Source organism: Chenopodium quinoa, unplaced genomic scaffold, assembly GCF_001683475.1.
Source record: "Chenopodium quinoa cultivar QQ74 unplaced genomic scaffold, ASM168347v1, whole genome shotgun sequence".
Classification (NCBI taxonomy): Eukaryota; Viridiplantae; Streptophyta; class Magnoliopsida; order Caryophyllales; family Amaranthaceae; genus Chenopodium; species Chenopodium quinoa.
In genome coordinates, this window is record NW_018744633.1 from 693,952 (window position 1) to 745,320 (window position 51,369).

The 51,369-nt window shown below is 35.3% G+C and overlaps 2 protein-coding genes across 2 annotated transcripts; both read left to right on the forward strand.

The window, feature by feature from the left end:
• The first annotated feature begins 15,774 nt into the window (after positions 1-15,774).
• Positions 15,775-35,373, forward strand: LOC110701603 (DEAD-box ATP-dependent RNA helicase 13-like). Its single transcript, XM_021879235.1, has 15 exons — positions 15,775-16,049; positions 16,186-16,551; positions 17,270-17,442; positions 17,515-17,709; positions 18,266-18,442; positions 22,510-22,898; positions 24,207-24,387; positions 26,607-26,729; positions 26,817-26,933; positions 27,056-27,160; positions 29,510-29,650; positions 29,846-29,911; positions 33,655-33,809; positions 34,737-34,818; positions 34,936-35,373. The coding sequence occupies exons 1-14, from the start codon at positions 16,004-16,006 to the stop codon at positions 34,789-34,791; spliced, it is 2,289 nt and encodes a 762-aa protein (XP_021734927.1). The 5' UTR covers positions 15,775-16,003; the 3' UTR covers positions 34,792-34,818; positions 34,936-35,373.
• A 9,891-nt stretch (positions 35,374-45,264) lies between these two features.
• On the forward strand, positions 45,265-47,611 carry LOC110701544. Its single transcript, XM_021879178.1, has 2 exons — positions 45,265-46,433; positions 46,525-47,611. The coding sequence occupies exons 1-2, from the start codon at positions 45,265-45,267 to the stop codon at positions 47,609-47,611; spliced, it is 2,256 nt and encodes a 751-aa protein (XP_021734870.1).
• Positions 47,612-51,369: the final 3,758 nt, after the last annotated feature.

The window sequence follows — 51,369 nt, forward strand, 5'->3', positions numbered from 1 at the left end:
CATAAGAAAAAAAACAAATGAGATATTCATGCCATTCGAGCTACTTTCGGGAATCTCCTAAGCTACAAATGGTTTACGTAGATCTCGAGCCTTACAATTTTCAAATGCATCACAATGATTTAATGATCATTTTGTTCCTTTAAAAACTAAGTTTGCAACTGAACTTGGCCATTAAATAGGTTACATACTCGAGCTATTTTCAAGTTCAAACTTCAAAAAACTAATCTTAGTGCATAATTGTTGTTTCAATACTTCAATTTACTCTAGAGATTAGAGATTATGACTAGTATAGAGAAAAAGAAACAAAATCATGATACATACTTGCTCATAAGAAAGTTTAGTACTCAATCATTCATCATGAAAATTTTATCAAGACACTTTATTAACATAAGACAAACAATTTCATAAGTTAGAATGTAAACAAAAGACTCCTAAATTCTAAATTAAGGAGTCTTCATTTAAAATTATTCTCCATTGTTGCACACATTGAAATTTCGCAAGGATGATAACATCTACTTTCTCGAGCTTCAAAATAGTGACAAAATTTGAACTCAAAAGAAAGAATTCAAAAGTAGCAAGAATAAACGAAAAATTTGAACAACATTTCATTTTCCCCCTTACTTGTTCTAATGAATGACCAATATTACCAGACTTAGCAAATTTCTTTGTTAAAACTATGAATGGTCAAAAAACGGTTTAAACACACTAGTTTAATCGTTTCAAGATCCTAGTTGTTATCATAATAAGACAAAACACGGGATTTATAGACCCATTTTAAGCAACATGAAAGGGTCTAATTATTAAAAACAAGCAAATCATAGAAGTCACCCAACACTAGAGGCTACAGCATTCGAAAATGTAAAATGGGGGCTTACGAACCCGAAATATAACCAAGCTACACCAGTTCGATGATCTCTTCAAGAATTTCCTAAACTAACTAGTTTTGTGCAAGTCTTGAAATCACAGTTTTATAAGTGAATAATAATAACCATCGGTTATTGTTATCATTGATAAAGCCAATTTTGCAACTTACGCATGAAAATATATAATCAGGATCATGTGAGAACCAGGTCCTATAATAGAAACTAGGAACTCATCGTGACCATTAATCACACTCAATCCAATGGCTCATGCTTTACCCGGCTTTTTCAATTTCATTAAGAGTATTTTAGTAATTTCATCACTTGAATGACCACCCTTTCTTTTCAGGCGCTGCTTCGTTTTCTTCTCTCTCTTCTTCCGCATTATCTCTCTCTACCGTCAAATTCTCTCAAGGCGATTTTTTGCGATCTGCACTCTTCGCTTGTGCTCATTAATTTGTCAAATTTTCCAATTTCAATCTTCCATTAATTTGTGTTCTTCAATTTTTGTCATTCATTAAGGTAATTTCTTATGTTTCTGATTTTATTTTGATTTTCGTTGTTTATTTGATTTCATTGTTTAATTCATTACAATTTTCGCGATTTAGGGTTTTTTTATTGTAAATTTTATCAAATTAGTTTATTCTTACTTATTAATTGTTCTATGATTGATTCTCTACGATTTATTGTTTGATTTAGGGCTTTGTTTTTATAATTTAGAGCTTTTTTTTATTTCCGATTTAGGGCTTTTACACTTACTTACCCAATTCATGGTAGTGGTTACGTATAGAGTTGTTGTATTGCTGGCTGGTCTTAATCAAGTAGTAGAACTTGTTGTGAGTGCTTTTTTTTTCTTTTTTAGCTTTTAAATTCTTATTATTTACCTTTTCTTTTGTTTGCTTTACTTTTTTTAAATTTTTATTTACTTTCCCATTTTAGTCATCTACTTTTGTTGTACTTGGTTATTTGATTAGGGTGTAGCTACTGTTGGTTTTAAGGAGTGCTGCTCGAATTTGTGTTGTTTTATTGTTGGGTTGCGGTGGCTTAAGAGAGTAGGGGCTTTAAGGGTTGGGGGTGTGCAAGGTTGTAATGAGGTGAGGGTGAATTAGTTTTGTTTTGCTTGTGTGTGGAGCTGTTGTTGGGTAGAAGTAGTTTGGGTGTTGCAAAGTTTTTTATGGCCTTGAGCATAGTGTGATTGGTCTAGCTATATGCAATCAGGGAGCAAGAGTTTATGTGCTGCTGTGTGTCATTGGTGGTTGTTGCGTGTGTATGAGGGAATATAGGTGGTGTGCCAATAGTGTGTTTGTCATTTTACAATTGCAGTGTTAAGCCTAAACTTGGCCAAAATGTTGTGCTTATCACACAAGTATGAGATATACTGCAGTAGTTGACTACATTTTCTGGACTTCTTGATTATATACCTATAATACTTCTACACTATTTGCTGCAATGGCATGGGAAGCATGGTCTTACCGAAATTCAATGGTGTTTGGTAACCCGTGGCAGAGTAGAGAGGTGAGAGTGCTGGGGTTTGTTCAGTTGGTTGTAGATTATAAAAAGTACTCTAAGGCTGTCTTTTCTTCTCCTTTTAAGGCTGCAAGTGTGACTAGAGACAACAAATGTATTTCTCGTCATGAGTGATTATAGTGACAAAAAATGTATTTCTTGTCTTCTGATGATTTAAGTGACTCAATTAAGGACCTGCTTCAGAAGTTTATCAGTAGCTATGATGTATGCAAAGTTTTTGGACCTTGAATATTCAAGTATTGTACTTGAGAAATTATTATATTTTGTCGTTATTTTGTACAATATTAGATCATCTATCTTGTTATGACCTCTGGAAGGTAAATTGTGGTTATATTCTCCGTATGCATTACCCCTTCCAAGATTTCATGTTGTTTACCATGTCTTGTAATTTGTGCATGATGTATTTTAAAACTTTAAAATTACAATTTTTGTGTGTATAACTGCATGCTATGATTCTGGTTGTTTTACTTTACAAGTGATCACATCTCTATGCTGCAAATGGATGATTGAAGTTAGCAAGCATCTTTGTCTGAACCAATTAGAGGAGCAAAAGTTAGTAGAGCTGCTTCTTAACGTTGATAAATCATGGCCTTTGTGGAGTACTCCAGATAACAGTAATAATGAGAGAAAGCATGGCTTTAAAGTCGAGGGTGTTATAACTGATATACAGGTAAGTGGAATCTCCATATTCCTTATAAGTTCTGAATATTATGAGCTATGTGCTTTATTTCTATATTTCTAGTATTATTTTCAAGTTAATGCATGTGTATTAAGTATTGACCAATGACCTTAGATCTGTAGTTTGTTATTATTCATAATATCAAGAAGTGCAGACCATATTATTTATCTCTTCTAGTATCTTAAAATTTTGGTGCCTTGGAGGGGTCTGGTAATACACATACTAAATTGAGAAGTAGGTTGGTTATGGAATAGGTTTGTGCTACAGGGATTAACTTATTAGGTGTTAGCTCAGCATGTCGTTTTCCTGGGCTATTCCTGTAGCACAAATTCAAGGAGCCAATTGTTACAATGTTGTTATTAGACTTGTAAGGCTTTCTTTGGTTTGCAATAAGTTGACACACAAACTTTTGTTCCATGGAATTAGAAATAAACAATGTTTGGTTAATTTACTCCGATGAAATTGAAGCTCCATCTCCTTTTTTATGTTAAATAAATAAAAAATAAAAAGTGTGTATGTGTTTTTATTGTGTGGTGGGGAGGAGGGTGGCTAAATCTGGATTCTTATGTTCTTTTAATTCTTTCATAAACATAAGCATTCTTTTGACTATCAAAATAGGCACATGTAACTTGAACCTTTGTTGCATTGCTTTTGTATTTTGCATGTGATTCCCTAGAAATTGTATTTGCCAACCAGAGAAAACTGTTTTCCGTGGCACTTATTTTGGCAATGCTTCTAATTTATTATTCCTTCGTTCTTTAAAAATTGCTAAATGCTTGGCGGGCACATGTTAAGGAATGTGTGCACATTACCAAAAAGGCAAAATTGAGTATGTAGCCAACATTATTAATATATACGAAGTAGTAATGAACATTATTAATATATAGTAGTGAACATTATTGTTTAAAGTGTTACACTTTGTATGGTTGTACTAGCTAATGATCCCACTGTCCAGGGAGGAATATTCACAGGTTTCGAACCTGTTCAAGGAAGGAATATGTGTTGTAGCTAATGGTTTCACTCTCAAGGGAGGAACTATTTTTCATCATAGTCAAGAAATTGGTGCTCAACTACTCATCAAAGTGTTGCTAATCTACCCAAACAGGCTTATCTATCCTTTATTGATCCAAAATCCCCTATGATTGCACATATACTTTATAGTCTTTCTTGTTTACATTTGAGAATTTTTCATTTACTTTTGAGCTATTTTTCAGTACTTTGAATTTTTAATGTACACTAGCTTACTAGCTCAAAGGTAGAGCATTGTGCAATTGCACAAAAGATGTGGGTTCGAATCCCACGTAGGCTTGTTCATTTTTTTTTAATTATATTGTGTTTACCCTACTTTTTGAGATTTTTTTAGTTACTTTTATCGATTTACTTTTTACTATTTTGTATCTACTTTTGAGATATATTATAGGATGACTTAAAAGTATAATGTAAGAGGTCATGTGTAACAAGTTTCTCTTACTCTTTCTTACTATGAAATACTATGTAATGGTACTTTGGAAAAGTTGATTCATATTGGTTCTATATACTGTGTTTGAATTTTGATTTTCTTAAAAGCAAATTTTATTTACTTTAGACATAATTTGCTCTACATTTGATTACTTTATATATATTTGGAGGTAGAAATAGAGTTGAAGTTGGGTTCTTAGCCAATCTTGAAAAAATATGACAACATTTTAAAATTATTTCGATTTAATGATAGTAGAGGCCTCCAAACCCAATTAATCGTATGTGTATCTTAGAGCTAATTTGATTTACTTTTTAGTTATTTTGATATACTTTTGAGGTGTTTTGAATAACTTTAGAATGTTTTGTATTTACTTTAGAGGTAACCTATGTAGGAATCGAACCTACACCTCTATGCATCTGCATAGTGTTCTACCAATTGAGCTAATAGGTTTACTTTAAAGTCCTTTTTATTCACTTTATATTCTTTTTTATTTACTTTTAGAGACAACAAATGTATTTCTCGTCATGAGTTTTTTTTTTTTTTTTGTTATTTACTTTAAAGTCCTTTTTATTCACTTTATATCATTTACATCTACTTTTAGAAAAAATTGATTTACTTTAACTAATTTATATTTACTTTGAATTAATATGAACCCCAACCCATATGCAAGCCTAAAATTATACAAGTAGATGATATATACTTAAAATTTTAATAAACTTACTCTTATCATATGTCTATCTACTGATTATAAGAGAAAAAAAAAATCCTCAACCATATGTTTATCTACTTTGAGAACAATTTAGTCTACTTTTAAAGATATTTAGTTTACTTTTAGTTGAATTATATACACGGACACTTATTTTACAAATTAATTCTAGAATTGAACTTATTTGGAAGAACTAAGAATAACAATCTACTTGAAATGGGCATGGACTCACAACCCTCCCCTGCTGTCTAAATTCCAAGTGTGGTTCAAGGAGCATTACCTCTGCAGCTCTACTAACTAAATTGGCTTGCGCCTTGGGCAATAATTGCAAAAGGGAGTAACAAGTTTACACTGAGTATAAGAGTATTGATTAGTTACCTTGAAACTGGAATGTTTAGCAAATTAGCAATAAGGTTAAACACAATACACATCGAATACTGTAATGGATATCGCTTGTTCTCATGGAACGTGAAATGATAGTTCAAATATAATTAAATGTTCAACCCTAGCTAAACTCTGAAAGAAAACCAATTTTTTTTTCATTTGATCTAATGATAGTTCAAATATAATTAAACCAATTTAGTTTACTTTTATGAGATTTATGCTTAATTAAATAAGTTATATAAATGAAATGCAGCTCTGATGGAACATGAAATGTGTTTAAGACTTTTAATCACCGTTAACAGACAACATATATATTTGATCTCTCAGAGGAATTTCATCGAACATTTGATATGCAAAGTTACAAATTAAGAACCTTCATTTATACTAATCAAATTATTCAACAATAAAATCACTGAAACAAAAAAAAAAATAGAAAAATTATAGTATATTTTAGAAATATTACACGATTTCACGTAGAATTTCAACTTTAAACACCTTCAATTACGCACAACCTCAATCTCTCGCAACTTCATTTTACCAACTTCAAATTTCAGCAGATTTCAACCTAAAAACACTAAAATAAGTTAGTAATTGCATAAATAATAGTTCAAACTTTACAATCTTCAAAAACTATAACAACATTATAAATCTTATTCAAATTAAATTTTTAGTACTTAATTTTGAAATAGTAGCAAAATTTTTGAACTATTATCGAGTAATTTCTGCAAAATGAGTTAGAATCAACAAGTTATTTACTTAACCGCTTCAATGGAGTAGTGAAAGCTCGAAAATCGCTTCAATGGAGTAGAAAAAGCTCGACAACAACTTTAATGGAGAATTGAGAGGAGAGAGAAAATGTGTTAGAAGAGAGAAAATTGCGTGACAACACTGACAGAGGTTGAATAAAGAGAAACACATGTTTTATCTTTGGAATTAATCTGGGCCGCTTATCTAATGTTTCTCTAATTTAGATCCAATGGCTCCAATTAGTTCCTAGTTCCTATTATAGGATTGATTCTCATTATAATCTGGTCCTATATATATATATATATATATATATATATATATATATATATATATATATATATATATGAGTCTCAAGAACAAATTCATGCTATTATAAAAGTTCAAAATTTCATTTATAATTTTAATACATAATTGTTGTTCTAAACACTTCAATTTAAATTAACAAGTATAGTCTATGTGAGCAAAAAAAGAGATCAAGCACAAAGTCAAAATTAGAATGAACAAAAAAAAAACATATATGCTTGACATGCTCATACGGATCAATACTTTATCACTTCACATGAAATTTGTTGCAATATATTGCTTAAACATGTCACAAAAACAAACAAACAAATTTATGACAACAAATCGAATTGAAAACCCCAACTTTTGTTAGGATTCTTCATTCGATTTCTCCATTTTATTGACCAAGATTAAATTCTGGTAGAATAAAAGGAGAAAGATTTACTTTCCTTAGCTTCAAATGACAAACAAAAATGGAAAGAGATCAAAATTGGAGAAAGATGAGAAGAAGAAAGTGAGCTGCAGATCGCGCTTCTCCAAATCTTTTACTAATTCAAATGTTGCGCACAACTCATTAAGTTGCGCGTGGCATCCCAACGCAACCAAGTTTCTTGCACGCGCTTGGCCAGCGCGACCTACTGAGTTGCGCGCGGACACTGGTCACTTAAAAGACCAGTACTCAGATTTCGATCCGTTTTGAATTTTTCTCAACGGTTTTGTACGTTGTTAGACGTAATAACGAACGAATTATCGAAATCTTTTAAAATTGCTTTGCATCCAGTAGTTTCTTTTCTTCTTTGATAGTTTTTTGCATCATTTTGCATGCACACCGTGCTTTGTGCCTTCCCTAAGCATACGTTTTGAACGTTTTTCGTAAGAGTGTCTTAAGACGTTCCGTGGTGGTGCTTTACGTAAAAGTACCCATATAAAGGTTTGTCATTTTACTGTATTGACTTTATAAATGTCCAGCTTTTCTTCTTTTTTCACGTTCGAAGCAAAAAGGAAGGCGTTGTCATGTAGCATAAAAATTCAAAAGGCGTATCGTAAGGCGCAAAATTGTACGGCGTAGGTGTTGCGTAAAATTTCACTTCAGCCAAAGCTTTACGAGATCTACCTCTCAGAACTAAAAGGTAGAGGATTACTTTAGGCGTTAGCTCACGAGTCGACAGGCGCGCCGAACCATCAGGAACAAACACTTCTTAATTGGAAGCAAATACGGCAGTTAGTGAGCTTACTAGCTTACCGAACAGTTAGGGTGTCCGTCCACCCCCTATATAAAGAAGCGACGAGACGATGTCGCCCCTATGTAGTCACGTGCCCCCAGTCCTGAGACACGTGTACTCAACTTGTGGACAAAACAGCTGAGAGAGTTGTTGACTTTCTTCCCTCTCATTGGATTTGGATATGTGCCTCCAGTCCTGAGACATGTATTTCTATCTTGTGGACATCCGGCTCGAATACCGGACCGTTTAGGCTCGAATGCCAAAAACACCTTTTTCATCTTTTTACTTTGTTAAAGTCAGACTAAAGTTTCAATGACATATCGAGGGACTTTAGACCAACGATGACACGATTGAGAGGAAATTATCCCCTTTTATTCTTTTTTAAAATCGATCTCTTATCATGACTTGACATCACCCAGAACACCATTACTTGTAAAAGCGTTCTACAATTTCAAAGGGTCAATATAGATTCTTTAGCGCGTTAAGACTAGGAAAAACTTTTTCTAGCCTTAGTAGCTACTCATTTCAAACACTTAGCGAATCAAGGATCGTTTCGACATCCTTAACATTTCTGAAAGATTCTCTATTCTTTGAGAACTTCGCAGAATGAGTCACGGATTTATTTCCTTACTACTTTGATCATCGTCTATTCTAGAATCGATCAAAGTGAGGGCTAACTGTAGACACCTACTTTTGGCCTCTTGTCCCAAAAGGAAGTGTGATGATGTTACAAAAATCTGTTCTTCATGTTAGATCAAAGTTGAAGTGTTTATGGACTACAAAATGCATTATGAAGTAAGTTGAAACCCATATTTGAGACCAATTTATCTTATAGCCTTGTCCGATTACTAATTAGGCCTAAAACATGTTCATACATGTTTAAACTTGATTAATAACGGACCCAAATGCGGCAAATACAATGATTGGATTTAATGGAACCTACATTGTTAAAAACTGAGCCAAGTAGATAAACCAACCATCAAATTCCCATTCAAGGCCTATAAATATGGATATCCCTTTCAAAGAGCTTTCCAACGGTATATTATAAGCCCAATTCCAAGCCAAAACGAAGAAGTTATAATCAAAGCACTAAACCGGGCCCTAAAACCGACACCCTTCTCCAACGGCCATAACTTTTGATCCATAACATATTTCCAACGGTATTGGAAAGTAGACATTTAGAGCTTTCCAATGATATCTCACACGCCTTAATCCGACTTCGCAATCAAAAGTTATGGAAGTTTAAAAACGCGTTTTCATATAAGGCAAACTGCAAACCAGTGTAACTCAATCAGTTGCGCGCGGCACCCAGCGAGACTCAGAGAGTTGCGCGCGGCACCCAGCGCGACTCAGAGAGTTGCGCGCGCCACCTGACGGGGCGACTCTAAAACCCTAAACCTAGATCCCTACACCTATAAATAGGGGTCTTCGTTCAACTCTAAACAGACAGAAAAATCAGAATTAAAACCCTAGTATTCTCAAAACCCTAATCTCTCAACTTCTCTTACAATCATACTACTTTTTCTTCTCTCTTCCCAAATACTTTCAAACCCAAATTGAATCCATTGATGTCCTTTGAGGTACAAAGCAGAAAGAAAGTCCATAAACATATTAAATGGAGATTTAACATAAAAGAAGAACTGTTAGTTTCCTGAGCACTTAGATAAATCACTTTTCTTTTATTGTTTAAATAACTTTAATTGAATAAATAGTGTTGTTTGATCACTTTAAACAAACTTTTAATTAATTAATTCACATAGTATTCTTTTGTTAATCAAGAATAGAATTTGATAATTAATTGTTGTTTTATCACTTAAGACAAGGCGAATATTGTTTATTTTGTTCTTTTCACGAATATTGATTAAACAAAGAATAACGACTTTTGCAATGTAATTCCTACGTGATTAATGCTTGTAAATAAAATCAACTAACTTAGTATTTAGGTATCACGTTGCATATATTGTTTGGTAATGAAATTGTGGAAAAGGAAGAGCTAGTAGAGGCCATACTAGGGCTAAGATAGCGATTCCCTCTAAAGGGAACATTATCTTAGTACCCTCGCTCTCGAACTCATTTCTGGTTTATGTAGACAAATTTTGGCATGGGTAAACTTACGAATCGTGCTAATTATCCCTTGAACTCTACTTGGGAGAAAGGCATGAACGAGGTTTATGAGTATTCCTAAAACTCATTGGCGACTCCTACTTGTTTCTTACAAAAAAGCGTAATGAGAGTATCATTTCTAATTCAAGGTCTCCCAAACAATCAGGAATTTAAATCCTAATACACCCTAACAAGTGTAAAGTTCTAGGCTTTTAAATGGCCATGGGCATCTAAGGAAGGACCCCCTATGAAGGGATCACCCTCCTTACAATGCTTTATAAGCATATTGGTAATCTCACTATGCGAATTTGGTTTATTGATAAGGCCTTGGACTTTGTATGACCGAGTCTTTCCTCAAGAATAGCCTTGTAATATAAGGAGACTAGCTTGGGGGGTGTACACACTTGGGTGAGAAACTGGATTAAAAGAAATTGGTTTTTAATAAAGGAATTGGTTTTATTAACTATTATTTTGAATATTGAATCATTGGAATCGGTTTTGGAATAATGAGTTTGAAATTATTGGATTAATTATTGGAATTGATTTTAAAAACATGTTTGCAAATAAATTAAGTTTACATTATCTTGCACTTATCGTACTTAGCATATTTTGCTAATCCGTATTTCTTATTTTGTTTTGGTTCGCCCTGCTTACCTTAATGGTAAGCAGTGTTGACTAATTTCAGGTGGAGTCAATAATTGAGCATATAGAGTCCCGCGAATGGTTTCACCTAGATTAGGAAATATTGGTCTTTATGTTTTATTTTGAGTACTCATGACAATGGTTAATATTATGGTCTAATTAATAAAAGAGTATTGAAGTTTCCGCTGCAAAGTATTGGTTTTATTTAGTAAGTTTGGTAGCCTTGCATAATCACGTGGTGATAATACTTATTATATTGGTATTTCTGTAGAGGGAGATTTGGGGGTGTTACATTTAAATCCGGTGTAGGGGCTAGGGCAAGCTTGGGTCAAAGAGGGGTGTCGGGACTAGGGCTAGAGCTGAGGTTGGGATGGCTTGGTCGCCGATAACAGCGATGGGTGGATACCAAATTTATATGCACATAACTCACACATTTACTTCAAAAATCAAATACATTCAATTCATTTTATTTATTTTCAAAAATAATCATTGTATACTTGATTCTTGATAAAGAACGGTCAAGCCCGAGTCTCCTAGGTAAGTTACCCACAACGTCGAGGAGAGCCGTACCTAGATAGAGAGTCGCACTCATTATAGGTCTCACCCTCCCAGAATTTCCTAGATAGAGTGTGAGAACTTGTGCATCTTTTTTCAATCCTCTTTCCAAAAAGAAAAAATGGCTTTTGTAGAAAATAAATTTCTTTTACAAGAATGTGAAACTCTATCCTATATGTCCATCTTAAGTCTACCCACCAAATTTATTTCCAATTTTAATTTAAAAACCCGACAAACTGATACCATTTTATAACACCCTCAAATCTCCCTCTACGGAATAGTAGAATAATATGTATAAATTATCGTAGAGGCAGAGTTGGGCATATTATCGTCACATGAAAACGTAAGGCTAACTCAAACCTATGAACTTAGCAGCGGAAGCTAAAATAAACTTTATTTTATTTAAACTCGACCAAAGTTGTAGAGTACAAACTTATTATGAAACTTTAAAAGAATCCCTAAACTAGGTGATCAATCCCAAACTACCGATATGGCATATAGACCTTTTTAAATTACTAAAATACCCTTTTGAAATTAAATAAGAAAAATAATTCTCAAAATTATGAGGCATTACTGTAAATGTAAGGGTTTTTTCCATTCCATTATCTTTATTTCCCTTTATCCATTCCATTCTTTCCATTTATCACATGAAATCAAACCAAACGATCTCTAAATTAATCCAACAATTACAATGAAAATTTAAGAATACTCTTCATTCCTTTTAAAGGACAAACCCAAATTAAACAACTAGGGAGATTTAGGGTCGTTCATTTCCTTTCACTATGATTCCCTTTATGAATTTCATTCCATTTTCCTTACGCAAACTAAACTCCATGTAAGAATTTCCCTCGTGAAAAGGACTTTCATAATTAATTTTTTTATTAAAAATTTCAATTTTAAGACCATCTCCAGTGGTGAGACTTGATGGAGTTTTTTTAAGAGAGAGAGAAAGAGAGTATTTTTTGCAAAGGATATCAATAATTTGATATTTAAAATTAGCAACTCCAAAAGAAATTTGTTAAGTTTAGACATTCAACTTTGAGTCTCATTTGACAAAAAGTGTGGGCCTTTATCAATATTATAATATTGATAAATATTATTACGTATAATATTTAATTAATTTAAGGTTTTTTTTTTAAGAAAAACTTACAATATGAATTAGGTGGGCCATAAATTGAAGGAATTTTTTACTTTTACTAAAAAAAAAATGTTTTTTTACCACCAAAACTTCTATAACTTTCCATCAATCATCATAAATATATGTTGTACAAAGTGCATTACTTTAAACCCTGGCCTCCTTTTCTCTCTTCTCTCTCCTAAACATAGTCTCCATTGTCAATTTTAAAGGGGATTCCATCGGATTTCACCAATAGAAAGCCCCAATCTTTATTTTCTTTTAAACCTTTTGTTTTAGGTTACAATAAGGTCTCCCTCGAAAGAAAGGGTTTATCTCCTTCAAAAGACAAGGTTTTTTCGATCTCCTTGGAAAGACAAGGTTTTTCGTACTCCATCGAAAGACAATGTTTTATTTGTGCTTAATTTAGTCTCCGATTGTGCGGGACTACTATTGATTATGGCTCGGATTCGGGTTACGAAATCAGCGCAAGAATTTACTTTCTCACAAAATTGTGGGCGACGAAGGATCCACTCAAAAAGTTGTATCAGACAACGAATCGAGAATATGCCAAATTGTTTTATTTATGTATTTGTATTCTTAGCCATTCCCCGATTAATTCTTGTTTGATTTTATTAAATTCGTTTTCATTATCGTTCATTATCAATTGTAGATGTCGTATGGCTTATATTAATGAAATTTAGTGTCCTTTAGGACTTCTTTCAAAAAAAAAACTTCTATAACTTTTATTTTACCACCAAATAAAAAAATAAAAGTTGTTTTTTACCACCCGTTGTCAAAAACCTAATGGAATTTTTTAAAATTCTTCGATTTTCGTATCAAACACATGGTCTTTAGGGGTTTTGGAGGGCATTTTGGTTCTAAGGACCTAATTTGAGGTCAGAATTGACAAAAAATGATCGGAAATGCCTCGTTTTGTGTGTTTAAAATACCTCTATTTGCTTAATATACGCAAAACGAGACATTTTCGATCATTTTTTTGTCAATTCTAACCTCAAATTGGACCCATTGGACCAAAATACCCCCTAAACCTAGAGTTAAAGTAAAATACACTTCTTGAACTTGCTTTGGTATTTGTAGCATTTTAGTCCCTCAACTTTTAAGTGAGGCAAAATGATCCCTTAACCACCAATGACTCACTTTTCAGGTACAAATTAGCTAACTAAGCATAGTTTAGGGACCTTAGTGCACATGTGACAATAAATTTAATGATTTTAAAAGCAAAGTTTGGGGACCTTGAGCTGATGAGTTGACTTTAATTAAATTAGAAATGAAAGTTTAGGGACCTATTGGGTGAGGTGGCTAATGCAATAATTATTGGCCAAAGTTAAGGGACCTATAGGGACACATGGCGCTCCCATATAAGAGTGATTATAAGTTTTAACCTATAAGTGTAATTTAGTTCAATTAATTTAATTTGATTTCAACAAAATTAAATTTACTAAAAATTATTAACTTTATAAAAATATATGAGTGAGAGATATTTTAAATGTGAAATTCATGGTCACAATCCACTTTCTTTCACTAAAATATGTTAAGAATTCTCGCTAAAATCTTGCTATAATTCGAAATTTGTTTGTGAAAGAAAAATTCCTTCTTAGTTTTTACTCGTTCAATTAAATAAGTTAATAATCTATGGCAATTATTATTTTTTCTTTGAAATTAACACAAGAAAAAACAAAAAAAGAAACCGTAAAAATTGTCACACAAAATAACCAAAAATATTGAAAATCATTTAGAACATAAACACATAGAATAATTTTAAAAAAAACCTTGAAAGTTACACACAAAATCCAAAAAAATTGAAACCCTTTTAGAAAGTAAACTCATGAAAATAAATTGTCAATTTGAAAGAAAAGTGGGATGGTATTATTTTTTATTCTAGTTTTCAATATTTTCATATTTCTATTTAGTTTTATATTATAGAGTTTGGATTTTGTCTTCCTCACTCACTTTGAAAACACATTGCACTTTTTTTGTTTTATTATTTTTATTTAATTTTTTTTTGGTGTATGAAATATATAAGGGGTAAGGACTTAGGATTTGAGGATGTGTGGTTAATGAGTTAGTTGATTGAGATATATTATAAAAAATTTGATTACGAAAAAAGGGTAAGAAGAAAAATTATTATAAAAAATATAAAATAAATCATGATTATCAAATTTTATTAGCAATTTTAATTCTTGTCAAATCACTTTATAATATTTAATTGGTAAAAAAAAACCACGTTATAAGTCCCTAAGCTTTAGTTTAAATTCTAAAAATTGTTTTTTACCACCTAACGTCAAGAAAACTATAAACTCTAACAGTTCAAAAAAAAATTCTTCGAATTTCATGCGCAAAACATGTTCTTCATGGGTTTAGGGGGCATTTTGGCCCTTTGGATCCAATTTGAGGTTAGAATTGACAAAAATGATCGGAAATGCCTCATTTTGTGTGTTTCACACAAATCGAGGTATTTTTAACACACAAAACGAGACATTTCCGATCATTTTTTTTGTCAATTATGACCTCAAATTGGTTCTATAGGCCCATAATGCCCTCCAAACCTCCTGAAAACCATGTGTTTGACACGAAAATCGAAGAATTTAAAAAATTCCGTTAGGTTTTTGATGACAAGCGGTAAAAAACAAATTTTAATTTTTTTTATTTGGTGGTAAATTAAAAGTTTTAGAAGTTTTGGTGGTAAAAAACAATTTTTTGATTATTTTTGTTGGTAAAAGTAAAAAAATCCTAAAAGTTTATGGACTAAAATGCTACAAATATCAAAGTTCAAGACTGTATTTTAACTTAACTTCTTAAACCTATGAAGAACATGTTTTGCGCATGAAATTCGAAGAATTTCACCGTTTTCTTGACGTTAAGTGGAAGTTTCACCGTTTCCTTGACGTTAAGTGGAAAAAAACAATTTTTAGATTTTTTTGGGAAGTAAAATAAAAGTTTTAGAAGTTATGGTGGTAAAAGACAATGTTTTGATTTTTTTTGGTGGTAAAAGTCAAATTTTCTTAAATTAAAAATAATATTATTATGAAATTAAACTTCACACGAGTTGCTAAATTGAGAAGTGAGTTATGTATCACCATTAGAGGTAAAACACAACTCATTTCGTATTTCATCAATAATCAAAATTGAGTCGAGATGGTCTAAGAGCACCAGCATTCAAGAAGATATTTATCCTTTTAGCTCTTCGTTTATGTACTTTTTAGCTTCCTCATGAATGCTGAGTTTGCTAAAAGGTTTCTATCTTCATTAGGAAACCAGAATTTCCGAAAACCAAGCCTCGACCTACATGCCAAAATGTAAAGAAGAAAACAAAAGAAAAAGAAAAAAAAAAGTGACCGTTGGGAGCTAAATACCAAAGCAACGACCAAAAGAACGGTAAATTGTCAAAGCAAACACAATTGTCACAACTTTAGACGTCACATATTTTTTGTCACTTAAATCTCAAACGGCTGTAATTTGTTAAGAGTAACTTATTTTAGAAAATCAAAAACACCGACTGTCATAATTTTTTTTTTATGTTTTACCATTGTACCCCTGTGCTACCGTGCTCAGGCCTGCTAAACCCTGCTATGTAAAATTCATCCCTCTTTCTTCACTCTCCTCTTAAACCCCAACAGCCGCCCCTCTCTCCGAACTTCGCCCACCGCCAATTCCCACCATCTGCGGCCACCTCCGACCAAACTCCGATCATTTTCACCATGCCACGCGCTCGCGCCGGCGCTGCTGCCAATGATGAAATATATGGTACGTTGAACTGTTTACAGTAGTGTATAACCTATGGTATATTATAATTGGGTTATTGTTGATTAATTATAAGAAATATTTCATCGGAAATGCTTTTAGTTTGGGTTGAATTTGATAAATTTGGAATTTCGTGTAGGATTTGTGTCGCTAGAAGAGATTGATGATCGCGAGTATGATTTTGCAATTCCGGAATTCAGAAAAGGTAGTGTTGAGGAAAAACCAGAGAATTCGTCTCAGAAGACGAAGAAGAGGAAACGAGTGGAGAAAGTTGGGGTGAAAGATGTTGATAATGTTGAAGTTGAGGCTGATAAAGTGGTGGAAGCTGGTAATGTGAAAAAGAAGAAGATAATTTTTAAGAAAAAGAAGGCGAAACAATTGCCAACGCAAGCTAACGATGGCGATGTTGAAATCGCGGCTGAGAATGATACGAAAGAGTCTAATGTAAAACCGAATAAGAAGAAGAAGAAGAAGAATAAGAAGGAGAAGCAAGTGCAAACACATGGTGTGTATGCTCTGCTATGTTAATTCTATTGCATTCTAGTGGTCGTATTAATTTATTTGGCGTTTTGTTATGCTGAATTTGCTAAGCATGTAAACGTGATTAGGTTGTTAATTATATCATTGTTTTAAAAAAAGTGTATGCCTGTTGGATTTTCCGAGCTTTGATGTGTTATTTAGTTATAATGGCAGTTCAAATGCATGAAGCCATACTTTAGGGTGAATCTTAGTTGATTAGACCAATTTAGCAGCTTCGCTAGGATATTTAGGAATCAGCTTTTGTTAGAAGCTTGGATGTCTGTGATGTAGTGTTTGGGCTTTCTATGTCTTTAACCACGTGAAACCATTGGCGGTATGTGGTACATTTGGGCGGAGGTTGTTTGTGCTTAAATTATAGAAGCTTGGATGTCAGTGATGTAGTGTTTGCGATCTAAAATTTCCAAGGAAAATTATGTAGAAGGGTAAAAAATGTATGATCTTGTTATAGTTCACTTGGGGAAAAATGTGGAAAAATAATACTACGAGTAGACATATTTGTGGAAACTTTCTGTTAATATATACAAAGTAGTTCATTTATTTTTGGAAATATTTACCTGGATATTTCAAAATTTGGGTGTTATAAATTGATTGAGTTGACAAAGGATTCATTGCTTCTATTTATCAACAAAAAAAAAAAAAAAAGGGCTAGCGATTTACTGCTAATTCATTTCTCTTGATGTTAGTTACCGAAACCAACACTGAAAATGATGAAGAGTTGGTCGATGAAGATGAATTTAATGAATGGAATGAGCTTAGGCTTCATCCACTTCTCATGAAAGCAATACACAAGCTTGGATTTAAACAACCGACGCCAATTCAAAAGGCCTGTATACCTGCTGCTGCACATCAGGGAAAGGTTTGTGCTTTTTTGTGAGGGTAATGTAGAGTAGATGTGGATCTTATTACTAATTTTTATTGTGGATTGTAGGATGTTATTGGTGCTGCAGAGACTGGATCTGGGAAAACACTTGCCTTTGGCTTGCCAATCTTACAACGCCTTCTTGATGAGCAAGAGAAGGTGGATAAGCTGATGTTAGATGATGCGGATGCTGCTGAGATAATTGCACCAAGAGGCTTCATCCGAGCTTTGATAATAACTCCTACAAGAGAACTTGCCCTTCAGGTACTTCATTATCATATTTGTGATCAGTGCCATTATTCACTTCTCAAATCTTGCCTTCTCCTCCTGTTGCATGCACTATCCAAAGTGCTTTGTTCTAAACAGAGAACCTTTGTAATAAAAATTCTGAGTCTTGCGATATTATAGCTGTAAATACTATATTTAGAAGATGTGGGCATTTTGAGCTGTGATGATTTCATATTTTGGCTGTATGATTCTTGTGGCTTGCTCTTTTGGAGAAGATTCCTAACATATATAAATTCTGCCCCTTATTCATATCAATTTATTTCCTTCGTAGAAAAAGATAAACATCGTGACTCCAAGCACCAATTACCAACTATGAATGTTTTTCCATCAACTATTCTGCATGGCATGGTCTCTCTAAGAGAAACAATCAACATCTATATGTAATCTTAGTTTTAGCTAGTCAAGGTCAAATATTGAAATATATATATACAATATAATTTGAAGTAAGTAGTGATAGACTGATAGTTGCTCTGCAGTTATTGCTGACCTCATATGTTTTACTTCTATATGTGTTTGACTGTTTCTTTTTCAGGTGACTGATCATCTTAAAGCAGCAGCTACATCTACTAATTTCCGGGTGGTTGCTATTGTTGGCGGAATGTCAACAGAGAAGCAAGAGAGGCTTTTAAAAGCTAGGCCTGAAATTATAGTTGGCACTCCTGGGAGGCTGTGGGAACTCATGTCAGGGGGAGAAAAGCACCTAGCTGAGGTATGTTTGCAGTTATGGTGTACATGGTACAGATATAGAAGTCAATAGAACCACCTCAAGATATATACATAGAAAGAGTTTCCACATAAACTACACAAGTGGTCTGCTGACGTCTTGCTCTTGGGATCTGGAAATATTCCTCTCCCTTGTTCACAGTGCTAGTAGACACTTTACTGGCTTCATTGCACATTTTTTGACCTGCAAATCTGCCTGAATATTTTGGAGTGTAATATATTCAAAAAACGATTATTAAAGAAAGCACAGACATGTTATCTTATTCCGAAAATATACTTCTTGCTCCGTTTTTTAGTTGCATCATTATTTTTGGGAATTAGTTGCAACATAACTTTCTAGCTTTTGGTTTCTTATTTTCTCTCTTATTACATGGCACATTTACCATCTCTCCCTATCTCCTCATCACCAAGGTCTCTTGAAACCCTATGCCTCTTCCCCAGATTGCAACTAAATATACAGAGGAACTGCATTCATAATGGTGTTAATTTGGGAATTGGGCAATATAACTGTAATCTCTAGAAGTCTAGATCCTTTTGTGAGTCATAATTTGTGTTTCTGTGTTTGCAATTCAATTTTTTTGCCTGTTGGAGTGTATGTTTGTTATTATGTATTTTGTTTATGGAATGGATGTCTGTTTGCACAAACCTTGCCCTGCTGCTGTGTCTTTTAGATTACTTCATTTAGCAAATCTCATGTCTCGGAATAAACTTATCCAATTGTTTAATAATAAATAAAGGAATTGAAAATCTTTTTAATAGAACTAATAATAGCAGATCCATCGGAACTTTAGACAAATAGATAGCATGTCCCTTGTTTCCTAGTAGGACAGGGTGAATCATGTCAGAAGAACTGCTGGATATGCTACAGACTTTAGGGGGTACACCAGTTTGCACTCAGATACGGTTGCCTACTCTAACCATAAACCAGCAGAATACCCCCCAAAGAACAGCGAGAAGGGAGGGAGATCTAGTCAATAATGGGAGCTTTTCAGAACTGTCCATGTACCTGTCATTGAAGAAGAAATCCAACATAATGAGCTAAAGATATTGGGGGTTTTGTTTGACGGAGAGAGGCGAGTCAGTTGAGATTGTCGGAGTTCTGACTGTCTTCACCTGTGCAGTGCTCGATGGTTCTCTCTTGTCTACTCTCCTCTTGCAAGGCTGGTAAAATAACAACGTTAGCTTGAATTACAACCTTTATGGGTGTTGATTAATGCTTCAGATTAAAGGTTTAAGATTTTGAAGTCAGTCATTAGTTTGGGCTTGTGTTGCGCACTTATGCCTTTTATATTTATAACTTATATTTACCGGTCTAGGAGCTAATATTATAAGTCTCTGATGTCTTCTTTTATAATACTCAACCAACTAAAAATTAGATTATTAAAACCCTTTAAAAAAGAAAAAAAAAATCAACTTGCCTTACCCCCAAACTCGTGTCCAAATTTAGGACAGTACCCCTATATATTAAATTTTTTTTGTATTGGAGTATTGGACACTTGGATCTGCACCTGTATTAGGTACTAATGGATGGCAGACTGGTAGAATTGTTTTAAAATAGATAGTGTGAAAGAAGTTTAAAGGAAGGGGAGGGAAAGAGGAGGAAGGGGAGGGAAAGAGGAGGAAGGGAAGGGAAGGGAAAAGAAAGGGAGGGAAAGGTGAGCTCCATTTTCCCTCCAAATCTCTCCAACTTTGGAGGGATTTTGCTTATTAAATAGAGAGGGAAAATGGATTCCTCCATCTCCTTTCCCTTCCTTTCCCCAATCCTTTACCCAAACAAGAGAGTTTGTCCCCCTCCCTTTCTCTTCCCTTCTTTCCTTCCATTTCCTTCTATCCAAACAAAGTGTTATTGCCTAGTGAAAGATTTTACTACCTCCGTTTCGAATTAGTTGCAACTTTGAGCTCGACACGGATTTTAAGACAAAATTTTATAATGGTTGATTAATGAATTAAAGGGTAGTAAATTAAAGGTAAGAGAGAGAAAGTGAATGTAAATAATCAATTAATAACCACCACCAGCACCACCGAGCCCACCAGTCCACCATTGTAGCAGCCACCCTGAAACCACCAAGTTCAACCTAAACACCACCCCATTTCAACCTGAACCACCTTGAAATCACCACATCTCTACCCGAACCACCCTGAAACCACCCACACACACTTGAACAACAGTAAAACCACTCCCTCTCCACCTGAACAACCACAAAGCCACCGTCTCCCAGCCCAAACAACTTTAAAACTACCCCCTCGAAACCGTACTCTCTCCACCAAAACCACCCCAGAACAACCACCGTCAGTCTGTCACTCACCACCAAAACCACCCTCACTCACCTTGAATTGCCCCAAAACTACCCTCACTCACCCCGAACCATACCAAAACCACCCTAACTCAACCTAATCCACCCAGAAACTGCCTCGAACCACCCCGAGTTAGCCCACCCACCCCGCAATTCAACAGATCTAAACGATTGTTTTTAAAAAAAAAGAAGAGAGAGAGAGGGAAGAACAACGGAGGAGGCGACACCGACTTTGACGGTGATGATGACCATCAACGATGTTGAAGATGGTGATGGAAAGACGCAGCGACGGCGACGGTAAAGATGCAATGGTGGTCTAATTATTTTCGTGGGAGATGAAGATGAAAGTTGAATGATTTTTTATGATTGTTGATTTAATTGGGTGATATGATCATGTTAAATAAGTTAGATTAAAAATTTAATGAAATCTGATTTGGGTAACTAATTGTGTTTACAAAATATTTAGTAAGGGTATTTTTGTACTTTCATTGAAAAAAATGGAAAGTTGCAACTAATGTGTAGCAACCCGTTTTGGCAAAAGTTGCAACTAATATGTAACGGAGGTAGTAAAAGCTTAGTTGAACTAAAACAGGATTTGTTTAAGGAAAATATTGTGGTTTTGATAGTTGGGAAAGAAAGACAAGGATTCTATGAAAACGCAAAAATATTGCTTCAATAAATTTTTTGATGTATCAATGCTTGAAAAAAAAAGCTGCATATGAACAGAAGCTATATTTCTAGTGAGGAAGCAATTGTTGTCCTGAAGTTAACTTGGCTAAATTTTCAAAATTTGTTGTCCAAGAGTTTACTAGGATAGATAAAGGGAAGAGAAGTAGAGGGGGTTGGCTTATATTATAAATATTTAGAGCTTTTCTTTCTCAGAGAGTATGATATGGCATGTTTGCTCCACTTGGAACTTTCCCCTTCTTCCTAATTGTTGGCAGGTTTATGTAGAATCCTTCTCCCTCATGCCTTTTGTTTGGTAGAGTATTGATAGCTCAATTTGTGTGTAGCTCGAGTAAAGCCTCGGCTTTCTACTTAGTACTTGTTTAGTTTCATAAGCATGTTTGACTGTTTTATTTATTTATTTATTTATTATTATTATTATTATTATTATTATTATCATCATCATCATCATCATTAAACTTATTTAGTGTATCTTTTTGAGTACTTTTGTTCTATATTTTTTTGGGTTGTTTGTATTAGGAGAACCGTGTTCATTGTTTTGTATGACATTGACTATTTAACAAAAAAAATAAAACATATTTCATAAAAGAAAAAAAATATACTACTTTGCATAACTTCAAAACTAAAAGTTGCTATATTGCTTTATGAATTATGATCATTACAAAATGGAATATGGGTACAATTAAACCCTCATTTTTTCATAGTAACGATATTTTTGTTGGTTATGAAAGAATATCAAATGCGCTAAGTTGGTCTCAAGTTCAAGGCCTTTGTATAAGCATATTTTTTTTGGTTTGTCACTCACATCTAATACATATTACAGATATAGATGTGGCACATTTGTAGTGCTTAATGGGGGACACGTGGCACATTCTTTTTTATAAAATTATAAGTACAGATATAGATGTGTTTTCCTGATGCTATAAATTAATTAGCCTTGCAAAATATGGTCTTTCCTTAAGTTAACCAGATATTTGATCCTGTATTTGCAGTTACATTAAATTAACCAGATATTTGATCCTGTATTTGCAGTTACATTAAATTAACCAGATATTTGATCCTGTATTTGCAGTTACATTCGTTATCTTTCTTTGTTCTGGATGAAGCAGATCGAATGATTGAGAATGGGCATTTTCAAGAACTACAGTCAATAATTGACATGCTTCCTGGATCTATTGGAGCTAATGAAAAGCACTCCCAGGATGTGGAGAATTGCACAACTATATCTAATTTCCAGAGGAAGAAACGTCAAACATTTGTGTTTTCTGCAACAATTGCATTATCTCGTGACTTTCGCAAAAAGCTAAAACGTGGAACCCTTAAATTAAAACAGCCAGCTACTGATGGATTATCCTCTTTAGAAGCTCTATCAGAAAGAGCAGGAATGAAACCCGATGCTGCAATATTTGATTTAACCAGTGAATCAATAATGACCAGCAATCTTGTGGAGTGCTTCCTTGAGTATGTTGTCTATCTCATGTGCTTGAATAATTAGTGATGGTAATGGATTGGATGTGGATTAAGTGGAGCTGCATTTGTTTTTTCCATATTTATAACCATGAGCTTTATTTCATATCCACATATCTATATCTAATGGGTGACCCAATGGATATTTAAAAACTTTATAACTGAAAACCTTCGAATTATGTGGAAGCTTTTTTATTTTTAATTTTATTTTTTGTACCTTCACTGATAGTAATTGTATAATTAGTGTTTAACCTAGTTATATAACTAACATATCAAATAATGTAGAATCCAACATTTAAGCCCGCCTCAAAAAAAGTGTAAAGATTTTAATTTGAGAATAGATCAACAGATAATAAAAACATGCTACTTGCATTTTCTACAGTTTACTATTATGCTTCCTTGTGAAAGAATGTCTTGTTGGAAATCATGCTGTCTCGACTCTCAAGTGGGAGTGCACAAAGACTTTTGTGGTGCTAATTGAAGCTCTCAATTGGTGGAACTGTGGAAACTTGTATTCATAGTAACATGTAACAGTTCATCAATTATAACTATTATAATTAGGTTTATGAAGTATTAGTTTATGAATGTCCACAAATATAACCTATTAATAATTTTGAAAAAAGATTAATATATTTAATAATATCCTGTGGATGACTATTTGCAATGGGTGGTGCAACATCTCCCATATATAGTAAGTTCCATATCCAACTGGATATTAAATTTGAGACTCATCATATCAAAATCATATGATTTCGGACAGATGGATGTCCCGTACTGGTATCCATAATGTATGTGTGTTTCATCTTTCATGTTCACTTAGTTCCATGTCTATTATGTTGGTGATTGTGAAATAGCCAGTATCCTTTGAATTGGTTTCTAATAAATTGTATGTGTGCTGCTTATTTTGTAATAATCTTGATTTTAACAATTGTTTGTAGCTATTGTCATTTTCTTAGGGCTTGTTTGGTTGACAACGGAATTTATTTCCTAAAGGCATTTGTATTTCATGGGAATTAAAATCCCACATCTAATTTCGTAGGAATTTACAAAACTTGTTTGGTTGTTATATGGGTATTTACAAATCATGGGAATTTTGAATTACCAAGGGGGACCTTGGTAATTAAATTCCCATATTTTGCAGGAATTGGAAATTCCCATGATTTTGCACTTCCCACATTATCACTTTTTGTGGTCTACCAAACTAGCCTCCTATTTCCAAATTCATGGGAATTTTCAATTCCTCTATTTTTTATGTGCAACCAAACAACACCTTAGACTGATTCGCAAAGTATTCTATTTCAGGTGTAGTGAAGAAGACAAGGATGCCTACTTGTATTACATTTTGTGTGTTCATGGTCGAGGCCAAACGATTGTTTTCTGCTCATCAATCACTGCATTACGCCATGTTGCTGCTCTTTTACGCACCCTTCAAGTAAACATTTGTATCCTTCATGGTGAGATGCAGCAGCGAGCTCGGTTAAAGGTCAGTCTCATGCCATGCTTTTTTAATTAATTTATTATTATTTTTATAATAAAAAATAGTTTCTGTCATTTTGTGACATTTTTGGTAGTGCACACCGTCACAATAAGTATACTGTCAATATTTTATAGAGGATGCTCTTTTTTTTTCCTTGGCTCAAGGGGCTAATGCAGTGAGGTTTTCTTTTCTTAACGCCAAGGGTACCTGTTATCCTATCCTTTTTTTTTTTTTTTTCTTTCTGGGTTACGGGTTTGGTATTCTTAGTATCTTCGAATTGAGATTTTAGTTCTTATTGCCGCATTTATCTGTAAATGAATTTCAACTTGCATATTTGGGTGATACTCGTACTAGTTAATGCTCCACAAATAAATGATCAAGCCACAAAAGGGCTGTTGATGTATGAACCTCTCTTAATAATCTGATAGACATTGTCAGCAATTGAAGTTGTATTATAGTTTCAAGGTCCCGGTCATAATATTTGCTACTGTATTTTACAGCTTGGCCGATGGTGTCTTAAACCTTATAAAATTGTATTCTAGAATGTGATATTAAATCAATTATGTTGAAAATTTGATTAGTTGGTAGGGAGGCTTATTTAAAAAAGCCCCTTGTTTGCTGAGCTTTCTACTACACAAGAAAATTATTGCTGAATCCTTTGTTATGAAAATAGTGTTTTGACGGACATGGTGGATGTTTCATGGGTGTGGAAGATTGGAAGCTGTGATTGTTTACAAAAAGGAAATTTCTTTAGTGATTGTTACTCATTGGTAATCAAGATTTGAATATCTCGTGGTGTTTGATAATGGCACTAGTTGATAAAATATAATTTTATGATTGTTGTGAACTTTGTAAAAGTTTGTATTTAGTATTTATAGGTAAACAAGTAGTACAGCCAAACATCTCAGGAGTTGTGTCCGAACTTGCTTGACATGTCGATACTGCGACTCTTGCAATAAAGCTACTAGTATTTGAGATAGTTTTGTCCCTATTAGCTGTCCTATGGTTTGCTATGCCTTGATTGGCAAGACAGATTTTCAAAATTCATTATTTGGGGATGATGTTAGCTGTTGCATGTTAGCTTACACTGTAAAATTTGGTAAATGAATGGAGGTGAAGTCATCGTAGAATTCAAAGATTATCTTTGATGATTATTTTGGTGCTGGATTCTGTTCATGTCACCGAGTTATACATGAAGGAGATGAGGATAGGGGGAGGGAGGGGGATGTTGGTATTGGGGATACTATAAGTTTTGGTATGACGAAAAGTTGATCCTGTAGCCTATGCTGCCTTTGCATTGGAAATGCAGTGGGAAATGGAGACAGTCAGGTAGCATCACTAAACAGGTGATGGCAAGTTTGTCACCTGATAAGACATGGGAATGGTTAAGAAGATTACTGCTTTGTGTGAAATATTGGAGGTGTATTTTGCAGCGTGGCCTATATACTCAACCAAAAGTTATTGAGATTAGGGATCAGTGACCGGCCTGACCGCAGCTAGATTCAGAGTGACCTGGAAGTCGATACTGGCAGGTTGTGTTAATGTGCATGCCAATTTATGGTGGCTTACACTGTAAAATTTTGGTAAATGTGGCCTTAGATGACATTTTTTAAAAAACCTTGAACTAGCTAGGGGATTAGTGTAACTATTCTGTTTCTAATGGTCTTTATATTTTGTGGTGTCCTCCTCGATACTTGTATTTGTTGCCTGTTGTATAGCCTCATTAGGATGCTTCCTCTGTTCTATTTGTGGGGGGGTGGACGGTATTTTATGAGAGATAGATTGAGAAATATGGTACCAGTGTGATAAGTAGACGAATAGAGAAAATCATTGTACTTATAGTATTGTTGCAATTAATTGCAAATATCCAAGAAGGATTATGTTTCATTTAAAAAAAAAGGAGGAAATGTTTGTTATTATTTCTTATTCTGCATAGTGACTGGTGAGAGGGGGGTGGTTTGACTGTTTCCTCTCTTTTTTGCCTTTTGTATTACTGAACTAATTTGACCTTGCTAATCATATTTTCTAAATTAACTGACCCTTGAGATGCTAAATGTTTGGACACATTGGTGATCATGATTATAGAATGCATGTACAGATATCTTTTCTTATTTTCTTAACTTTTTTGTCTGTTTGGACACAGTGCTTTGCCCTCTTTAGGTTTTCTTTTTATGAATTCAAAAAAATTTCTGTTGATAAGTGCTTCCTTTGAGCTGTTCACACAGGCACTTGATCGCTTCCGTGAGAATAAGAATGGAATACTTGTTGCTAGTGATGGGGCTGCTAGAGGACTGGACATACCCGGAGTTCGTACTGTTATCCACTATCAGCTTCCACATGCAGCAGAAGTAATTGGAACATTCTTCTCTTGCTTCAATTGCCAAGCAAATTTAAATTCAATTAAATTTACAGAACTGGGTTATTTTTTGTCTTAGGTTTATGTGCACAGAAGTGGAAGAACTGCTAGAGCTAATACTGATGGATGCAGTGTGTTACTAGTCTCATCAAATGATAGAGCAAAGTTCTCCTCTTTGTGCAAATCTTTTGGCAAGGTCTGGCTCTTTCAATATATATGGCAGTGAATAGAAGATAGACGCATATTTTTTTTGGAAAGGATATTTGACATTCAGTTTTTAGATTGATTTTCCTTACTGAGGCTTTTCCGTAAATGCAGGAATCACTTCAACGTTTTCCTATCCAAAACTCCTACATGCCTGAAGTTCAGAAGCGTTTATCTCTTGCTTGCCAAATAGATAAGATTTCGCGGAGAGACTCAAAGGTAAATTATTAATCTACTGTTATGATTTTACTTTCTTGATGATTATAGATATTTGGATGTTTTATAATTAAATTGAGTTTCTTAGTCACCTTGGTGACGTATCAGTTATCAAATGAGGGCATATCTTGTTTCCTGATTGTGTTCCGCCTGTTAAATGAAGGGTTTTGTTTAAACAATGAATTTTATACTTTTGTTGTGTATGTTTCTAATGCTGGTATAAATAAGATGCTTTACTAGAGAATGACATTTTTGTAATGCATTTTTAAGAATTTTAATGGAACCATTTTTTTTTTTTATTTAAGTTAGTATACATCATTGTGGAGGTTTTTGTGGTAGGGTAGGACTGTTTTGTTGCCTCTTAGTGTTAACAAGATCATTTTTGTAACACCCCAATAATTCTCTCTTTTTTTACCTAGAAATATCTTAATTAAAACTAAGAGAATTACCAACATGCTACCACCATGTGTTCAAACGTTAAGGCATTAAATAGAATTTAGCAGCGGGAAACTAATTTAATCAAAATAAAGGTTTCAATCCCAAAACGTAAATTCAAATTAGGTCTAATAAGTTGGAACCATTAAGGCCCTTATTCAAAACTCAAATAATAAGTAGAGTAAATCAATCAAACCAAACCGTAAGAAAATCTAATGTTTTAAGTAATAAAGCAAACTACAGGTGACAACCAACTCTCCACTTAATTTCCACCATCGTGATGCATGTGCGAACTATTTAAACTAATCTAGGTATTCATGAAACACTCAGTTTCACAAACAAGCGCCTGAAAGTGTTGTTCCTTCCCTGATTACCATCGTTGCCTTTGCTAGTGCAATTGTTGCCAGTTTTGTTTGTTACCATTCCTTGAGTTCCCATTCTCCTTGCTTAGTCCATTACCCTTGCCTCCCTGATTGTAGAAATATTTAGGCCTTTTGCTAATGCATTTCCTCCACTCCCCTTCTAGTTTTGCTTAGAGTAACATTTAAACTCCTTATACCTCTTCTTATTACATTGATGGTTACCAAATTTCCATCACAGTCTCTCCAGGGTGGTTCCCCTACACCTCTTGCAGAAGTATTTTCTCTCCCCATTGTTTGCATTGGATGAACCACTAACATTTTGGTTACTCTTCTCAGAGTTCCCATCTCTAAACCTCTTAAAGTCACCTTCCCGATGTCCTTTCTCTTCTCTCCAACCCTACTCTCACCTGCATCCCTTGCATTCAGATGTTACCTGTGTGCATACCTTATCCAGAGTCTTAAAAACTTTTCCGGCTAGATCCTTTTGCAGTTGCTTGGTCAACCTCTTCTCAAACCATTGAGCCTCAACTCCTAGAGTTATAAACTTATTGTAATACTCTGAGATTGACGTTCAACCCATCTCTAATGAATTATGGGGCTTTTTGCTTCTTCAAAAATGGGGGGTAAACTTATCCCTTAGTGCAGTTTTACCGGCGTGCTACCTCCACGTGTTCAAATGTTAAGGTAATAATCATAATTTAGCAGCGGAAAACTAATTTAACCAAAATAAAGTTTCAAGCCCATGATGAAAAATTCAAATTTTGTCTAACAAGTTGGAACCATTAAGGCCATTGTTCAAAATCCAAATTAGAAGTAGAGTAAATCAATCAAACCAAAGCTTAAGAAAATACAATGTTTAAGGATTAAAACGAATTATGAGTGACAACCAACTCTCCACTCAATTCCCACCATCTTGATGCGTCCAAGCTATTCAAATACATGTAAATGTAACAACTATAGAAATTGGATCATTACAGGGTCATTGAGAGACAAAGGCCATGACCAAGAAACACACATACCAACCACGTATGCTACAAACTATTTAATTTGTTGTTCCTAATTGGAGCATGGGAGAGACAACATTGTTTATTCTTTAATCCAATATATTAAATTAAAATTAATGAAGGGTCTTAGTGTTATTAAATAGTTTATGTCCTATGATTAGTTAGTTATAAATTGACACAATATCATGGGGGATTAAATTTTGATATTTGAGATTATGCCTTCATTATTTCCTGTTGGCTACTGTGACATTGTTGTTGTTGTTGTTTTTTTTTTGTTTTTTTTTTTTGTAAAGTCAAGCTAATTTATGTTAAGTACACATGTTCCTTCTTTGTTTTATTGCTAAGTGGTGATTGCAGTTGTGACATATCTGCTGCATTTTATAATGTAGGTAAGCTAATGTCACATTAAACTTGTCTCTTCTCCAATTGGACTTGTAGTTTGATTCTTTGATTGCTGATTAGCAAAGACAGTCAGTTCCTTAAGTACCCTGTGCTTAGTTTTGAGGCTTTCATTTTATTAAAACCTCATCTGTTGATAATCTTTGTTGTAGGAAAAAGCAAATAAGACCTGGATCAAGCGCAATGCTGAGGCAATAGGGCTGGATGTGGAGGAAAATGACAGTGAAGAAGAAAGAGTAAATAAATGTAGGAATATGAAAGCATCCTCCTTACAAATGAAAAAACTTCAGCAGGTAGAGTTTACAAATATCTGTAAAGTTGAGCATGCAATTTTCAGAAATGTTGGTAGCCCTGGATGTAGGATATTAGCCTTTGATGTCCACTTACCAATGGACTTCACATCTAAGCCGACGTTTTTTTTTTTTTCTGATAAAAAGATTGACAATACGCAGATTGCTCACAATGTGCATATTCCTCTGAAATTGCAGGAGCTCAGTATGTTGCTATCACGTCCATTGCAGCCAAAGTCCTTTTCACATCGCTTCTTGGCTGGGGTAATATACTATGGCCAATTATTCTAATTTTCTGACTTTCCTTTGGCTATATTGCATTTCATGAGAATGATTTTGATTATAAAAAAACTACATGCAACTGGTCCTTGTACACATCTGTTCTAGCTGTCCTTATTATGTTGAGTGAATTAGTGGTATACTTTTTCCAGCTACTTTTCTTTGGTTGAAAATTGATTCCTTTTTTTCCAACTTGGTTCTCCAATGAAAGGAGAAATTGCTATATTGTTCCTCCATCACATGTCTCCCTTCAAACCATTCTCATAAAGTCCTCAATGTCAATTTAGCCACCCTCATCAATGTTTCCTCTGTCACCTTCCTTTAATGTCAATTTGTCAACATCGCCACCTCCTACCACCTCTCCCATTTTTAACTTGCCACCTCTCCTCTTGCCACCCCCTTTGTCAACCCAGCGACTTCCTACAATCCCTCCCTCTATGGACTAGTTTTTGAAAGGTAAACCACTGCTGTCATCCAAGCATTTGGTTCGCTTCTGAGAATTACTGCCCTTTTAATGTATAATACAGATGATAACATTTTCAACATCAACGTCATATGTAAGAGCTGGAAAAAATTGGTTTCTTAGGTCCAGTGTTATGTACTGAGCTTTGGGCCAAACCTTCGGGCTGGTCAAGTTGGGCACCCCATAAGTTTGGATCAGCCCACTACCCCCACTCTTAGCAAATGGGCCTCCCCCTCCTGGGCTACTAGCCGCAGGCCCAGACTTCCATGACCCAACAGCCTTCCCCTTTAGCCCACTCACACGGTGTTTTTCTTCCACCCTCACAGCCATCTCCATGACTTGATCCAAATTATAAGGATTTAACTAGCGCATCTCAGCCTTAATCTCATCCTTAAGGCCATTGAGGAATTGCCCCAACATCAAACTTTCGGGAACGTCTTCAAGGGGGAACGCCAGTTCTATAAACCGCCGGCGGTACTCCTCAACCGTCGCTGTCTGTTCCACCGCCAACCATTGTCCGTGCAAGGTCCCGGCGTTTGACGGCCTGAACTCATTTAAAAGGCGGCGTTTAAGGTCCGACCACCCTAGGAATGGCCGCCTCTTACTCTCCCAGTGGTACCATTTGAGGGCGGCCCCTTCCATAGCCACCACCGCGGCTTCCACCTTCTCTTCCTCCCTCAACTTGTGGAAGTCGAAAAACATTTTTGCTCGTAAAAGCCACCCGTCAGGATCTGCACCGTCGAACGCCGGCATCTCCAACTTCCTGGGTTTCCACCGCCCTCCTCCACCTTCGTCCTCACGGCGTATGCGGTTCTCCCCATGGAAAGCCGACATTTCCTCCTCCTGATGGTGGTGCTGTCTTGGCGATTTCGGAATACCGGCCACCAAGTCGCGGAGCTCTTGTTGAAACTTCAGCTGGTCCGCCCTATCCCCGGTACGAGCTACCTCGTAGTCTGTGCGAAATTTTTCAATTTGCCCCTCAATTTTCTGAACCGCTTCTTCAATTGACTTTTTCATCGCCTCCTCATGGACGCGCAACCGTTCAGCCACCTCCGTGAGTTGCACTTCCAATTGCTCGACCCTTGGTGTGAGAGTCGAAACCATTTTTTTTTTTTTTTAAACTGGTGTTTTCCGGTGACGGTGGTCGTAGGAACGCCTGCTCTAATACCACTTGTTATGTACTGAGATACTAAAACTTAATGTAAGCAATAAATGGGAAGGTAAAGCTGGATGATTGCATTAATGTCAAAGGCTTGAGGAATTACAATAGCTTGAGGCTATCACTCTCTATAGTGACTTGAGGTCACAAGTCTCACAAAAGTTCTCTCAAATTTCTGGATGCCTTCCCTTTCCTTCCATTACAACTTTTATACTAGATATTACTAATGGTCAATTGCCTTAGGGCTAATACACGTGACTCTTAAGCTGAAAATAGAAAAACCATAAAAGCATACTCTAAACTTGATTGTTTTCTTTCCAACTCTCCTTCTTAATTAGATTTGTCTTGTTGCATATTGGTGCTTGTGGTTGTTGCTGCTACCTCTTGCTGGTTTCCCTTTTTGCGCCTTGTATACACTAACCAAGGTGGCTGACTTTGCCCGTTGACCTTGTTGAGTCGATCCATAACATCCAGATCATCCAACTCATTATTAATTACCTATATATAACTGGTCAAATGCAGTTAGAGGCTCTATACATTTTCCAAATATCAACTTAACCACGAAAACAGTAAAAATAAGCTAGTCCAAGATAGAAGGCATAAAAAAAGATAAGGATAAGGAAGTTAAACAAAGGATTAGAGTGCCTTCTGTTAACTACTTGTAGTTGTTGCCTTCTGAAATCAGCTGTTATGGACCATGCTCCAAGTCTTGAGCATTTCTATTGAAGTCCGATCTTTATAGCACAGAGGTCATGCTTTCATCTCCTACCCTTTCTTTCCTCCAATAGATTTTGGCCATGGAGGCTATGGTTGGTGGTTAATTCAGTTGAGAAAGATGAATAGGGGGTAGTTGAGAGCTGCAATGGGGTTGTCAGTCCTGCTCAATGTTTTGAGGAAATTGCATGTATGTAGATGGTGGAATTTATGGGTTCCAGACTCGACCCTTACCCGGATGCACTTGCACAGGGCCGAAAAGCTGAAAGGGCCTCAAAAATAACTAACAAAAAGAATACGAGGTAGCATATGCAAAAGTGATTTGGTGTACAATGACAGTTATTATGCACTTGGCTCACAAGCGATATTGTATTTCTGAATTTTGATTGCACCTTAGCAAACCACCCCATTGCATGTGACATGTTCTGATACATAGAACTCTTATTTAACTATGAATCAATCAAATTTTTACTTAAGGAACCAAGGGTCACTTCAACTTTTACCTTTCCTGAAACTGCTAGTCTGTCATGCACCAGGTAAAGAAAATTCATTGCGCTTTGAACCCTTAATTCTCTCTTTCATTAATTTTATGAGTGATCATGTCAGTCTTTTTTCATGTGTTTTTAATAATTCTTTCAAAATGGGTTACTCAAAATCAACATAAAGGTAGCCTATGCAAAACTGGTCAGGTTTACAATGACAATTACTGCTCACTGGGTACGCACGAGATATTGTGTTTCCTACAGCACCTTACCTAGCGACCCCATTGCATGTGACATGTTCTGTTATGTAGAACTCTACTCAACTATGACTATCCAACACAGAAGTCTCCAGATCGGTTATTTTGCAAGAATTATGCATGATTTTATTTGAATTTATTGTCTGGGTGTCCAAACTCCATACCCATGTCGGAATGACAAATTTCTGAAATGCCCATATGGATTACTTTAGGTAATATCCTAAAAAAGGAACATAGCTGATGAATATTTTCTTTAGGGTATGGTCTGGAAAACTGTGGAGCCTACTGAGGCAGTCCAACCTTTTGGTTGCAAAAACTAGCAGGACAATTGTTATACAACCTTAAAAATCTAATCTAACCATTCCAAAGGTCACCATGTCGTAAATATACAACAAGCATGACATTAAGACCTAGAACATCAACAACAACAACAAAAATCAGTCACTATTTCCGAACGAATACTTGATGGCCTACAAAACATTATAATAAAGTACATACTAGATGGGGAAGTTCTAACACTTTCAAACACTAGAGACTTGTGAAGAAACTAAGAAATACTGAGTAGTTACTCTTGTAATATTTCTGTGTATCATGTATGTGTGTCTTTTCTTTCATTTCTTTTGTATATTTACTATCTACTTTTTATTTTCCAGGCTGGCATTTCGCCACTCCTGCAGCATCAACTAGAAGAGCTAGCTCAACAGAATTGGAGCAACGAAAAAAATTCAGGGGAAATTAAACAAAATTTAGCTGTAATTGGCCAGGATTGTGTGGAGCCGCTCCAGGCACTTCGGAGGCTGGTCCTGAGGTAATGTGCTGATTTAAAACATTACTACTACTCATTTTGTGAGATTAGTGTGCATTGTTTTCACTGTTTTGCTAATGAGCTGATAAGTCCATTTGCACACCTAATTGGATTTTTTTAACTCCTATATCATCTGATGTGCTCCAGGCCTCCCAGCTTGTTCATATTTCCAATTATGTAGTGGTATTGGCTGAGAGTGTTTTCATTACATTGTACAGATTTTAGCATAGTATATAAGTTGAGACCCTCTGCACGTGGGAAATCGGTTTCAACTCCTACCCTTATTTATTTTTTTCTTAAACCCCTGCAATTGTATACTCAGTTGCTACAACTTTGGTACCTCATGGACCAATACATTGGACAATTTATGTGCATGTCTTTGTTAATTTATCTCCATGACCAAAGTAAGTAGATATTTTCACTGTCATTCCCAAAACTCTCAATGAGACAACGACCAAGGTTAAGTGAATTGTTAATTGTCTTAAAAAAGTTATGTGGTGTTGTAGACGTGTTATGGTAAATGTATGCAGGGCAATTCATATAAAACCAAACAAACGCCTACCACCTTTACTCTTATACACTTGTACAGCTGTACCATTTGAAGCTGGCTAGTCTTTGGTCAATGGGGTTAGTATATTGATCCAAGGCTTAATGTTGAACCATTTCTTCAATTTTTTTTTATTTTTTTTACTTATTTATTTATTTATTTATTTTTTTTTTTAAAAAAAAGGGTGAATTGAACCATCATAAATTGGGAGTGTCAATATGTATTTTGGTAAGGTTTTAGTTCTACTCTAATGGGTGTTGTTTAGTAATGACTCCTTGAATTTGCTAGTTTTGATCATTTACATACTCCATCAAATAAAACTGTCAAAATCTATAAATCTTGCATTTTCTCATTATATATTCTAAACATTTTTCATGGAGCAGACACGGCTGGATCTCAATGCGCTTGGAGAGAAGCAACAAGACATGGAGAGGTTGAGGAGAAAAAGAAAAGAGGCGAAAAAACGTATAATTTCTTTCACTGTCTCACATGCTTACTGGGATGCCTTCTGGTCTCTTGCTTCGTTGTCATTTTTTGTTCAGTAAGATATTAGATTAATGGTGGTTGGTTTCATACATGTAGGTCAAAAAGAGCAAAAGAGGCAGGATAAGAAAAGGCGGAAAGAAGGCCAGTAATTGAGAAAAAGGGGAAGAAAGAGCTAATGATGGTACAGAATATATGCCTTATACTGTTATTGCATCATATCAACATTGTATTGATTCTATTAGGATTTAGGAATAGAGTAATCTATATAATCTTTATGTAATTTTAAACCAATTCGATCGGGGGCCTTTAAGAGTAGTCTGTTGGACCCAACAACTTACACATGATGGTGAATTTCACCAAAATATGTAGGGAAATTTATGTTTTAGTTTGTTATGACTTCGTATGTTTTAGTTTATTAGGACTTCGAGAATGTCCAAGTTGAGTACTGGGTAACTATTATTTCATTCTTTTTTATATGATTCTTTTCTCTTGTTGCATTGTATTCAATGCATATAGTAGGGCATAATTTATTTATTTTTTTGTTTTTTTTTTTATATTTCATTTATATTTTTGCACAATTTTCAATGCATACATTTGGGCATAAATATTTTCAGCACAAAAAATATGGAGAAATTAGAAAGGAAAACATATGAACATTGGCTTAATTGGATTGAATTGAGATGGAAAACTCTTAAATGGCAAAAACAATAATCTTAGGGAGGATTAGGAGGATCAAATTTGAGTGAAGATAGTGAAGGATGTGGCGCATTGAAAAGAAGAAAGGGACAAGGGTAATTTGTGCGAGATTTGGAGGTAAAAAGGGTGGAGATAGGAGAACAGGAGCTCACGTGAATTGCACAAGTTGGTCAACGTCAGAAAAAGCTTGGTCCGCTAAAAATTAAGGTAAGGCTCCATCTACCAAATATATATATACTCCGTTCTATTAATATTGCAACAAGGAGGAAATTAAACATCCCAAGGCACATTTTATATGCTAAATATCTATAATTGTGTAAGAGTAAAAATTTTAAAAAGTTGATATTGTGAAAGTATTTTATGAGACGAATCCAATAAGATTCCACATGACTATATTTTACTTAACGTATAAATTTATATTATAAGGTCAAACAAGAGTGATGAATAGTGCAAAAAGTCTATTGTTGCAATATTAATACTCCCTCCGTTTTTAAATACTTGTTCCACTTTTCTTTTTCGACCGTTTTTAAATACTTGCTTCATTTCTTTATTTGGAAAGTTTTTATAATATATAATTAATTTCTCTCACATAGTGAACCCATTACATATTTTCTTCCTCCAATCCTTTCCACTATTTTTGCTTTTTACAATTTTTTTATTCTTCCACTTACCCTACTACTTTCATATATTATTATTTTCTCCAATTTTTCCTAAAACTCCGTACATGAAGAAATGGAGCAAGTATTTAAAACGGAGGAAGTGGAACGAAGGAAGTATATACACACACGCGAAGAATAAAAGAAATGATTTTTTTTAAACCCAAGTGTTGCATAAGAAATAGTGCTTTGTGGTTGTAATAGTGGTGATGGAGGATGATTTGGTTTTTTTTCATTAACTACAAAAATAATAATAAATTGTTGCATAACAGACTGATTAATGAGGGAGCCCCCGCTGAATTTGTCTATGCGATACAAACGAATGAGAAAGAGCCAGAAAGGTAGAGATAGTAATGGTTGTTATTACATGTAAACAAGAGTAGCTAGGGTATTTTGTGTGTGTGAACACAAGTAAAAGGTTTTTAAAAAAATACCAAATCAATAAAATAGTGTAATAACGAGCCCTCTCCTTAAATAATGATGGGAAAACACGCAATTCCTTAAATACAGCCGATCTTTTTTTAATTCCCACCGTACCGTCCACATCAGCTAAGGAAAACAAACCGTTTTTTTTTTCCTCGGTCCAGCAACAAGCCGCTACTTCAAGTAGCGGTTTTAATTTCATACATCGCTACTGCGGTTTTCCTCAAAACACTGCTACTTGAAGTAGCGGTTATAATTTTGTTGAATTATTTTACAAGGGAATGGGGAAAGTGATTTTGTTAAAAAAATAATTAGTAAATACAAACCGCCACGTAGCGGTTTCTAATAAGTAAACCGCTATTTGAAGTAGCGGTTTTTAGTAGCACACCGCTACTTGAAGTAGCGGTTTTCAAATGAACTCGTTTAAAAAAAAAAATCCCACTGAACTGGTGACGTGGACGGTACGGTGGGAATTAAAAAAAGATTAGTGGTAATTTGGGAATTAGATAATTTTCCAACATTATTTAGAAAAAGGGCTCAATGCGACATCCCAAAAAGGGAAAAAAAACAATGAAAACATTACAAATAATATAATTGATAAGGTTTATTGTAAATTTCAAAGACACATTTGAAAGACACTAAAAAAGACGCCGAGGTGTGACAATGATTGTGTGAAAAATATCTTTAATATACAAGCGCACACATCGAGTGCATATAGCGCTAGTATATTTATGAGGTTAGAAAGAATTCTACATTTACTTACCAAAATATGCACATTTAGTATGAAAAATATGTACCGTATATAAAACCCTTTTGATTTTAATTATGGGAGATTTCCCTAAAAATTGTTAAAATAAAATTTAATTCCCTATTTGCGTCGGTTTAAAAACTTATTCCCATTATGTTGTCCATGTAGGATTGGGGAAGGTTCTTTATTTTTTTTTTAAATTTTTGTTCCGCTAAGAACCGCTAACGGTAATAGCGGTTACATACATTAAAACCGCAAACACCGTTAGCGGTTCTTTTAGTTATCTCTATAAGCTCGCATAAGCAACAGATGGCCAAGATTAAGATAAAAAATGACAATCCTAAATCAGTCATAATTTTACTTCCTCTTAAATACAGAGTACCCATACCTTGTAAAGCAGGATTCGCAGCATCAACGTGGGTGAAATTAGTCTCATTACCTTTCAAATTGCTAAAAACCTTGAATCGTTATGGGTATTTTTGTGATTATTATTCTATTTCAGATTTCTTGGAGAAGATTGGTAATTGTTCTTCATAACAGAGGTGGGTTGGAAGGTTGAGTCGACACTAATTGATAAAGTAGATTGAGTAGATAATAAAATATTGTAAAAACTCAATTCGACAAATTGATAAATAGATTGAATTTTTGAAACCAGCAGATTGGTGTTGGATTTTGAAGTGAATAAAATCGAAAGAAGATGAAGAAAGTTTTCAGTAAAGAACCGTTAACGGTATTTGCGGTTTTAATGTATAGAACCGCTATCACCGTTAGCGGTTCTTAGCTGAACAAGAATTAAAAAAAAAAAAACCCGAACATTTCCTCGAACCTTTTCTATAAGATGGGAGAATTCTCCTTGTAGGCATATTATCACCAATATATATACCCATTGGGTATTAGGGTTACACAAGATACACTGCTAATTACATAGCTAATTATGGACAATAAATATTTACATATTTATCTAGTCTAACACCCCCGCAGTCGAAGCGGGAGGAGGACGTACGCATAGACTGGAGCGAAAATCTTGAAATAAGGGAATAGGGAGACCCTTGGTGAAAATGTCCGCGTACTGAAAAGAGGAAGGAACATGAAGCACTCGAATGTGACCCAACACTACCTTTTCTCTAACAAAGTGAATATCCATTTCCACATATTTGGTACGTTGATACTGCACTGGATTATGGGACATGTACACAGCACTAATGTTGTCACAATATACCACTGTCGCACGACGTAGGGGACAATGAAGCTCAAGAAGGAGATTACGAATCCAAGCGGTTTCAGCCACCACATTAGCCACCCCGCGATATTCGGCCTCTGCACTAGACTTTGACAACGTCGGTTGTCGTTTAGAAGACCAAGATATGAGGTTATCACCAAAAAATACACAATACCCTGACGTGGAACGACGAGTGTCGGGGCAACCTCCCCAGTCGGCATCTGTATAAGAGACTAGACCAGTAGCAGGAGTAGAAGATATATGCATCCCATAATCAAGTGTGCCCTTGATATAACGCAGTATTCGTTTCAGAGCATGGAAGTGTGGATCACGGGGGTCGTGCATAAATAAACAAATCTGCTGAACTGCATAAGATAAATCTGGTCTAGTAAATGTGAGATACTAAAGAGCTCCTGCAAGTTTACGATACAAAGTAGCATCAGCAAACCTGTCCCAGCTAGTAGCACTAAGCTTGGACTTCGTGTCCACAGGAGTAGAGGCCGGTTTAGACATATTAGCTCTGGCAATAATATCCTGTGCATACTTTTGTTGACAAAGAAACATACCGTGCGCAGATCTAGTGACAAAAATACCCAGAAAATAAGAGAGAGGACCTAGGTCCTTCATAGCAAACTCAACACTTAAGAGAGAAATAATCTTCTTGCGAAGAGTGTCAGATGAGCAGGTGAGAATGATATCATCAACATACAACAAGAGATAAGCTGTATCGGCGCCTCGTCGGTAGATGAAAAGAGAAGTGTCACTCTTGCTATTCACGAAACCAAGAGAGCAAATATGAGAAGCAAACCGTTGGTACCAAGCACGAGGAGCCTGTTTCAAACCATATATCGATCTGCGGAGAAGACAAACATGTTTGGGTTTCTTAGCATCAACAAACCCTGGTGGTTGGTGCATGTACACCGTTTCCTGCAAATTCCCATGAAGAAATGCATTTTTGACATCAAGTTGATGAATACACCACTTCTTAGACACAGCCAAGCTCAAAACAGTACGGATGGTAGTAGGTTTGACAACCGGACTAAAAGTCTCATCACAATCAACCCCAACCTCTTGACTCTTGCCATTAGCCACAAAATGAGCCTTATACCGCTCAAAAGAACCATCCGATTTTTCCTTGTGCCTGAATATCCACATACCACGGATGACATTTGCATTGGGGGGACGAGGCACTAAGTCCCATGTATGTGTTTGAACCATGGCATTATATTCCTCGCACATTGCCTTATACCAGTTAGGATCTTTGAGGGCAGAGAGGTGGGATCGAGGAAGAGGAGATATAGGGGGAGTAGTGGTAGAAGTGAGAGCATAATCATCATATTTCCTATTTGGTTTGAAAATTCCGTGCTGGGCACGAGTAGTCATAGAGTGGGTTTGGTGATTATTAGTGGCTTGAGCTTGAGTTGTTTGGGGAGAAGGAGAAAGCGGCCCAGTAGGTGAAGTAGGCGGCCCAAGTGGGGATGAAGTGGGAGAGAAATCATTGACATGGGTAGTCTCCAAATGGGTGGTGGCTGATTGAACAGGCCCGCGGTCCACTTGAGGACTATTCTGCCCATGCAATGGAGTAGCTTGGGCCGTGTGAGGGGATGAAGAAGTAGGAGAGTTGGACTCATTTGTGAATGGGCCAGTAGGCTGCCCAAGAGTTTGAGTGTGTTGGGCGTGAAAAGGAAGAAGAAGACATCAGAAGAAAGAAAATCTTAATCCTCAAGTTTTGGAGTGTAAGAAGAAGAATATGGAAATATAGTTTCATCACAAACTACATGACGTGAGGTGATAAGTTTTTAAACCAACGGAAATAGGAAATTAAATTATATTTTAACAATTTCTAAGGAAATCGTTCTTTTAATTATTCTCAATTAAAAAAAAAAAGATAAATGAATAAATGACTTGAAAGTATCTAGGAAAGTGAATATATATTATACTTCCTCCGTTCTTTTATTATTGCACCACTTGCCTTTTTAGGAAGTTTCACAAATATTGCACCATTTCCTCTTTAGGAAAAAAATTATTTGTGTTCACACTACAAATACCCAACATATCCTTGCTTTTTCACACTTACTTTTTAGTTTATCAATATGTCACATGGACAATTTTATATTTTTACCTTTCTCTCTCTTACTTTATCTACTATCAAAATATTTGCACCCAACCCCTATGGTGCAATAATAAAAAAACGGAGGAAGTACTAGTTTTGTGCCCGTGCGATGCCCGGGTTGTTTATTAAATTTTAAGATAATATTTTAATTTATATATCAAATTTTAAAATAACTAACAGTTTTATCCTAAAATTCTATCCAAATAGAATTTTAAACTATTTTTTTTTTATCTTATGAAGTCTATTTAAATTTATCTAATGTGACGCGACACTTGGCAAAAAGTTAAAACGCCAAGTGTCGTTGCCTCGTGACCTGGCTAAAAGTTTAGCTTTATATATTAGTTATATGATAAGAAACTGAATTTGGTACTTTGCATAGCATAAACTGCCAATCAAATCATATAATGCCATTATTGATGAACTTACATGTTATAACAAAAGCAAAGGTACACATTGACTCAAGTTATTACAACACTACATATTCTTCTAGTAAGTTTTAAACAATCTGAAGTACTAGACTTGGCAAAAAGGTTATTCAGGTCGGGTCAATTCAGGTCAAGTCAAGTTCAGGTCAGCAAATGTTCGGGTCGGGTTTGGGTCGAGTCGGGTTTCAGGTCAATACTTCGAGTGAAGTTTGGGTCGGGTCAAGTTCGGGTCAAGTCAAGTTCGGGTCAGGTCAAGTTCAGGTTGTGTCAATCCGGGTCGAGTCTGTTCGGGTCAGGTCAATTTTTAAGATCAATTTTCGGGTCAATTTCGGGTCGGCTCAAATTGGATCGAGTCAATTCGGGTTGGGTCTATTTGGATCAAATTTGTGTCGAGTCACCAAAATAAATTCACTTTAAAAAAATAGTTGGAAAAATAAAGTAAAATCGTTAAAAAAAATCACGAATACCTATTACGTAGGAAATAAAGAAGCCTCACCCTATTCACTTAGGATTCGGGTCAATTCGGGTCGGGTCACTAGGGGTCGGTTCGATTCGGGTCAATCAATTTGGGTTAAAATCGGGTCAGGTCACTTCGGGTTTTGGGTCACTTCGGGCCGGGTCAAGTTTAGGTTTCGGGTCAGGTCATTCGACTTGGGTCACTTCGGGTCATGTTCAGGTCAACTCTATTTTGGGTCGGGTTCGATTCGGGTCGAGTTAGTTCGAGTTCGGGTCATTTTCGGGTCAACTTTCGGGTTGTGGGTTAGGTCATTCGGGTCGAGTCAATCAGGTCGGGTCAGGTCAGGATTGCCAGGTCTAAATCTGAACTACTGAAGCTGATATTAAAAATTGAATGTTTATATTACACATCATATGCCTAAATAAAATAATTTAAACATATCAATGTACCAGAAAAATCATAAGCCATCATACTGCACTACTGCAGCCCTTGTTGAATTATTTAGAGTATTGGTGACAAATATTCATGTGTTTGATTGAATTTCATAGGTTAAGGTGTTGAAATTCAATTGAACAAGTAAAAGAGCAATTTGTATCTTGGTTTAGAGAAATATTCCTCCGCCTAGTGGCGCGCCCGACAGGTCGAGCCACCGCCCGGTAGGGGGCGAGAGCAAAGGAAAATTAAGCGTTGTCACCGCCCGGTAGGGCCATCGTCGCCTGGCAGGGCGAGAGCCAACGCCCGGTCGGGCGGGTCTACGCACGGTAGGGCGCGAGAGCACCTAAATTTTTTTGGGTTGCTTGATTTCTCTCGCCCGGTAGGGCGCAGGAGGCAATGTTGACGGTTATTCTTCAGTTATGCTTGGTTTATTGCTCTTGATATAAATATGAGAGTTCATATTGATGAAAATAACTTCAAGACATCAGTTTTATTTCTCATTCTCTTGAAACCTTTTGCAAGTTATTGTTTATCATCACAAATCACAAAAGCTTATTTACATTGTATTGTAATCATCCTACTTGTGATTGCAATTGTTCTTTGTTGTATCTCCTGAGTAAAATTCCGTGATACCCAGTTGTAATATAGGATCGGAATTATACTTTTAGAAAAGTGATCCCGTTCACGCCTCGAAGATTTTCCTATTAGTTTCATTTGCAATTTTCTTTGTGACCCTTGTAACGGTCTGAGTTGTGATTTAAGGTTTAGGGTGTCTTTTTTGTGTAGGGGAAGGGGAGGGGGGCCGATTCATGGAGGAGGAAGGGGAGGGGGGCCATTTTCGATGGGGGGGTGGATGTGGTGGAGGAGTGGTGTTGTGTTTGGGTAAGGGAAACGGGTTTGGGTTTCAAAGGAGGTGGGTGGGTGTGTCGTGTGTGGGGAAGAGGAAGGAGGTGGGGTCGCCGACCGGGAGAAGGTATGGGCACTGCCGACGGTCACCGACAAGGGGGGGGGGGGGTTGGGCAGTGGGGAGGGGTGGCTGGGGAGTGGGCTAAGGTGGCTGGTTTTTTTTTTTTTCTTTTTTTCTTTTAATTATCATTATATAATAATTAAAGTGGTGGCTATACAGTGGTTGGACGGTGGCTGTTTTTTTTTCTTTTTTTTTTAATTATCATTATATAATAATTAAAGTGGTGGCTATACGATGGTTGGACGGTGGCTGGGCTCCATTAATGAAAATAGTAACCACATCTTTTAAGTGGTAGAAAAATCAATATTTTATGTATTTTGGTGGTAGCAAAATAAATACGTAGTAAATGTTTTGATGGGTAGCAAAAATGAAAATTATGAGTTTTGGTGGTAGCAAAAGTCAAAATTTCCTCTTTTTTTTTTTAATCTTCAATATCTAATTGGCTTATCTATAGATTCTGATTTATTTTGGGAAAAATTGTCAAACATAATACAAACTTTGAGCGGTCCGCTAAAAATAAGTCAAATTTTTTATTATTTCTGAATAATACAAACTTTGTAGGATATCCGCTTTAAACAAGATATTTTACCAACTACCTTTAAAATTTGTTAATTTTTTTTTTAATTTTATAAATTCGTTTAATAGTTTAATTGACTCTTAGGGGTTGCCTGGATTAAGGTTATTAATTAAGGGGGTAGATTTATGAGAAGAATAATTACAAGGGACTAATTTAGGGGGACACTTTTTTCAAGGGTAATATTTTTACTGGTTTGGTATGAAGGTAATGGTTACAGACTTACAGCCTATTGGGCAATTCACTTTGTTCAGCTAATTTATTTATTTATTTTATTGGTTTTACATTTGCAGAATAATTTGGGATATTCAGCAATTTTTGTTTTTTTTAGAAACAAGAACATTCATCGATTTAGATGACTGTCAAATTAATTAAAAAAATTCAACATTATCTTTTTCATTTATTTATTTAATTTTTAAAAAACCAAAAATTCCACATGCACAAATGCACAATATGCGAATCAATCCAATTTCATTACAAATAGTACAATTAGCTTGCTTTCAAAAGAAAAATCCCACGGATCTAAATCAATTTTCAGGTTTAAATTTTAGTTTTGTTTTCTTTTTATCTCGAAATCAAACAATAAAATTGAAAAGTGAAAAAAAAGTCAAATTGCTATAAAATAGAATGTCAAAGTAAAATTGAAAAAATAATTTGATGACATGTATACCTGGAAATCTGGAAGATATATCTAGCCATGGAAAAACAGAGAAGAATGGTGGTTGAGTTATAGAAGAGGATGATGATGAGTTGTATTGGGTGAATAATTGTCAGGTGAATAGAGCACTCCCAGCAGTGAGGAGAAAAGCCCTCACGAGTAAAAATAAGGGTGTAAAAAAAATACCCGAGCATTACGTTAGTGAGGGAAAAAACCCTCACCGTTGAGAGCTATGGAAAACGCACAAGAGTTGAGGGGAAATACTCGTGAACAGTAACCAGTGGGCCCCACTCGTACACGCATCTTTCCTTTTTTTTCCTTTCTGGCTTGCAAAACGACGTCGTTTTGCCTTAAAGAAGGGCGAAACGACGCCGTTTTGAGGGGCAAAAAGGGAAAAAAAAAAGAGGGGGCAGCTGGCCTGACGTGCGTCAGACCCAGCCAATGGGGATGCGACACGCGTCAGGCTTTGTCCTTCCAACCAATCAGATTTTTTTGCTTTTATTACAACGGTTATATTTTTGTAAGGTAAATATAACCATTGTAATTATAAAAAAACAAAAACAAAATTCACCAACGGATAGATTTTTTTTTTCTCTATAAATAGACATGCATTTTGATATATTTTGATATACTTTCAAAAAACCTATAAATACTACAAATTTCCTTCTTTTCCCAATTTCTTTGAGTTATTTTCATCATTTTTATTATTATTATTATTCGTAAAAAAAAAAACCCTCAGTTATTATTTAGTATTATTATTATTATTATTATTATTATTATTTTTATTATTATTATAATTATTATTATTATTACTAGTAGTAGTAGTAGTAGTGTTAATTTAAAAAAAGTAGTAGTTTTATTGGTATTCTTATAATTATTAATAATTTCTTTATTATTATTTCTGTTAAATTTATTAATCCTTGAAAAAAATCGTATTATTATATTGTCAAAAAAAAGTATTATTATTATTATTATTATTATTATTGTTATTATTATTATTATTATTATTATTATTATTATCATTATTATTATTATTATTATTATTATTTTGCTAATGGATCCTAACAAACCAGATTTTTCTAATTATTTTTCTGATTTGGGTGATGATTTTGTCACTAACCCTCGATTTCAAACCTTCCTTCAACGAATAGCTACTCAATATCCACCGCAACAAACACCTCCTCAATTTCCACCACAACAAACACCTCCTCAATTTCCACCACCACATTCACCTCCTGTTTATCAAGGGAGCAATTCTCAATATGAAGATGAAATGGAAGAAAGTGTTCCAGATACTCCACAATACCCTCCACCTCCTCCAAGAGTGTCTGTCAATCAAAACCAACCACTTACAAAAGGGAGTCGAATGTGGTCTGTTGCGGAGGATGAAACTCTTATTGGTTTGTATCTGCAATTCAGTGAAGATGCAATTGTTGGTACAAACCAAAAAGCATCTGTGCTTTGGAGAAAAATTTCAGCGGCATATGATGAAGCGCAGGCTGAGAAACCTCACATTCTACCACCAAGACCTTTGAGGAGTTTGGAAAGTCGTTGGAGAAGGATGGCAGCTGATTTAATACAATGGAGTAGCTGCTATGACGAAGCAGGAAGGGTTACAGGAAGTGGCTACAACGAAGAAGATCGAATTAATAACGCCAGTAAGTTATTCTATGCTTCCTCCAAGCCTACTCAACATAATTTTAATTGTCACCATGGTTGGGAAATGGTTAAAAATGACCCAAAGTGGAGGACAAAACTTAGGTGGGCGTTGTCAAGAGAGGAAAGATTAGCTGTAGGTGATGCCGTCGAAGATGATAGTAGTGGCAGTGATAAGCGATGTAGAACCGTAGAGGAAGGTGATACACCATCCACGGGTTTCTGTTCTGGAGGTCTTCCTCGACCCGATGGTGTTAAAAAGGCAAAGGCCAAGCGTAATAAGGGAAAAGAAGTGGCTTCTGATTCTTTAACCATTGGTGAGCAAATGAAGCAGAATAATGCCTGTAGGGAAACAGAGGCACAAATACGGTTGAAGAAGTTGGATTTTGACATGGAAAGGGAGAGGAGGAAACAAAAACAAGTCGAAATTCAACAAAAACAAGTTGACATACAAGAGAGAAGGCTGAACTATGAAATGCTGCAAGATCTACTTTCAAAGGGTACTAATCTAACTCCCGATGAAGAGGCCTACAAGGAGGAATTACGTGCAATGCTATATGGTAGAAGGCACGTGTGACTTGGAGATGCAATGTGTTGGCTTATGTTTTATTTAGTTAATGTTAACTTTATGTTTTATTCAGTTAATTTAATGTACTAGTGTTTATTTGGTGGTTGAGGGGGATCAATTCTTCCAGCAACGTCGAAATGCAGCTGGGAAGCTTGGTTTATCACCGTTGCAGAAATGCACCGCTGCAATAAGAATGTTAGCGTATGGCGTAGCCGCAGACGCTGTGGATGAATATTTACGTCTCGGCCAAACAACCTCTAGGCAGGCATTGCAACATTTCTGTCAAGGGGTTATTTCACAATTTGAAAGTGAATATCTACGAAAACCTACAGATGAAGATTTAAGGAGAATCCTTCATCAAAATGATCTGCGTGGTTTTCCAAGGATGATTGGTAGTATAGACTGCATGCATTGGGAGTGGAAGAATTGTCCTACTGCTTGGAAGGCACAATATGCTGGTCGTAGCAAGAGTGCAACTCTCATTCTTGAAGCTGTTGCTGATCAGGATCTATGGATTTGGCATGCGTTCTTTGGAATGTCTGGGTCATGTAACGATTTGAATGTCCTTTACCGTTCACCGGTATTTGATGATGTTTTACAAGGTCATGCACCACCCATAAATTTTACGGTTAATGGACATCAATATGAGTTGGGCTACTACTTGGCCGATGGGATTTACCCGAGATGGCCAACTTTTATACAGGGTATAACACATCCTCATGTTAGAAAAGACAAGTTGTTTGCTGATCAACAAGCAGCAGTTCGGAAAGACGTCGAACGGGCTTTCGGAGTTTTACAAGCTAGGTTCGCTATACTACGACAACCAGCACTTGCATACGACGAAGATATTCTCTGTGATATTATGAAAGCCTGTATAATAATGCACAACATGATCGTCGAGGATGAACGACACAACTACGCACGTGCAGATGTTTTGAGACGATACTACGAAGAAGATCGACCACAACGTACGGTGAGGCGGGCAGACCCGAGCACAAGTGCCACGGTGTTTAACAACGAGCCATTTGAATTCAACGTCGGGCGACCACCCAACATTGATTTCAACACGTATTTGGAGAGAAGGATTTCCCTTCGTGATAGAGAAATTCATTCATCTCTGAAACAAGATTTAGTGGAGCACATATGGCAGAACTTTCGTCATAATGCGGTTGAATAAATAATTTTTTAGTTTGTTATTTGTAACCGTATCGTTATTTATGTTTTAATACTCGTGTTTGTATTTTATTTTAGTAGAACCACTTTTATCTAGTTCGTAATTGTACCGTTATTTAACATCCCATGTGTTTGTATTACCGTTATTGAAGTTCCCATGTGACTATTTAATGTGTTCATTACAAAAATGTGCTACTAATTCAAATGTTAAATTATAAATAAAACGTAATTGAAAAATAAAAAAAAATTATTAATTATAATTAAAACGTAATTGACAAATAAATAACAATCTTATTAAGTTATAATTGAAACGTAATTGAAAAATAAATATAAAAATTATAAATTTTTATTATATTATTTTTAAACGTAATTGAAAAGTAAATATAAAACTTATAAATTGTTATTAAATTATACATTTTTATTAAATTATTTTTAAATGTAATTAAAAAATAAATTATTTTCACATATTTTAATTGTATTTGAAAATTAAATATGTAGTATAAACATTATTTCAAAATAAAGATAAAATAAAAAGATGATGTGTATTATGGTGGGGTATAGTAAATAGTGGAGGAATAAGTGATGAGAGGTTTTTTTTTCTCCTCATTGATGTAGTGAAAAAAACATTTGATGAGAGAAATTGTATGGGAGGAGTGAGAAAGTGGGTAGAGAGAGATTGAGAGGTTTTTTTTTTCCTCACTGCTGATAGTGGTCTAAGGGGGGCTACGGTAATGCATTTCTGTCCTTTTGGGGGGGAAATTTACGGGCCTAACTTATTTACCCCAATCCAGATAGAAGCAAAAGCCCACAATTATTACCTCATTAACTATTACCGACTATTACCCCCCCTATTTCACCCAATCCAGGCGGGCCCTTAATAAAAACTTTAATCATGGTTAACAATTACTCCCTCCGTTTTCAAATACTTGCTCCACTTTCCTTTTCCGACCGTTTTTAAATACTTGCTCCATTTCCTTATTTGAAAACCTTATACAATATTTAATTAATTTCTCACCCAGTGAACCCAACATAAATCATATTCTTTTATTTTCATATTCTCTCTCCTCCAATTCTCTCCAATACTTTTGTTTTATACAATTTTTTATTTTTCCACCCACCCCACTACCTCCATATTTTATTACTTTCTCCAATTTCTCCTAAAAATCCTCGCATGGAGAAATGGAGCAATTATTTAAAAACGGAGGGCGTAAAATATTATTCTTTTTAAAAAAAACAATTAAAATATATTTTTTAAAAAAAACAAGTCAATCCCCACCCACATTCTGGTCCTCTTCAACCACCGACCCACCGCTACCACCTCCTTCCCCGACGCCAGTGCGCCCAGATCCCTTCCCTCGGCGTCGACATTGACCCGACGCCGGTGCGCCCAGATCCCTTCCCTCGGCGTCGACATTGACCCCCTCCCCCTATCCTCGCGTAGCCCCCTTTCCCTTCCCCATAACCACTAACGACCCTCCCCCAAATCTCCTTTCCTTCCACCACGAAATCCCTTAAAACCCATCCCCTATCTTCGAAAAAATTCTAATCGAACCTTGCTAGGGTTTCGGTTAAGGATTTCGAAGGTGGGCGACGGGTATTAGGTGGTTTTGTGGGCGGAGGAAGGGGATTACGAGGATGTGGTGGTCAGTAGGGCTGGCAAATGGATCAGGTCGGGTCGGGTTCGTGTTCGGGTCAGTTCAATTTCGGGTCGAATACCCCTAACCTGAACCTGATCCATTTAACTTTTCGGGTCAAAAAGCTCAACCCTAACCTGGTTTTTTCGGGTTCGGGTCAACCCGAATCTGACCTGATTTTTTTTTTTTATCATTTTACTTCCGATTATGAATTTACTTAAAATTTCAGATCTAATATTTCCCATTTCAATTTTAAATATTAAATCTTAATTTTATAAAGAAAATCATTAATAATCAAATTGATACCATCACAAATTAAAAGTGTAGATCATAAAGAGTCTTGGATGATAAAATACCAAATTAAATTACATTACATAAGATCTAAAATTAAAAAAACATAAACATGTCTCCAATTTCAATGATTTGCGGAGAGGTTGATGCTTGATGTTGCTAGATCGATTAAGCGGCAACGATGAGGTGAGGCCGATGAAGCAAAGAAAGCGTGATGTGATGGTGGTGGAAAAACGCCGAGGGATTAACACAACTACTGCCATTAAAAATTAAACAACCATTATATAACACAAACAATTATTTAACACAAACATGTAAAACAAAATTTAACAAAAGAAATCAGCAACAACAAATCTACAACCGAATAACAATTCAACATAAATTAACAACCATAATTAGCTGTAAAATTGTATTCTAACATGAACAAACTGTAATTTTCAGAAAACTAATACATAAAATAAAAAAAAAAATACCTTGGATTGATGAAGGAGAGGTTGAGATAGCGCGAGGAAGTGTAGATTGATGAAAAGAATTCAAGGATTAAATAGAAATTAAGGGTTTGAAAAAGGTTGGAGAGGGTTTTAGGGAATGAAGAGAGAGAAAATTTAAGAGAGAGAATGGAGGAGAACTGAGAACGGCTGAGTGATATTGAGAAAGAATAGAGGAGTTTAGGGTTTTTGATGTTATAAGGTGGGCTCATTTCGAATTTGAGTTGGGATTATGATTTATGTAGGCTTTTAAAAAAATTTCGGGTTATGTGGGTCAATTTCGGGTTGGGATTTTCAACCTTAACCTAACCCATTTAAATTTCAGGTCGGGTTCGTGTCAACCCATTTAAGTTTTCGGGTCGAAAACCTCAACCCTAACCCGCTATTTTCAGGTTGGGTTCATGTCGTGTTTTCGGGTCTGTAAGGAATAATTTCAAGTCTTAAAAATCCCACTAGCTTGAACCCCACTGTGATCATACATTAAAGTACGGTGGCGTCCAAAAGGGAAGAAGATAGAGCAAAAGAGTCGCCAACAAGTTTTTAAGGAACTTGTAAACCGTTCACGAGGTGAAGGTTACACCCCTTAACAATCCAAGAGATCGTCAACTCCATAAGGTCATGAACCAAATAAGGGTTCGGGGATGATGGTACAAATCCAACCTAAAAGAGATTGAATCCGCCCTAATAATAGGCCTCTACTTTATTCTGATCGTATTCATGTGCGCTTTCTGACTAACATACAATCAATAGATTAACCCTAAACCTGTTTAATCTATGTTGGTTGAATATAATGCACAAATAAACTATTATTGGCGATCACTTGAATTATAATCACAATTAACCTAACAAGATTATTAATTATCTTATTAAGCGAGATTGCAAGTACAAATTCCCTTTAAACATGCAATAAAAGGTGATCAAGCAATAACAATATAAAATAATATGTATCAAGCAACATAATAAATAATCAACATCATTAATAATAAAAATATCAATCATAATAATCATGTTAAAGCATAGCAAGATCCTAGGCATACACTAACAAGATTAATAACAAACTCTAGCATGTCACTAAGCAATAAAAATCAAACCTTTAGCCCTAACATGATACTAACAATCATAAATATTAGGAAGAGAATAAAAGGCATCATACTTTTAATCATACTTAATATTAAAGTTACCCTAAACATGATACTAGGAATCAAAATAACAATCTAAGCATGATTTCTATATCATAATATCAATTAAACCATTAAAGTACTTACTTGGATGCCTTGTACCTCTTTCTAATTACAAAATACACACGTTAGTAACTTCAAGGAAAAATAATAATCAAAACAATTAAATTA

Bases quoted from the DNA above. Each gene is read 5' to 3' on its own strand.
- LOC110701603 (XM_021879235.1), top strand. From the start codon at position 16,004: ATGCCACGCGCTCGCGCCGGCGCTGCTGCCAATGATGAAATATATG. The intron at 24,388-26,606 runs GTCAGTCTCATG...CTGTTCACACAG, and splicing joins AGCAGCGAGCTCGGTTAAAG to GCACTTGATCGCTTCCGTGA. The intron at 29,651-29,845 runs GTAGAGTTTACA...CTGAAATTGCAG, and splicing joins AAATGAAAAAACTTCAGCAG to GAGCTCAGTATGTTGCTATC.
- LOC110701544 (XM_021879178.1), top strand. From the start codon at position 45,265: ATGGATCCTAACAAACCAGATTTTTCTAATTATTTTTCTGATTTGGGT. The intron at 46,434-46,524 runs GCACGTGTGACT...TTAATGTACTAG, and splicing joins GCAATGCTATATGGTAGAAG to TGTTTATTTGGTGGTTGAGG.